The sequence below is a fragment of the Blastomyces dermatitidis genome, assembly GCF_000003525.1.
Source record: "Blastomyces dermatitidis ER-3 genomic scaffold supercont1.5, whole genome shotgun sequence".
Taxonomy (NCBI): domain Eukaryota; kingdom Fungi; phylum Ascomycota; class Eurotiomycetes; order Onygenales; family Ajellomycetaceae; genus Blastomyces; species Blastomyces dermatitidis.
The window spans coordinates 3,526,224-3,588,605 of NW_025544778.1; the positions used below are offsets into that span (position 1 = coordinate 3,526,224).

At 28.3% G+C, this 62,382-nt stretch overlaps 1 protein-coding gene across 1 annotated transcript; it reads left to right on the plus strand.

Annotated features, from left to right (window-relative positions):
• Nucleotides 1-23,367: 23,367 nt before the first annotated feature.
• BDCG_17113 (uncharacterized protein) lies at nucleotides 23,368-23,565 on the plus strand (the record flags this gene model as incomplete). Its single annotated transcript, XM_045426271.1, has 1 exon — nucleotides 23,368-23,565. One exon carries the CDS (start codon nucleotides 23,368-23,370, stop codon nucleotides 23,563-23,565), a length of 198 nt encoding a protein of 65 aa, XP_045281228.1.
• Nucleotides 23,566-62,382: the final 38,817 nt, after the last annotated feature.

Here is a 62,382-nt window from a genome sequence, read left to right on the forward strand (position 1 = left end):
CAGTAAAGGAAATCTTTTATTAAACAGATATCAATCTAATTTAATTTAATATGAATAAACTGAGCTAATTCACTTTTTTCTCAGATTTAATAAGAAAGAACTAAGTCTAACTCTTTTGAATAAAGAGATTAAATCTGATTTAAATATTAAATAACTAGAAGTATAATTAAACTCTAAGCTGAATTTTAAATATTATATTCAATAAAGAATTATCAAGATAGAGAGACTACTGAATAGTATAATCAGACTATTAAATACTGAGAGAGATCTATTCTTTCAGACTATGAGATAGTTATATATAGCCTGTATTATCTCAGTAGCTGATTATGAAGTTTAAGTTTAATGAAATAATTAAGAAAACTTCACTGAACTCTTTCAAAGTCTATAAAACAGAGTTTTGAGAAGAATTCTGAGAGTATTCAAGTCATCTTCTATTAAAATAATGAAAATTAAAGCTTCAATTTCATCTTCTACTATTTAATTTGAAAAGATCTGTATAAACTATACTCTGAGAGTCATGAAGATGAGTTTAAATTATATAATCAGAGAAAGAGTCTCTTCTTCATTTTCATCAGTTAACTCAGAAAATGAACTGAATTAAAATAGATTTCTTAATTAAAATGAGAATAATACTTTAAAGAAAATGCTCTCTTAACTGTATAGACTATATTCACTTCTTAAGAATCAATTTTCTTCATTAAATGTTGAGAAAATTGATCATGAGAAGATATCTCTCTGAAGAGAAAAGCTGAAATCTCTTATAGACTTATAAAAAAGTAAACTATCTAAAGAGAGAGAATATAAACAGTATTTGAAGAAGATCTCTATAATTAATATAAAAGACTCTATTCTGATCTACTTAGATGACTTAAAAAATGAGAATTTGAATAGATTAGATACAGACATTGCTTATACTGAAGATAATATTAATTTTATCTCAGATTTCTGAAATTTAGACTGTGAATCTGAAGTCTTTGATGCTGAACTATTTATAATAGTGAAAGCTTTCAAACTTATTAAAATAAAATCTCATAAAAGAGAAAATAATTTGAAAGAGATATAAATATTCTCTAATAGTCAAGCTGCTTTAAAAAGACTTAGAAATAGTCAGATTTATAATGATTAAATGAATCTTAAACTGATTTTAAACTCTGTTTTAAAAATTCAAAAAAGAAGAATATTAAAACTGATAATTCATCTGCATTAAGTTTCTACTTATATAAATATTCATGACAATGAATTGACTGATTCAGCTGTAAAAAAGAATTCAGAATTAAGCAGATTTATTCAAAAAACAGTATTCTGATCTTTTATAAAGAGAAAGATAAAAGAATCTTGTTTAAATAAATTAAATGAAAGCTGATAGAAACAAAAGAAGAGTATACATTATTCAAGATTTAAAATAAAATCAAAGTGAAAATCTTGTTCAATTAAATATAAAAAGAAAATATTCTCATCTATAATTCAGCTGAAACTAGAATATAATTATTTCAAATCTTATATAGAAAGATTTAATGATAGATTTAATTCAACAGAGTGCTCATTCTGCAATATAAATGAAAATTCTGAGTATATTATAATACATTGTGCATTATACAATAGTCTCAGAGTCAGATTAAAGAAGAAGTATGATTTAAATCAATTAAATATAAGATTCTTATTCTCAACTGAGACAGGAACTAAATACTTAATAGACTTTCTATCAGAAACTAGAGCAGCTATAAGAAAATGACTGAATTCAGAAGTATCTGAATATGAAGAGATGAAAATTGACTAGATATAGTCTATTAAAAGAGCTATATATTATCTTTTAATAATTTTATTTTGTTATAGTCTCTCTTTACTGTACTTGTTTTCTTCTGTTCTTTTCTCTATCTATTTAATATATCTATCTTTAAGACTATATTCTCTTTTCTTTTGTCATAATATTTTTAAATGATTTCAAACTATCAGAAGGTGTTGAAATACTGTAATTTATAAACAGTTTTTGTATTCTGAGCTGGAATTTTCTGATTTTACATATTTGAAATTGATAAATGTATAATAGTTGACTCTATAGATATAGGAAAAACTCTGAGAACTAAAGATTCTCAGGTAGATGTCATAGTCTCTGACTGCATACATCTATAATTGAAGAATAATAATAATAATAATAAGATGAAAAGTGAGGTAAATTCATTCTTCATGATATTTCAGTTGAAATTTTTGACTGTGAAGAAGAAATGCTACTTCTCAAAAATGAATTAGAAGAATACAACTCTATTCAACTGAGAAAGAAGCCTGTATGACTAAATTCAATTGAGTTCAGATAAAGCAGGAGAAATGCCTCTGTTCTAGTATATATAAAAACACTTGAACAGTCAAAGATCTCTGAAGTAAGAGTAGCAGATTTGAAAATGAGAGTTCATGAATACAAAGACTCAAGAATGAATCTCAAAGCTCAAACACAGTGTTCAAACTGTCAAAGATATGAATACTTTACAATCTCATATTTTAGAGACTCAAAATGTGTATTCTATGCCAGAGATCACAAAACTAGTGAGCATAAATGTGAAATATGCTCAAAAAGAGATGAAATTTGTCAATATACTCTGCTTAAGTGCTCTAATTGTAAAGAAAAACATGCATCTAGCTCAAAAGAATGTATATTTGCTTCTAGAACTCAAAAGAACTGGAGAAAAGATGAAGCTCAAAGTCAATCTAGAACTGAAGAGAAGAGTCAAGCCAGTACTGAGTAGACTTACAACTGCAAGCTTAAAAAGAAGAAACTCTCAACTATCTAAATCTTCAAACTCTAATTCTCCAGCTAAATGTAAACAGAATTTGAATTCTCAAACTTCTGTTAAGATTAGAGAATTGAGAAATAACTCTGATAATAAACTAGATATAATGTAAGCAGTTGAGATTTCTACTTTTAAAAATAGTTATAATCTACTATCTGATGATAGTGATTAGATTCTACTCTACTCTCTTTTAGTATGAATATACAACAAAAATAATAAAAAAAGTTTAAAAACTCTTCAAAAATCACATTTATTCAAAATAATGTGAATAGAAACTCAAATTGCATTTATTCTTATCTTCAAATTGTATTTGAATAAAAAGTTGATTTTATACTGCTTCAGAAGCTGAATTTTGATACTGAGTAAAAATATGTTATTTCTCATTCAAGCTACTACTGCTTTTTATCTCAAAAGTCTGAGATAAAGTGAAGAGTAGTGATCTATGAAAGAAAGAGATTAAGATATTAATTTAATCTAAGATTTAATATCATGTCTGACCCTGATATTCTGATGAATGATATTATAGATAAAGAAAATGAGTTTGATACTATACAGCTCATAAATATCTATAATGAAAAGTCATTGAAGAAAAATAATAATATCTGAATAATTGATAGAGAATTTCTGAATATAACTCTATCAAGAAACTCTATAATTATAGGAGATTTCAATGCACATTATCTCTAATGAAATTCAGAATGTAAGAGAGCAGTGAGAGCTGATAATCTAGTTAAATGAATCTTTGAGCATTCAATAGATTTGATTAATAAGTCTGATTAACAAACATTCTTTAGAAAAGATATGAAACAGAAATCTATTATAGATCTAATCTTTATATCACAAAATCTAATGAAAAGAAGACTTATAAACTGATTTATTAATTCAAATGAGACATCAGAATCAGATCATGAGATTATTCAATTTAAGATTGAACTGAGTGAAAAATAAATGAGTGAAAATCCTCTTCTCTCTAATCAGTATAATTTTGAAAAAGCTGATTGAAAAGCAGTTGAAGAAAGTATAAAACTGTTAAAATCTGAAAGATAGAATGAGCTATATTGAAATTCTGATCAAGATATCTCAAATGAAATACTTGAGAATAGAGTGAAGCTTATTACATCTATTATTCTAATAAGTATTAGAGATAATATTTCAAAGAGAAAATCTTCTGAGTATTCAAAATCTTAATGAAATGAGAATATCTTATCTAAAAGAAAAGAATTAGCTACTGCTAGAAGAGATTGAAAGAATGATATAATATCTGATAAAGAGTTCAAAGCTGTCAGAAATAAATATTTTTCAGATATTAAAAAAGGTAAAACAGACTGCTGGAATAAATTTCTTGAAGAAGTATAAGAGAAGAAAGTTTTTAAAGCTTTTAACTATACTAAAACAAGAAGTGTAGCAAAACTTTCAATCTTAGAATATAAGTTTCAGAATGAATCATATACAGCAAACTCTTTTGAGAAAAAATATCAAGTTTTTATAAGAACTCTCTTTCAATACTCATCAGATTCAGATTCAGAGAAAGAGAATATATCACTTCTTAACTATATTAATGAAAATGACTGAGAATGGCCTGATCTTACTCAAGATGAATTAAAGTCAGCTATTTTCTCAAGTTCAGTTAAGACTGCTGCAGAGCCTGATTCAATTAATCACTTAATTATTCAAAATACATACTTCTACTTAAAGAATGAATATTTTGAGCTCTTTTTCAATCTCTTGAAAAATGAATATCATTCTGAATGCTGAAGAGAAGTCACTGAAGTGATTCTTACAAAGTTTAATAGAAAAACTTTAATTTCTAAGTTATATAGAGTAATATCTCTATTGAACTGTCTAGAAAAGATTTTAGAAAAGATAATAGTTACTTAACTATCTTTTATAAGCTCTATTAGTAATTCTCTTTTATTCAGTGAATAAATGAGAAATAGAAAACAGTGTTCTGTAATTAACACTGTTCTCTCAGTTATTCATGATATTTAAATAGCAAAGTATGAAGATCTGGTCTCAACTGCAGTTTTTATTGATATAAAAGAAGCATTTGATCATGTTTCAAAGTCAAAGCTAATTCAGACAGTGAAGATGTTAAAACTATCACTTTCTCTAATAAAATGAGTTAACTATTTTATATCTAAAAGAATTATACAACTTTTCTTTGATGAAATGAAATAAGACAAGACTGAGATAAAAATAGAAGTATCATAAGAATCTTTAATCTCACTCATTTTATTTGTAATATACACTGTATATCTATTCAAGAATAGAAATATAAGAATAGTGAGATCTCTGAGTTATATAAATGATATTGATCTAGTCTACAGCTCAAAAACTATCAAAGAGAATTTAAAAGTGATTGAAGAAACTGTAAAGAAAATCTTTATTAGAGCAGATATTAATCAAATTTAATTTAATATGAATAAAACTGAGTTAATTCATTTCTTTTCTAGATTCAATGAGAAAGAACTGTCTCTATCTCTCTTAAATAGAGAGATTAAACTCAGTGTAAATATTAAATAATTAGAAGTATGATTAAACTCTAAGTTGAACTTTAAATATCACATTCAACAAAGAACTGTCAAGGCAGAAAGACTATTGAACAATATAATCAGACTATTAAATACAGAGAGAGATCTATTCTTCCAGACTATGAGACAGTTATATATAGTCTGTATTATATCAGTAGCTGATTATGAAGTTCAAGTTTGATGAAATAATTAAGAGAATTTCACTGAACTCTTTCAAAGTCTGTAAAACAGAGTCTTGAGAAGAATTCTGAGAGTATTTAAATCATCTTTTATTAAAGTAATGAAAATTGAAGCTTCAATTTCTTCTTCTATTATTAGATTTGAAAAGATCTGTATAAACTGTACTCTGAGAGTTATAAAGATGAGCTTAAATCATATAATCAGAGAAAGAGTCTTATCTTCATTTTCATCAATTAACTCTGAAAATGAACTGAATTGAAATAGATTTATTGATTGAAATGAAAATAATTCTTCAAAGAAAATGTCTTCTTAACTTTATAGACTATACTCTCTGATTAAAAATCAATTTTCTTCTTTAAATATTGAAAAAGTGAATCATGAGAAGTTATCTCTCTGAAGAGAAAAGCTTGAATCTCTTATAGACTTATAAATATGTGAACTATTAAAAGAGAAAGAATATGAACAGCATTTGAAGAGAATTTCTATAATCAATATAAAAGAGTCTATTCTGATTTATTCAGATGACTCAAAGAATGAGAATCTGAATAGATTAGACACAGACATTGCTTATACTGAAGATAATATCAATTTTATCTCAGATTTCTGAAATCTAGACTGTGAATCTGAAGTCTTTGATGCTGAACTATTTATAATAGTGAAAGCTTTTAAACTCATAGAAATAAAATCTTATAAAAGAGGAAATAGTTTGAAAGAGACATGAATATTCTCTGATAGTCAAGCTACTTTAAAAAGACTTAGAAATAGTTAGATTCATAATAATCAAATGAATCTTGAACTGATCTTAAACTCTGTTTTAAAAATTCAAAAGAGAAGAATATCAAAGCTGATAATTTATTTTCACTGAGTTTCTGCTTATATGAATATTCATGACAATGAATTGACTGATTCAGCTGTAAAAAAGAGGGCAGAATTAAGCAGATCTATTTAAAAAGTTATATTCTAATCTTTTATAAAGAGAAAAATAAAATAATCTTGTTTAGATAAGTGAAATGAAAGCTGATAGAAATAAAAGAAGAGTATATATTATTCAAGATTTGAAATAAAACTCAAGTGAAAATCTTATTTAATTAAATATAAAAAGAAAATATTCTCATCTATAATACAGCTGAAACTAGAATATAACTATTTCAAATCTTATATACAAAGATTTGATGATAGATTTAACTCAATAGAATGCTCATTCTGTAATATAAATAAGAATTCTGAGTATATTGTAATACACTGTGTGTTATACAATAGTCTCAGAGTCAGATTGAAAGAGAAGTATAATTTAAATCAATTAAATATAAGATTCTTATTCTCAACTGAGACAGGAATTAAATATTTAATAGACTTTCTATCAGAAACTCAAGCAGCTATAAGAAAATGACTAAATTCAGAATTATCTGAATATGAAGAGGAGAAAAGCAATCAGATATAGTCTGTTAAAACAGCTATATACTATCTTTTAATAATTTGTTTTGTTACAGTCTTTCTTTACTTTATCTTTTTCTTTCAATTTCTTTCTGTCTATCTATTTAATGTATCTATCTTTAAGACTGTGTTCTCTTTTCCTTTGTCATGATATTGTCAAATGATTTCAAAGTATCAGAAGATGTTAAAACACTGTAATTTATAAACAGTTTTTATATTCTGAGCTGGAATTTTCTGATTTTGCATATCTGAAATTGATGAATGTATAATAGTTAACTTTACAGATATAGGAAAAACTCTGAGAACTAAAAGTTCTCAGGTAGATGTCATAGTCTCTGACTGCATACATCTATAATTGAAGAATAATAATAATAATAAAGAAGAAGAAGAAGTAGAAAAGAAGAAAGAAGAGTAAGATAAAAAGTCAGTGATTATACTAGAAATTTTCAATATTTTTTAAACTATGTTTGAAATTTTAAGTTTGAACTTAATCATCTTCTATAGTTATCTAGTCTGAGTATGAAGAATTAACAGAACTTCTTTATTTATCTCACTCAGATACTGCTTTTCAAGAATCTTACTTACTTTTTCAAGTTTCTGTATTTTAAGAACTTATTATTTCTCTTTTTCTTCTTTCTTTCTTCTCTTCAGAATTTCAATCTCAGAAATAGTATTTAAGAAAGCATCTTTTTTCACATTAACTGAGTGTATTTTTAAACTCATTATTCTCACTTAATGAAAAGTTAATCAGACTATTTTAATTAAGATATGTATTAAACTCTTTTGAAAAGTTGATCAGACTGTTTCAATTAAGAGATTTCTAACTCTGTTTTTAATTGAAAAGTTGATTAGACTGTTTCAAAAGAAGAATAAAAGACTTTTATATATAAAATATCTGATTTTTTTCACACTAGTTCAGTAAATAGATTAGATTTTTAAAGAGAATCTAATAAACTAAAATTGATTTTTAAGATAAATCAATAAAATCTTTATAATCTCTTTCTTAAGATACAGTGAGAAAAAGTATGATATCAATTGATAATAAATTAGATAATATAACAGTTTTTAAGAGAAAAACTGATAAAAAATAAATTAATTTTTTACAGAGAAATTGATTAAAACTATTTAATTTTATTCTAAATTATTCAATTCTTCTCACATAATAAGTATATAACTCAAATCAGTTAATAAAGAGTGTAAAAAAGAATTATATATTAATAAAAGCTCTTCAGTCACTAAAAAAGTAATTCTTACTTAAAAGAATATAAAATTATAATAGAAAACAGCTTTATTTTTAATTCTTTATAAGAATATTATATGAAATTCAGAGAAAAATATCTTACTTTTTCAAGAGAAGTAAAAAACTATTTCTAAGATTTTTTTTTTTTTACATTAACTGCTGTAGAAGAATGAGATAGAAATTGCTAAGATATATACTACTATATATTCTCTATCAAGACTTTCTCTCTTCAGAGTCTTAATATTATAGAGAATATAAGTTTGTTTCTATATAATAATATAAATATTATCAGTGAGATGTAGAGAAACTGATTATTTATATCTTAAAATAGAAGACTTTGTCAATAATTATATTAATATAGAGTTAATTCTTAAATTTAATAGAAATCTAGTATTACTGTTCTCAATCTCTTACAGAATCTATTGAATATTGAGATATTAAAACTAGATTTAATATATCTCACTGTGCAGAGATTCAAGACTCAGTCAGATCTTAAGATATACTGATTTTATAGTTATTATATCTGTTAATTATGTATAAAATACAGTTACTAAGATATCTTTTTATACTTTTCTACTGAGAATGAGTCAGATTGAGAGAGATGATACAAGAGTAAGACTTGATATTGATATTTAGATACACTGAAGACAGACTATAGAGATTGCACTTCAGAAGTGACTGTTAATTATATACTTAATATTATTACTGAGATATCTTTTTGTATTTTTCTGTCAGAGATGAGCCAGATTAGAAAGAGCAGTATAAGAGTGAGACTTGACATTAATGTTTTGAAATATCAAAGATGAACAGGGTTTTCACAGAAATCACTTCTCAGATATCTTCATAACTACAGATTGAGAATCTTTCAAAATTAAGAAGATTGATGTATATGACTAGATCTCTTCATCTTACAATTTGTATGACAATTTGACCCGGGATTGTGATGTGATAGAGAAGAATGAGAAATAATCTCACACAGAAGTTTTAAACAATGTCTGATTCATATTTGACTGAATAACTTTATTATCACACAGAGTATGTAGTCAGCAATGAGGTCAAAATGCTCATATAATCAAGAGCTTTTCAATGAATCTATCATGCCAGTGTGACTCAGTTGATAAGACTGATAATCAAGGCCGCACACATTAGAGATGTGTGGGTTTGAATTTCACTGCTAGCATCTGTCACTTCTTACTCATGAAAGCCCTCATGTAATAGAGACTGAGTCTAATTAGTAAGACTTAGTGCAGAGTAGAACTCTCTACTGTAAGCTAAGTCACTAGTTAAGTGAGATTCTGCAAACACTTATCAGAGCTGATATAAAGTGCTAATATCTCACTATTCTACTGTGCATCTGTCAAGATTCTAACAATATAGAGTCAAGTCTAATGTAGTGATTATACACTACTTAAGTGAGTTCTTAACTAGAGCTGTCATTGAAGTCTAGCTCTCTCTCAAATACAGAAAATGATTTTGAAAATCACTTAACTAGCAGGTCTAGATGTGTATCTAGACTCTAGACAGAGTATTCTGATAGACTAGAGTCTGCAAACTCACTATCAAGCTCTAATACTGACAGAGAGAACTGCAGTCATCAAGTCTATGATTAGTTCTCAACACAGAGTGAGATCATAACAGCTGATTGATAGGTCTATGAGCATCTAATGAGACTGAGATCAGCAACTGAAAGCTTGATGTGTACATCACCAAGTGGGCGGTGACAGCCACTAACTAACACCCCTGGAAATTAGTGACTGGCCCGAGAGAATGGACACAGTGATCAGTTAATTATAGAGAATTAAATGTAATTAGCTTAAGATGCATCCTGCAGGTGACTAGCACCTGTAGTCTCATAAAAGAGGAAATTATTTGAAAGAGACATGAATATTCTCTGATAGTCAAGCTGCTTTAAAAAGACTTAGAAATAGTTAGATTTATAATAGTTAAATGAATCTTGAACTGATCTTAAACTCTGTTTTAAAAATTCAAAAGAGAAGAATATCAAAGCTGATAATTCATCTACACTGAGTTTCTGCTTATATAAATATTCATGATAATGAATTGACTGATTCAGCTGTAAAAAAGAGTGCAGAATTAAGCAGATCTGTTCAAAAAATTGTGTTCTAGTCTTTTATAAAGAGAAAAATAAAAGAATCTTGTTTAGATAAGTGAAATGAAAGCTGGTAGAAATAAAAGAAGAGTATATATTATTCAAGATTTGAAACAAAACTCAAGTGAAAATCTTGTTTAATTAAATGTAAAAAGAAAATATTCTCATCTATAATACAGCTGAAACTAGAACATGACTATTTTAAATCTTATATATAAAGATTTGATGATAGATTTGACTCAATAGAATGCTCATTCTGTAATATAAATAAGAATTCTGAGTATATTGTAATACACTGTGTGTTATACAATAGTCTCAGAGTCAGATTGAAAGAGAAGTATAATCTAAATCAATTAAATATAAGATTCTTATTCTCAACTGAGACAGGAATTAAATATTTAATAGACTTTCTATCAGAAACTCAAGCAGCTATAAGAAAATGACTAAATTCAGAATTATCTGAATATGAAGAGGAGAAAAGCAATCAGATATAGTCTGTTAAAACAGCTATATACTATCTTTTAATAATTTGTTTTATTACAGTCTTTCTTTACTTTATCTTTTTCTTTCAATTTCTTTCTGTCTATCTATTTAATGTATCTATCTTTAAGACTGTGTTCTCTTTTCCTTTGTCATGATATTGTCAAATGATTTCAAAGTATCAGAAGATGTTAAAACACTGTAATTTATAAACAGTTTTTATATTCTGAGCTGGAATTTTCTGATTTTGCATATCTGAAATTGATGAATGTATAATAGTTAACTTTACAGATATAGGAAAAACTCTGAGAACTAAAAGTTCTCAGGTAGATGTCATAGTCTCTGACTGCATACATCTATAATTGAAGAATAATAATAATAATAAAGAAGAAGAAGAAGTAGAAAAGAAGAAAGAAGAGTAAGATAAAAAGTCAGTGATTATACTAGAAATTTTCAATATTTTTTAAACTATGTTTGAAATTTTAAGTTTGAACTTAATCATCTTCTATAGTTATCTAGTCTGAGTATGAAGAATTAACAGAACTTCTTTATTTATCTCACTCAGATACTGCTTTTCAAGAATCTTACTTACTTTTTCAAGTTTCTGTATTTTAAGAACTTATTATTTCTCTTTTTCTTCTTTCTTTCTTCTCTTCAGAATTTCAATCTCAGAAATAGTATTTAAGAAAGCATCTTTTTTCACATTAACTGAGTGTATTTTTAAACTCATTATTCTCACTTAATGAAAAGTTAATCAGACTATTTTAATTAAGATATGTATTAAACTCTTTTGAAAAGTTGATCAGACTGTTTCAATTAAGAGATTTCTAACTCTGTTTTTAATTGAAAAGTTGATTAGACTGTTTCAAAAGAAGAATAAAAGACTTTTATATATAAAATATCTGATTTTTTTCACACTAGTTCAGTAAATAGATTAGATTTTTAAAGAGAATCTAATAAACTAAAATTGATTTTTAAGATAAATCAATAAAATCTTTATAATCTCTTTCTTAAGATACAGTGAGAAAAAGTATGATATCAATTGATAATAAATTAGATAATATAACAGTTTTTAAGAGAAAAACTGATAAAAAATAAATTAATTTTTTACAGAGAAATTGATTAAAACTATTTAATTTTATTCTAAATTATTCAATTCTTCTCACATAATAAGTATATAACTCAAATCAGTTAATAAAGAGTGTAAAAAAGAATTATATATTAATAAAAGCTCTTCAGTCACTAAAAAAGTAATTCTTACTTAAAAGAATATAAAATTATAATAGAAAACAGCTTTATTTTTAATTCTTTATAAGAATATTATATGAAATTCAGAGAAAAATATCTTACTTTTTCAAGAGAAGTAAAAAACTATTTCTAAGATTTTTTTTTTTTTACATTAACTGCTGTAGAAGAATGAGATAGAAATTGCTAAGATATATACTACTATATATTCTCTATCAAGACTTTCTCTCTTCAGAGTCTTAATATTATAGAGAATATAAGTTTGTTTCTATATAATAATATAAATATTATCAGTGAGATGTAGAGAAACTGATTATTTATATCTTAAAATAGAAGACTTTGTCAATAATTATATTAATATAGAGTTAATTCTTAAATTTAATAGAAATCTAGTATTACTGTTCTCAATCTCTTACAGAATCTATTGAATATTGAGATATTAAAACTAGATTTAATATATCTCACTGTGCAGAGATTCAAGACTCAGTCAGATCTTAAGATATACTGATTTTATAGTTATTATATCTGTTAATTATGTATAAAATACAGTTACTAAGATATCTTTTTATACTTTTCTACTGAGAATGAGTCAGATTGAGAGAGATGATACAAGAGTAAGACTTGATATTGATATTTAGATACACTGAAGACAGACTATAGAGATTGCACTTCAGAAGTGACTGTTAATTATATACTTAATATTATTACTGAGATATCTTTTTGTATTTTTCTGTCAGAGATGAGCCAGATTAGAAAGAGCAGTATAAGAGTGAGACTTGACATTAATATTTTGAAATATCAAAGATGAACAGGGTTTTCACAGAAATCACTTCTCAGATATCTTCATAACTACAGATTGAGAATCTTTCAAAATTAAGAAGATTGATGTATATGACTAGATCTCTTCATCTTACAATTTGTATGACAATTTGACCCGGGATTGTGATGTGATAGAGAAGAATGAGAAATAATCTCACACAGAAGTTTTAAACAATGTCTGATTCATATTTGACTGAATAACTTTATTATCACACAGAGTATGTAGTCAGCAATGAGATCAAAATGCTCATATAATCAAGAGCTTTTCAATGAATCTATCATGCCAGCGTGACTCAGTTGATAAGACTGGTAATCAAGGCCGCACACATTAGAGATGCATGGGTTTGAATTTCACTGCTAGCATCTGCCACTTCTTACTCATGAAAGCCCTCATGTAATAGAGACTGAGTCTAATTAGTAAGACTTAGTGCAGAGTAGAACTCTCTACTGTAAGCTAAGTCACTAGTTAAGTGAGATTCTGTGAACACTTATCAGAGCTGATATAAAGTGCTAATATCTCACTATTCTACTGTGCATCTGTCAAGATTCTAACAATATAGAGTCAAGCCTAATGTAGTGATTATACACTACTTAAGTGAGTTCTTAACTAGAGCTGTCATTGAAGCCTAGCTCTCTCTCAAATACAGAAAATGATTTTGAAAATCACTTAACTAGCAGGTCTAGATGTGTATTTAGACTCTAGACAGAGTATTCTGATAGACTAGAGTCTGCAAACTCACTACCAAGCTCTAATACTGACAGAGAGAACTGCAGTCATCAAGTCTATGATTAGTTCTCAACACAGAGTGAGATCATAACAGCTGATTGATAGGTCTATGAGCATCTAATGAGACTGAGATCAGCAACTGGAAGCTTGGTGTGTACATCATCAAGTGAGCGGTGACAGTCACTAACTAACATCCCTGGAAATTAGTGACTGGCCCGAGAGAACAGACGCAGTGATCAGTTAATTATAGAGGATTAAATGTAATTAGCTTAAGATGCATCCTGCAGGTGACTAGCACCTGTAGTCTCATAAAAGAGGAAATTATTTGAAAGAGACATGAATATTCTCTGATAGTCAAGCTGCTTTAAAAAGACTTAGAAATAGTCAGATTTATAATAGTTAAATGAATCTTGAACTGATCTTAAACTCTGTTTTAAAAATTCAAAAGAGAAGAATATCAAAGCTGATAATTCATCTACACTGAGTTCCTGCTTATATAAATATTCATGATAATGAATTGACTGATTCAGCTGTAAAAAAGAGTGCAGAATTAAGCAGATCTGTTCAAAAAATTGTGTTCTAGTCTTTTATAAAGAGAAAAATAAAAGAATCTTGTTTAGATAAGTGAAATGAAAGCTGATAGAAATAAAAGAAGAGTATATATTATTCAAGATTTGAAACAAAACTCAAGTGAAAATCTTGTTTAATTAAATGTAAAAAGAAAATATTCTCATCTATAATACAGCTGAAACTAGAACATGACTATTTTAAATCTTATATATAAAGATTTGATGATAGATTTGACTCAATAGAATGCTTATTCTGTAATACAAATGAGAATTCTGAGTATATTATAATACACTGTGTATTATACAATAGTCTCAGAGTCAGATTGAAAGAGAAGTATAATCTAAATTAATTAAATATGAGATTCTTATTCTCAACTGAGACAGAAATTAAATACTTAATAGACTTTCTATCAGAAACTCAAGCAGTTATAAGAAAATAACTAAATTCAGAAATTATCTGAATATGAAGAGAAGAAAATTAATCAGATATAGTCTGTTAAAATAGCTATATACTATCTTTTAATAATTTGTTTTATTACAGTCTTTCTTTATTTTATCTTTTTCTTTCAATTTCTTTCTATCTATCTATTTAATATGTCTATCTTTAAGACTGTGTTCTCTTTTCCTTTGTCATGATATTGTCAAATGATTTCAAAGTATGAGATGATATTAAAACACTGTAATTTGTAAACAGTTTTTGTATTCTGAGCTGAAATTTTCTGATTTTATATATCTGAAATTGATGAATGTATAATAGTTAACTTTACAGATATAGAAAAAACCCTGAGAACTAAAAGTTCTCAGATAGATATCATAGTCTCTGACTGCATACATCTATAATTGAAGAATAATAATAATAATAATAATGAATCTATCAGCGGGTTCTTATTTGAAAAATTGAGTAAGTTTATGATAAAGCAGTTTTAGCTACAAATCTTATGAAATGTAGTGATAACAGATTTGTATCTGTTTCTCTTAAGAGATCTGAGAGTGATGCAGATATTCATGTAAAATTCTTGATAAATCTGCAGTAATATGAGATTAACTCAAGAAACTGTTATATATAATATATATTTCTCAGTCATGATCAATTCATTATGATATTCAATTTCTTCAGAATGAGATATATACAGTTATTACTCACTACATATTCTATAATCTTCAACTCTTTCATTTCAAATACATACTCTGTTGATTTGATATAGAGCTTATACTCTGTCAGAGTTATAAGTACTTCATTAAGATACTTCAGATATTTATTATATGAGTTTGAAAAGACTAGAATATTATCAAGATATATAAGATATGAGATTTCATTCTGTTTATAAAGAATTGTATTCATCATCATTTGAAAGATAATAGACATATTTATCAGACTGAATAATATTATCAGAAATTCAAACTTTCTTCATTATATATTAAATATAATTCACAGAACTGACAGTTCATCTACACAGATCTGTCAGTATTCTGAGAGAAGATCAATCTTTGATAAATATCAGATATTTTTAACTGTATTCAACTGTTGTTGAATCTGTGACAGTGAATATCTATTTTTGATTATAAGCTTATTAAATACTTAATAATTGATATACATTTATCACTCTTCATTTATCTTTTTCATGAATAGAACTGAAAAGTCTTACATACTTAATGAGAATTATATAATATCATGTTCTAGAAGATCTGTGATCTGATACTTCTGTTCTTTAAGATGTATTTGTGATAGACAGTATATATTCTAATTGACTGATTTTGTATCTCTCATGTCAATCTCATGTATGAATTCTTGTTTCAGTGATAATTTCAGTGAAAGATCTGTTTAGAAGATCTTTTTATACTTCTTCAGAAGCTTCTTCATACACTTATTCTCTTATATATTCTTTATCTTGATTTTCTTCACTTTCAGATTCTGTATAACATATAGAATACTTTTAGATAAGATCTTATAAATCATTCTCTTTGCTTATTAATGTATAAGCAGATTTAATTCTTCTATATCAGAGATATGAAATGTTCTTCTCATATCAGTTAATAGAATTGTATGAACTGTTTTCTTTCTATCAGTTAATTATATATGATATATATATCATTGAATCTGCAGATTGAATCTTTGAAATTAATCAAGTTTAAGAATAAGATTGTATTTCATGTTCTGCAGCTCTCATGCTTAAATATAGTAAGATTATTCTTCAAAGTGCAAGAGAACTCTTACTCTTATAGATAATATTAAATATCAGTTATCAGATAATCTTATATATCAGAGATTCTTCACTCAGCAGATCTCTTTCAGTCTTCAGATTATATAATTATTAATATATTATATAGAAGCTTCTGTGTCTGCTAATACTTTTACAGTCATCTCTTAATTCTTATTCAAGTATCTCTTATACATTAACATTTCAGGTCTTAAGATATTGAGATGAGTATTTACTTCATTCTCACTCATATCTCAGTTAGAAGCCTACTTTCTCTTAGTATTTACAGAATTCAGAGAGTCATCTAACACAGATATCTCTTTCACTTTAAAGACTTTTTATAGAATATTAACAAGTGTCTCTGAGCTCACTGATTCTGTTAGTTTTTTAACTCTCTTGCTTCTCTTGACTGCACACACTGAGTGTAATCTTTTACATCATAATTGTCACGCTCCCGGCCGCGCCAAGGCCCTGCTGCGGTTTCACACGGCCCATCGCTTCCATGCGGATGATTTCATCCATCCCGCAGGTCATCTGAACCGGTTTCCAACCGCTCTATGACATCATTCGGATATATCATAGAAAGATCTGATTGATGGATATGAGAACCTCACTTCTATACAAGGTCAGCAGATTACTTTTCTTTGACAGTGAGATGCTGCTGAGGTATCACTTCAGCTATTCTCACTTATGAAATGAAAGAAGATATCCACTCATTGTCTATATAGAATAGCTAGATGCTGGCTTCTCATTGAAGAAGTCAGTGATTTGTCTTTTCTTCTACTGAAATATATACAAGAGTTACTGTGTGCCTTATACAATCTTCTTAGTATACTAAGTATCATATCTATGATATTCTTGCAATAACTCTGTAGTCTACAAGCTTGCTATTTAAGCAAGATAGTTAAGCTCACTCATATAGCTTCTTAAATAACTACTTCTATATAATATCACTGACTAGTCACTGCTTCAGTTTCATTATATTATAATTCAAATCACTTTATCTGATTACATGTTTGAATCAGTCAAGCTCTAACAGATTAATATGATCTCATACATCTGCACTGAGACTGATCTGACTTCACTCTCTGAGAGAAACACTACATCATTCTCTAGAGTGTGTACATCTCTACTTCAGCAGAAATCTGAGATTTCTGAACCTGCTGCACATTTTGACATGAGCTCTTCAACCGCTCTGTCACTGCCGCGGCCTCTACACACCTACATCTATCATGAAGATAGAGAGATTAAGATCAGAGATTCACTGAGATATAAGAGAAACATCTTATCTGAATTTCACAGCTTTATCTGTATTCTTGAATGAAAATTCCACCTTAATCTGAGTCAGTATAATACTCATGAGATATAAGTAATATACACTATCAATCTTCTTGAAGACATCTCTGTGACTACTTGAGCTATCAAGAAGAGAGAGCTTGAGTGTATCAATACTGTCATGACTTGAGAAGAATTTAAAAACTTTCTACTAGACTAAATTGAAGATCACTGCAATCACAGCTTCACAGCAGTGCAGTGATTCAACTCATTATATTAATAAGATAATAAGAATTCTTTCAATTTCAATGCAAGATTTGAAGAATATTGAGAGAAACTGACTGATGATTTAAATCAATTAAAAACACAGCTTTATCTTATAAAGCTAACTCATAAGATATGAATAATAATATTATAATATCAGAGTTCATTAATCAATTGCACTGAGCTTATCAACCTGACTTCTCAGATCTATTTGAATAATCAATTCTTTAAGAAAAAGACTAATAAGATCTCTTCTAAGTAATTAATAATAGAATCTAAACAGTGCTATGATAACTTCAGTGTGAAGAAAGTAAAGAAGAATTCTAAGTATTCTGATTCTTCACTCACTGTAAAGAAACACTAAAAAAGATTTGATAAAGATCTCTATTTTAACTGCAGAGCTGGTAATTACTATATCAGTGATTGTAAGAAGCTGAAGAAGAGAAGAAACTGAGAAGACATCTTCTCAAAGTCAACTTCTCTTCTGACAAACATATCTGTAGAAGATAAAGAAGAGAAAGAAAAAAATTAACAATTCTCATATCTCTGAGTTCATGTTACAATCACAATGCATACTCTGAATGAGAAGATACTAGTAAGATATCTACTTAACTCTGAAATAAATGTTAACTTCATATTCTATTTCTTTTCTTTAATGAAGAGTTGAAAGAAGATAGATTCATCAGATTATATAAAATTTACTGATGAAACAAAATATCATTATTTTAACATAATTTAAGCAAAGTGTGTGATCACAGACTTAGAAGAAATCTTCAAGAAGAGCAGTCTGCTTCTTCACACAGTTAATATTATAGATGAGAACATTATTCTAAATCTTTCATAATTGAGAGAAAACAATTCTCTCATTAACTGAGTCACTCAGATGTGATAATACTGTCTTACTAATGAAGAGATAGTGATAGAGAAATCTGAAGAGTTTTATTGAAAGAATCTTGAGAAAAAGATTGAGTTAATATACTGTGTAGTAGATGATTGAAACTTGAAGATAGATGAAGAAGTCATCACTCTCACTATAAGATTAGTAGCAGTATTTATTATTAAAGATGAATGTATACAATATCTCTTTATAAATTTTAAAAATGTCTTTTGAGAAAGAGAAGCAGCAAAGTTTTCTGATATCAAGATATAATATAAGATTTGTCTTGAAGACAGTGTAACAGCACTGTACAGATCTCTTTACAACTTGTCTGTAAAGAAATTGAATGTTCTGCATAAATATCTTGAAGAAGTGCAATCAAAGAACTGAATATATTTATTAAAGAGTTCAGCAGAGACATCTATACTCTTTATACTTAAGAAGAATAGTAGGTTATGTCTATGTGTAGACTACAGAGATCTCAACAAGATAACAGTTAAGAATCACTATTTATTATCATTGATTAATGAGATGATTGATCAATTATCTGAAGCAAAGATATTCTCAAAGATTGATATATGAGATGTCTATCATAGAATCAGAGTTAATGAAGATGACATTTGAAAAACAGCTTTTTATATCAAGTACAGTAATTTTGAATATCTTGTTTCATCTTTTAATCTTTATAATACTTCAGTCATCTTTCAGATCTATATAAATGAGATATTACAGAGCCTTGTTAATATCTTTTATATAGTATATCTGAATAACATTCTAATCTTCTTAAAAATAGAGAAAGAACATGATATTCATGTTTAAGAAGTGTTAAATCATTTAAAACAGTATCAACTCTATATAAACATTGAAAAATACTCATTTTATATACAGAAGATTAATTTCTTAGATTATATTATTAAAATGAATAACATTTCAATGAATAGAAGCTGAGTCTCTGTTATTAAGAACTGATCAGTATTATAGATGTATTATAAGATGTAGATGTTTTTAGAATTTGTGAATTTTTACAGATAATTCATCTATATATATTCACAGATTACTGCTTCTCTTACAGATCTGTTAAAGAAAAGTGTGAAAGATAGAAAAATAGAACTGTTTATTCTCACTTAAGATACTATGCAGGTGTTTACAGAATTAAAATAAGCTTTTATAGATATCATAATACTAAATCACTTTAATCTCAACTTATTCAGTCAGTGTGAGACTGATATATCTGAGAATGAAGTCTGTGAAATCTTTTTACAGTTGATATTAAAGATCTTTCAACATTGAAAGAATCAGAGAATAATTATTTCTAAGAAAATAGATAATGAATTATCTATGAGAGAAGACTTTTTTACAGAGTCTATAAAATGCTATGAATAAAGATCAGTGATCTTCTTCTTCAAGAAGTTATCACTCATGCAGAGAAGGTATAATACTCATAATCAGAAGATATTAGTAATTGTTAAATTCTTTAAGATCTGATAATATTATCTTTAAAGTAGTAAGTACTCAGTATAAGTTCTCACTGATTATGCAAATCTGCATTACTTCTTGACAACAAAGAGCTTGATAGAATGTTAAGTCAGATAAGTAGAGCTGCTTTCAGAGTATAATTTCTATATCTGATATCATTCAGATTAGCTTAACTCTGCTGACACACTGTCTAGACAGCCTGATTATAATATTGTTAATGTAGAGAAGAATTCTATAAAAGAATCTCTGTCATCACTGCAGAAGAAGCTGGCTGCAGAGAATTGAGATTCTCTAAAGCTCAGAAACAGCACTGAAGAGGCAGCTATGTAACTCAGTATAGAAGATGAAAGAGAACTCAGATTCTTACAGAGAACTGACACTGAAGATCATGAGCTTCTTATATTATATCTTACAATCATTGAATTGATAAAGGATAAAACAGTCTACAATCTTTCAACTCAACTACTTTTGAAATTTATTAATAAGTTATAGAAGAGAGACATCTCTACTATAGCTTGAATTTAAAAGTTAAAGAAGAAAGAATCTGATTTAAACTTAAAAGAGACAGACTCTGAGCAGAGTGATACTGCTAAGAAATCAAGTTACTGATAACTAGAAGAATATAAACTTCTACTGCTGAATAATTCAGTCTTTATCTCTTATAGCAGAGCAGTGTGTCAGAAGTTATTAAGAATTCATTATAATAATTCTCATACAGAGTACTTTAAGTTAGAGAAGACTGAGAAGCTTCTAAAATATAAATATATTTGAGACAAGCTTTAGACAGATATTAAAGAGTATATTAAAACTTATAATATCTGTTAAAGAATAAAGATTCTGTAGTATAAGTAATATAATGAGTTGATATCACTGTCTATTTCAAAGAGCTTATAACAGAATCTATTAATGAATTTCATAGTTAATCTGCTGAAGTTAACAAGAGTCAAAGAATATAACTTAATTTTAATCATTATTAACTGCTTCATGAAGATAATCAAATATATTTCTATTTATAAAAAGATTAAAGCCTCTGAATTGACTGATCTGTTTTTAAATATCATTATTTATAATCACAGTGCTCTGAAATCATTGATAATAGATTAAGAATTTCTCTTCATCAGCAAGTACTGATCAGCTTTTTACTATTATCTTATGATAAGATATCTTCTCAGTACTGTATTTCATTCACAGACTGATAATCAGACTGAATGTCAGAATCAGACACTAGAACAGTATTTTTAAGTATTTTATTCATATTATCAGAATGATTGACTCAAACATCTTCTAATCACTGAATTCATATATAATAATATAAAGAATGTAATCTTAAAGATATCTTTTTTCTATACTTATTATAAATATAATTCTTCATTATTCAGTGACATCACAGACAACATTTCAAAGAGAGAAATAGACAGTCAGAATATCAGACAGATACAGAGAACAGAGTATCTCTCAGTGTTAGAAGTAAAAGTGAGATTGAAACTTTTAAATAAAATTTATAAGAAGGCAGTAAAAAGCATTCACTGTGCTCAGAAGTAGTAGATAAAATACTATAATTAAAAATATCTTCTAATGAAGTTCTTAATAGAGAATCAAGTACTATTTTCAGCAAAGAATATTAAGATAATAAAACTGTATAAGAAGCTCAGTAAGTGATGACTAGAATCTTTCTCAGTAATAAGAGTGATGAGTAAGCAGATATATAAGTTAAAACTACTTACAGAATTGAAATTAATTCATTCTATTTTTCACATTTTCTATTTAAAGCTTTATAAACAATGTCTCAGAGCAGAGCTGTCTCAGTCAAATAATATCAAGATTGAGAGTGATACTGAATATCTTATGAAGAAAATATTGAATAAGTAAATACATTATAATAAGCTTCAATATCTTGTTAAATAAGAAGATTATTCATTATCAGAGAATTTGTGAGAACTGCTTGAATATTTGAAAAATACTGAGAAAGAGATTGTAATCTATGAGATAACTAGTAGAGACTGCTCTGTTATATATCAGAGATATTAAGTAAGAAATATTACTTAAGACTTCTCATTTTTCTCAAAGAGTTTTTTAGAGATAATTTCATAGTAATGAGTTAGTATCTTATAGACTCTGTAGCACTCTTCTTCTATTTTCTCTCAAAGAGTTTTTAGAAGTTTAATAAGACTATACAAGTATAACATTTCTGAAGTGATTAAAAGAAAAGAAATATTTAAAATCAATAAAAAGATTAATATTATTAATTTATAGATCACTGCTATTCTAATAAGATTACAGCTCACTGAAAAAGTAAAAAGAGAGATCAGAGTCTACTCATCAATAATTATATTCTTATCAAACTTATTCTTTACTGTTGAAGTCTTCAGCACTGATATCTTTATCTACTGAGAAGTTAGCACTGTGATACTGCAGAGAAGTATACTATAGAAGAGTATAAGAGATGCTGAAAGTATTAACTTATTAACTTATAAAGTATCTCAGTTATCTGTTTTAACTGAAGTGAGATTCTCTTTAATCAGTGATTAATCTCTATAATACTTTCAACAGCAGTGTCAGCTGATCTCTTCTTAAGATCAGTCATTCTGAGGTGTTTTTTCATCTCAGAGATTCACACTTTTATCTCTTTTTACAGATAAGTAAGAGAAATCTTCTCAGTCTTAACAGAATCTGTTAATACTTAAAGCTCTAAGACTCTTACTCTATACTGCTTGAGTATCTAGACTTCTTATCAGAGCTGATATGATATCTTTCTATGAAATAATACTTACAGAGAGATAGAAGTCATTGTTACAGATATAATGAAAATAATAAAAGTAAGAGAAGAAACAGATGTATAAAATTCTCTCTTTCTTCAGCTACTTAATACAGTGTAGATAAGTAGTGATACTAGTCAGAGACTGTATCAGAGCCTTCTTATAGAAAGAAGATGAAGAAATCACAGAACTCTGCAGACTCAACTTAGCAGTATTCTGAGCAGGGCTCAGATATGCTGCAGAAGAGAAACTACAGATTGAGCTTCTCAGAGTTATTGTCTCTGAAATCAAGCTCTTTTCAAGTTCCTCTTCAAATGATCACACAGGGTCATACATCACTGTATTGACTGAGAAGAGGGGCGGTGTTGCAACAGTGACAGAGAGGGCAGAGAATGAATCAGACATGAACAAATTAATCAGCAGAAGGAACAACACCTCACTGCAAGGCACAGTGACTGCCACTGCGGCCGCAAGAGAAGCAGGAGAAGAAGAAGAAGAAGGTGTGACAATGAGAGTGATACTCCCGTGGTTCATTGACACTGCTGCCTCTGTCTTCAACCTGGCTTTCTTGATAGTCATGGAGGCCGCAGCCGCACCATGAAGATGTTTATTACTCACTAGAAAATGTCAGAATAAGCCTCTTATTATCTCTCAAGAATGATGCTCCCATGCACTCACTATTACAGATGAGAAGAAGGGAGAAAAATGTGTCATGAGAGAGAGAGATCTTTTCAAAAAAATCCTGCCACTACTGTTAGCTTTGTCTCTAAAATACATCACTTTTGCAGGGAATTTCATATATAGAATAGAATATATTAAAAGATCTGTAAGTCACTTGTTAACTACATTTTTCACATTTCAAATTAATATATAAGAAGCTCACTTATCACATGTTTGATTTGAATGAAGATGAGAAAGAAAGATCTATACAATCAGTAGAAAAACTCATCTATTTCTTTATATCATGTGCAGTACATGTACTATCAATCAATTAATAACTGTTGCTATATAACAAAGATAATTTCTAATTCAGTAATCTTGAGAGTATAGAGATTATACTCTTAAAGAGAAGAACATTGTCACACTCTTAGCTGTGTCAAGGCTCTGCTGCAGTTTCACACAGCTTATCACTTTTATATAGATGATTTCATTCATTTCACAGACTATCTGAACCAGTTTTCAACTGCTCTATAACATTATTTAAATATATTATAGAAAGATTCAATTAATGAATATGAGAACCTCACTTCTATATGAGATCAGCAGATTACTTTTTCTTGACAGTGAGATATCACTGAGGTATCACTTCAGCTATTCTCACTTATGAAATGAGAGAAGATATCTGTCTATTATCTATATAGAATAGCTAGATGCTGACTTCTCATTGAAGAAGTCAGTGATTTGTATTTTCTTCTACTGAAATATATATAAGAGTTACTGCATGTCTCATACAATCTTCTTAGTATACTAAGTATTATATCTGTGATATCCTTGCAATAACCCTGTAGTCTATGAGCTTGCTATTCAAGCAAGATAGTCAAGCTCACTCATACAGCTTCTCAAACAACTATCTCTATGTGATGCCGCTGACTAGTCATCACTTCGGTTCTGCTATGTTACAATAATTTTGATATTTACAGTTAAAGCAAGCTTGATACTTACAATATCAAGATTTTCACTCAGAGAATCTCTTTTTCAGAGAATTCAGTGCTTTAGCAATGATATTCAGATCTAGATTTATTATATTCAGATGTATAACTTGTATTATAGAAGTCTGATTATCTATTCTCTGCTGAGATATACTTAATTGCAGTATTTTCTATTATAATTGACTCATTTGTTTCTATATAATAAGAATATTATATACTTCTTTCATCATATCTGATTATAAGATTAAGTATTTTCATTTCACTCTTAACTCAAGTGTAAGATCATGAATGAAGATCTGTAAATAGAAAGATATTGAAAGCTCTTTATTCAATGTAAGATAGTGTAAGCTGAAGTATGTAAAGTATAATATAAGATCACTTACTTGTTTACACTCAGTGAAGTGTTTATAATACTTATCTTATATATTCACTTTCTCAAAGTTATACAAGATTCATTTGAAAAACTCATTTTATATTTATAAGAATGAATATCACTCTGAGTCTGTGAGATTCAATTTTTTATCAGTTATTTATAATGACTTCACTTTTTTATATAGAAACACAGCAGATCTTAAAACTTGTTTAAATTTTATTAATTATCTATCTGTGAGTTTATATTTAATCTGATAATATGATTATATCTGACTTAGTCAGCTGATTGCAGCATTATTTTTTTAGTCATCATTGAAGCTTGATAACTTTAACATATCTCTCAGCTTAATATATTTCATACTCAGATTCTTATTCTATACAGCAGTCTTTAATAATATATATACTTTTAAAGAGATTAAGAATAATCATAGTAAGATCTTCAGATTCAGTATAGTTATTTATCTATGTAAATATTTGATCTCTTACTACAGATCTAAGATCTGATTTTCTCTATTCTTATTAATAATGATGATTATATCAGCAAAGCTCTTTATAGTGAATACTTAATTCACAGTGAATGTTAATTGTTATTTGACTTCTGTCTCAGTCTGTCACTGTGTATACAAGATCTCAATCTTGTTTAGAATTCTTGTACACATACAGAGCTTTGATTCTGATTCAGTGATTTCAGCTGCTTTTCTTACTGCTTTAAGTAAATTCTCTGAGAAATTCTGTATATCTTCTGATTCAGATAGCAGAGAAGAGTGTTATTTATATTAATTAGAGAAGATATTCATTTCAGTGATTTTTTATTGATTATATAATATCTATTATTATATCACTGTATCATTATATCACTATATTATTATATAATTTCTGTTATTATTATACAACTTCAGTGATAATTATCTCTCTCTTTTATTTCTTTAAGTAAAGAGCAGTCTTCTTTGAATCTGATTTATCACTCTCATTTCTTTTCTCACATCTTATTCATTTGTATATATAATATTTATCTGAGTGTGAAGTTTTCTCTTAATAAGCAAAGTAGTATCAATTAGATGCTCTTTCACTCACTGTTCTTTATACACTATCTTTTGAGATGTTCTAGAATCACACTGATATGATAACTATAAATCACTTCATAGACAGAATTATCATACTCTGAAGAAGTCTGTGCTTCTCATCAGTTTTTAGATATACTATCAGATATGATTCAAAGATTGCTTGAGTCAGTGTATAATTACAGATGTACATCAGCTTCTTATATATTATATACTAAATTAATTAGTGACTGCTATGATCTCTTTATACTCATAAGCAAGTTTGAAAGTGATTGTGTTATTATTCAACAGTTGTACATTCTTTTGAATCACAGACAGTTCAATAGAGATATTACTCTATATAACTTAAGAATTGAAGTTTTTTTATTAGATTTTATAAGAATCACTTCAGTGACTTCTCTTTAGCATTCAGAATAATATTCATTTTTCAAGAGATTGAAAAAGAGCTCAAAATATTTATTCTTTAAGTAGAAGTATGTATTTTGAATAATCAAGTGATTAATTGAATCAGGCTCTGCAGCAGTTTTAACTAAACTTGAGAAGATAGCTGACTCTAATTCATCTTGAGTAAGATCATATAAGAATAAGTACTCACAGATAATTATTCAGGTGTTTGCAGCTTGATGTGATATATACTGTTAACTACTAGAAGTATTCACAGTAGAAAGATAAAATATAGAGATTAAATATATAATACTATTCAAGCTGAGTTGTGAATAGTATTTGTAAACTTCAGTCTATATAGTTGTATATAGTCAAGAGTCACTAACTCTATTAATTATATAAGAGATAGAAATAGAGATAAAGAATCTGTGAGAAGTAAAATTTCTTATATATTTCTCTCTCTTTAAGACTTTGTCTGTGAAGTCTTTCACTGAGTGACTTCATAGAATCAGCTCAGCACTGCAGTGATACTCACTAAAAACTCTTCATATCTATAAAAAAAAATCTCAGTGAGAAAAAATCTCTTATTACTATAAAGAGAAAAAAGTCTGTCACTCAGTTTCTTATTCTATGAGATTCTTTATAATCTACAGATTCTTTTCTGACTATTACACAGATTCATCTCATATCTTTTATACAGAAGAATTTCAGTTGACTCTCAATCATTTTCATAAGATTCTTGTGTAATCATTATATAGATTTATCTTACAGATAAATTACTCTCTGTGAGATTATTCTTATTAAAGAGAAGTATTTATAAGTTGATCTTTCACTCATTCTCATGAATTATTGTTCTTTAACATTGTAGAATTGTGAGAAATTTTTCATTCTTTTATCAACTCTGTAGAATTATAGAATTAAGATATCTACAATCTGTAATCACTCTTTATAATTATATAGAAAGATTCAGATCTGCAATTCATAATTACTCTTTATTTACTAGAGTGATCTGACTGTTTCATAGAATTACTCACAGTGTAAATAAACCTCTCTAGAGTAGTATAAATATCTCAGATCTGTTTATAAAATCTTATCTTCTTTTTTCTTTTTCTATAACAGCTCTTATTCTTATAAACTGTGAGTATTCTCATTCATTCATGAAGTGTTTTCACTCAGATGACAGAGAGAGAGTGTTTCTAACAATATTCATATATTGATTCAAGAACTTCTCAAGAATAAAAATTTTTCAATTTTAATATCTTTATAAATAATATCTGACTGCTGCTGAGCTTCTTATAAGTATTTCTACAACTTCTCTGATTACTTTTTATCAGCTGATGAAGTAGAGATGTCACTGCTTATAACAGTGTCTTTATCTCTCTTAGCTCTGTTACTGCATCTGATCTTCAGATCAGTAGTTAATTTCATGTCTTTCTCAGATTAGCTTCTGACTTTAAGTAGTGCAGTCTTCTTCTTTACTGTAAGTCTTCTTATAAGTAATTTCTTACAGACTCTAGCTAACAGTTCTTATAAAGCTTCTGAAGTTGTCAGTGTCTTCTACAGCTCTGCAGATCTACAATTATCTTCTCTCTACTTACACAATCTCTGATCAGATATATATGAATATATCTAGGTTTTTGTAAGAATAAGTGCTCGCAGGCGATTATTCGGGTGTTTGCAGCTTGGCGTGATATGTACTGTTAACTACTAGAAGTGTTCACAGTAGAAAGATAAATGTAGAGATCAAATGTATAATAGCATTCAAGCTGAGTTGTGAATAGTATTCATGAACTTCAGTCTATATAGTTGTGTGTAGCCAAGGGCCGCTAGCCCTATTGATTACACAAGAGATAGAAATAGAGATAAAGAATCTGTGAGAAGTGAGATTTCTTACATACTCCCCCCTCTTTAAGACTTTGTCTGTGAAGCCTTTCACTGAGTGACTTCATAGTCAGCTCAGCACTGCAGTGATACTCACTAAAAACCCTTCACATCTATAAAAAATCTCAGTGAGAAAAAATCCCTTGTTACTGCAAAGAGAAAAGAGTCTGTCACTCAGTTTCTTATTTCATGAGATTCTTTGTAATCTACAGATTCTTCTCTGACTATTATGCAGATTCATCTCACACCTTTTATATAGAAGAGTTCCAGTTGACTCTCAATTATTTTCACAAGATTCTTGTGTGATTATCACACAGATTCATCTCACAGGTGAATCACTCTCTGTGAGATCATTCTCATTAAAGAGAAACATTTGTGAGTTAATCTTTCATTCATTCTCACAAATCATTGCTCTTTGACACTGTAGAATTGTGAGGAATTTTTCATTCTTTCATTAACTCTGTAGAATTGTAGAATCAAGATATCTGCAGTCTGCAATCACTCTTTATAGTCACATAGAAAGATTCAGGCCTGTGATTCATAATCACTCTTATTTGCTAGAGTGATCTGACTGTTTCACAGAATCACTCACAGTGTAAATAAATCTCTCTAGAGTAGTATAAATATTTCAGATCTGTCTGTAAAATCTCATCTTCTTTTCTCTTTTTCTGTAACAGCTTTCATTCTCACAAACTGTGAGTATTCTCATTCATCTGTGAAGTATTTTCACTCAGATGACAGAGAGAGAGTGTTCCTGACAATATTCACATATTGATTCAAGAACTTTTCAAGAATAAAAAATTTTTTCAATTTCAACATCTTTATAAACAATGTCTGATCACTGCTGAGCTTCTCATGAGTGTCTCTGCAACTTCTCTGATCACTTTTTACTGGCTGATGAAGCAGGAATGCTGCTGTTCACAACTGTATCTTTATTCTCTTCAGCTTCATCACTGCACCTGATCTTCAGGCCAGCAGCTCATCTCATTCCTCTCTCAGATCAGCTCCTGGCTTCAAGCAGCACAGTTCCTTTCTTTGCTGTAAGTCTTCTCATAAGTAATTTCTTACAGACTCTAGCTGACAGTTCTTGTGAAGCTTCTAGTGTTGTCAGTGTCTTCTGCAGCTCTGCAGGCCTATGACCACTCTCTCCCTGCCTGTACAATCTCTGACCAGACATATGTGAATATGTCTAGGTTCTCTATCAATGATCCTTGCACTGCAGCGCATTTCTGCAATTTCATTGTCAATGAGAGATGAGTTTCTGAGTACCTGCAAAATCCAGGTAATTAAGGCAATGCAAATGCTATGAATTCATGATGAGAGTTGATCTGAGTAGATGAGCTCTCTCTTCATATTCTCATTGTTTTCAGGCTGAATACTTCAGCACAACTGAGAGAGCAGACACAGCTTTGTAAGAAGTATCTGATCACACATGTAGATGATCAGTCTTCAAGGTTCTGCTGCAACTGTACATGCTCTGATATCTGACTTCTCTGAAGTCTGTGCATTTCTGACAGTCTTTGTGCTAAATGCAACAATTGTCTGTACTGTGAGTATGATACTCTCTGCTTCTTTGAAGAAGGAAATTGATAGTTGTGAGAAAGTTGAGTGTTGTGAATATTGATAATGTGAGTGTGAATTTTCTTTATTTTTTCTTTATTAATCTCTAAATTGCATTCACAGCCCTGTTTATTTTCTTGTTTTTTAGCTTTAATAAGAACATGTTTTCTTCTTCTCTTGTGTATGCTGCAGACTGTTCATCTCAGTAGAAACTCATCATCTTGTAGACTAGGGTTTGCAAATGACAGTGTTAATGTCTTTGTCACAATCAGGTTCTTAGTAAAGACTGCATCATTCTGACTTATCAGGATTTACAGTATGAAAGTCATGTCTCAGCTTCTGCAGATGTCTTATCTATCTGAATGATTTTCAAGTGAACTCATTCATCTTATCAGAATACTCTTGTCACTGAACCTTGAATCAGAGCTTATAATCTTGCTTCTCTGAGTTAATAATCTCTTTAATCTGATATTCTCTTTCACTCTCTAGTACTTCATGAACAGAGTGATGAGTCACAGAGTTCTCTTCTGAGAATTTCTTATATTCACAGAGCAAAGAGACATGAAAAACATTGTATATCTGCAACTCAGGTGACAGTTTCAATCTATAGAACTGTGAGCTAACTTTCTTCACAATCTTACAAGGCCCTGTTTATAAGAGATTCAGCTTCTTGCTAGATCTCTGTGTGATGATGTTTTCTAGACTCAGTCAGACTCTATTATCTTTCTTGAAACTCTTCACAATGTGCTTGAAGTCATAGTATCTCTTCTGATACTCTTAAGCCTTTCTCAAGAATTCACAGGCTTTCTCCCAGATCTTCTGAATTCTCTCAGCCTGTTCATGAGCATCACCACACTCTATAGTGTACTCTCGCGGGTTCATCAAGGTCATTTGTGAATGAGTCTCAGTGAGCATCTCAAAGAGGGTTTTATCTGTGCTGACATGCTTTGAGTTGTTGTATATGAACTCTGTGAGTGATAACTAATACACTCAGTCATTCTGATTATAATTGACAAAGCACTGCAGATACTGTTTCAATATACTCATTAGATGTTCTGTCTGATCATCTGTCTGTTGATGAAAAGCTGTGCTTAGATCTCATGAGATCTTCAGTATAGTCATCAGATCAGATCAGAACTCTTCTGTGAAGATTGATTCTCTATCTGAGACAATGTTTACAGGCAATTCATGCAATCAGATCACATTGCAGATGAAGATATGAGCTAAATTCTTTGACTTCAAGTTCTTACAGATAAGTATAAAGTGTGTCATCTTAATGAAGTAATTTACTATCACCAGCACACTGTCAAAGCAGGCATCATATATGTCCTTGCTTTCAGAGAGGCTCACAAGAGTATTCATTTCTAGCTGTTTCCAAGGTTTCTATGAGATGAGTAGAGAAGTAAGTTCTTCATATGACCTGAACTGCACTATCTGTGAATTCTGACAAACAGTATAAGAATTCACTATCTTCTTCACAAGTTCTTGCATCTTCAGTCAGAAGTATTTCCTTGTAAGTAACTCATGAGTTCTAGTATCTGCAAAATAACCTGCTAGAGAAGAGTCATGATGTCTTTTGATGAGTTCTATATATAGAAACTCATTTATGAGTACATAAATCCAGCTCTCTCTTTGTAAGAGATTATTTAAGTCTCTTCAATTCTTTATTTCTGCAGGATTGATTCCTGCTGTAAGCAGTTTTCAAATATACTGAGCATATTCATTCTTCAGTTGCAGTTCAGACAGTCTGAATAGAAGATCTTACAAAGACTTATACTCTGTTTTCTCTTACATCAGGTCTTTCACAGTGCTTCTCAAAGTCTACAAACTCTTCAGATTATAGATACTCTCTTTAAGAATTCTCACAGAGATTCTCAGAGTGTTAACTCTCAGTGTTATAGAAAGTAGTTATACAGGCTTCTCTTCTCTCTTCTCCTTCTTCTCTCACAGGGGATTGAGAGACTCTTCAGTCAATCTCTTTGTAACACTCAGTCTGAGCATTCTGTGAAGCTTTTCTGTCTTCTTTAGTCTCTCTGTGTCTGTCATCCTGATCTCCTTAATATAGTCTGGTCTGTGAGAGAGTTTATTCACTGAGTTCTTAGTTTTCTTGATATGTTCTATCTTGAATCAGAACTCACTCAGTCTCTGAGTTCAGTGAATCTGCTGTTATGAGAGTTTCTTGGTTGAAGTAAACTGTTATAAGCTGTCATGATCAGTTCTAATAGTAATCACTGTTGCAAGGCTCTTGAAGTAGTGACATCAGTGACAGAAGAATTTCACTATTGTAAGAAGCTTCTGATTATAAATGTCATAGTTGATCTCTGTGAGTTACATCTTCTGTAAGAAAAAGGCCACTGAAACCCAGTTCTCATTTAACTGTAGTTGTGAGACTATTTCTGAAATTGTAAAGAAGAAGACATCTGTCTTCAATCTGATTAAGAGCAAGAGATCAAAGTGAAACAGCATCACTGTGTCTGTGAATATCTGTTTCAATCTTGCAAAGACTCTGTGAGCTTCTGAAATAAGAAAGTTCTCACAGTTCTCTCTTCTCAACAATCTTTTCATTCTCTGTTCACAGAATGACTTCTTCTTATTTTCATTCTTCAGTATGTCTGTAAGAGTCAAGGAGATTCTCACAAATGCAAAGATAAACTGTCTATAGAAATTCACAAAGCTCAGAAAGATCTGAATCTCATGAATACTAATTGACTCTGATCATGATAGAATAGTCTCAATCTGTGAAGATTTCATCTGAATATCATTCACAGTGATTATATATTCTAGGAAATTAATTCAGTGAGCACTGAAGTTGCACTTTGTGAGCTTAATATACAGTCCTGTCTTATCTAAGGCCTTCAACACACTTTGCACATGCTCAGTGTGTTCTTTCTTCTTCATGAAGTACATCACCACATCATTCAGATATATTATCATGAAGACATTCAGATATGTGTGAAGTATTTTATTGATGAAAGACTGAAATGTCATGAGGGCATTAGTCAGATTAAAAAACATCACTAAATATTCAAACAATTTCAGTGCAGTTCTAAAGACAGTCTTTCATTCATTTTCAGACTGTATTTGCAGCTGTGTATATACATTGATCATATTCAGTTGTGTGAATATGACAGCTTCTGTGAGATGATTGATCACATTCTCAATCAGAGATAGAGAGTAGTGACTCTTTATTATCTTGAAGTTCAGGTTGTGATAGTCTATACACAATCTGAGATCTTTATTCTTCTTCTTCATGAATATCACAGAGACTCCTGCAGAGATCTGTGAAGATTGAATAAAGTCATTCTTCAGATTCTTCTTTACATAGGTCTGCAAGATCTCTGTCTTGTGATGAGAGAGCTTATAGATTAGTTCTTAGAAGAGTTTCTATTCTTCTATCAAATCTATTATCAGATTCTTCTCATGATGAGAAGAAAGCTCAGCTGTCTTAGCTGAGCTGAACATCTCTGTGAGATCTTGATATTTCTCTGATATCTGAAGCTCAGTTTTCATGACTGTGAGATTCTCAGACACTTACAAAGTCATCACATAGATGAGCTTGTCTTCTCTAATCAACTCTGCAGCATCAACTGCTTCTATCTTTATAAGTGAGTCTGTCAACACTGATTGAAAGTATAAACCTGACTCACAGACAGCTATGTGTGAATTATGTCTTTGAAGTTATGCAAGTCTCAAATACATGTTATCTGTGATATCTGTGATAATCACAGTTTTTATAAATCTTCTTCAGGTTTCAGAGAGATCTTGCAATTCAAAGATAGCTCTTATAAGTTTCTCAGTTCTCAGATCTGAGTTCTCATGCTCTGCTTATTATAAGAGCAGGTTCTCAGTCTTCATCTTTCAGCTCATTTACTCTGTGAGCTTTAGAGACATCACAGTGACCTGGGATTCTGAGTTCATCAATGCTTTTCATGCTTGTGAGACAGCAGTACTGCAGCACAGTCTCTCTCTGTGAGCAAGTATTTTCATTGAGAAAGTAACAGATTCAGATGTCAGCTTCAAGACTCTTAAGAAGACTGTTGCTGACTCTGTCTGTGACTTCTTAAATTCCTATTTTGATTTGTCTGAACAGTTTGCGCGGAGATGTCCTGATTTAGAACAGATGAAGTAGAGTCTCTTTTTCTTAATCTCTCTGTTGTACACTCTGTTTACAGAAGCTTGTGAAGCTCTCTCTCTCTGCTCAGTAGTCAGATATGAATCTCTCTGTGTCTTGTCATCTTTTTCTGACAAATCTGTCCTTTATTGTCCTGGTCCTCACAGGGCCAATTGATGATCTGCTCTCTGCAGGTCTGTGACTCTCACAGTGATTCACAAGTGATGAATGAGAGTCATCAGTTTCTTCAGAGTCAAGAACTTAGAGTCTTGCTCAATGAGCTTGTTCTGCATGTCTTTATTCAGTCTCTTCATGAATATCATTATTCAGATCTTATTTCAGAGCCCTGTTTTCACAGGTCTTAATTCATATCACAATTTCATGAAGCACTGTGAGTAGTCTTCATCAGATTTCTCATCTCTTTTTCTAATATTGATGATTACAGCTCAGATGTTCTCTGTTCAGCTCATGAAGTCTCTCAACTTATTCTCTAGATAGATCTTGAGAACAGATTATTGAAATCTCTCATGATCATTCTCTAGATGATTCAGTCAGTTCTTGACTTCAGTGTAATAGAGGTCTGTCATTGTATAGATGACAGCTTCTTCATCTTTCATGTCACACAGCTGAGCTTGTGAGTCAATTTCAAATACAAACTCACAAAAGCTTTTATAGATTGTGGTTTGATAGGTGATTTTAAGTGATTGTGACTTGAGAAAGTTTCTTTTCAGTTCACAGATGTCTCTGAAGATCATGTCTAGAGACTCAGTTCAAGAGTGTTTGCAGACAGTAAGCATTTCTTGTAGAAAAATAGCTTGATTCTGTGAGAGATGCTCAAGAATGTTCTTCACTGAGATTGATTCATTCATGAATTTGAAGGATTCCTCTGTCACAGATGCAGAGAATGATGTTCTGTGAGTAGTTGATAAGTCCTCTGGGACTTCTTTCACAGAGGTTATTCATGATTCAGGTGGCTGCTCCTAGGTGCCTGCAGTAGGGTTCACAGGGATTGAAGCATGTGAGTTTCTAGTTCTTTCAGTCATAATGAGTGATTGCTGACTGACTGAGCTTGAAATGTAAGAATAAGTGCTTGCAGATGATTATTTGAGTGTTTGCAGCTTGACATGATATGTACTGTTAACTACTAGAAGTGTTCACAGTAGAAAGATAAATGTAGAGGTCAAATGTATAATAGTATTCAAGCTGAGTTGTGAATAGTATTCGCGAACTCCAGTCTATATAGTTGTGTGTAGCCAAGGGCCGCTAGCCCTATTGGTTACACAAGAGATAGGAATAGAAGTAAAGAATCCGCGAGAAGCGGGATTTCTTACAGTTTTCTATCAATGATTCTCATACTGCAGTACATTTTCACAATCTCATTGTTAATAAAAGATGAGTTCTCAGATACTCATAAAATCTAGATAATTAAGACAATGCAAATGTTATAAATTTATAACAGAAGTTAATCTGAGCAGATGAGCTCTCTCTCTGTATCTTAATTATTTTCAGACTGAATACTTCAGCATAATTGAGAGAGTAGATACAGCTTTATAAGAGATATCTGATTACATGTATAGACAGTCAGCTTTCAAGATTCTGCTACAACTGTATATGATTCAGAAGAATGTATAACTATTGAATAATAATACAGCTGCTTCTGAACTTGCTTATGAAGGTAAAGAGATCATAGCAGTCACTAATTAATTTAGTGTATAATATAAAAGAAGCTGATATACATCTGTAATTATATACTGACTCAAGCAATCTTTGAATCACATCTGATAGCATGTCTAAAAACTGGTAAGAAGTGCAGACTTCTTCAGAATATGATAATTCTGTCTACAAAGCAATTCATAGTTATCATGTCAGTGTGATTCTAGAATGTCTCAAAAGATAGTGTATGAAGAGTGATGAGTAAAAGAGTATCTGATTAATACTGCTTCACTTATTAAGAGAAAACTTCACACTCAGATGAATATCATATATATAAACAGATAAGATGTGAGAAAGAGAAATAAGAGCAGTGAATCAGATTCAAAGAAGACTGCTCTTCACTTAAAAAGATAAAAAGAGAGAGAATAATCATTATCAGAGTTGTATAATGATAACAGAAATTATATAATAATATAGTGATAATGATACAGTGATATAATAATAGACATTGTATAATCAATAAGAAATCACTGAAATGAATATCTTCTCTAGTTAATATAAATAACATTCTTCTCTGCTATCTGAACTGAAAGATATACAGAATCTCTCAGAGAGTTTACTTAAAGTAGTAAGAAAAACAGCTGAAACTACTGAATCAGAATCAAAGCTCTGTATATATACAAGAATTCTAAGTAAGATTGAGATCTTGCATATACAGTGACAGACTGAGATAGAAGTCAAATAATAATTAATATTCACTGCAGATTAATTATTCACTATGAAAAGCTTCACTGATACAATCATTATCATTAATAAAAATAGAGAAAATCAGATCTTAGATCTGTAGTGAGAGATTAAATATTTACATAGATAGATAACTATACTGAATCTGAAGATTTCATCATAATTATTCACAATCTCTTCAGAAGTATACATATCATCAGAGACTGCTACATAGAATAAGAATCTGAGTATGAGATATATTAAGTCAGAAGATCTGTCAGAGTCACTAAGCTTTAATAGTAACTGAAAAAATAATACTGCAATCAGCTGACTAAGTCAGATGCAATTATATTATCAGATTGAATATAAACTTACAGACAGATAGCTAATAGAATTTTAATAAATCTTAAGATCTGTTATATTTCTACATGAAAAAGTGAAGTCATTATAAATGACTAGTGAAAAGATGAATCTCACAGATCTGAAGTAATATTCATTCTTATAAATATGAAATAAGTTTTTCAAATGAATCTTGCACAACTTTAAGAAAGTGAATATATAAGATAAGTATTATAAACACTTCACTGAGTATAGATAAGTAAGTGATCTTACATTGTACTTTATACACTTCAGTTTATACTATCTTATATTGAATGAAGAGCTTTTAATATCTTTCTATTTACAGATCTTTATTCATAGTCTTATATCTGAGTTAAGAGTGAAATGAAAATGCTTAATCTTATAATCAGATACAGTGAAAGAAGCATACAATATTCTTATTATATAAGAATAAGTGAGTCAATTCTGATAGAAAATACTGTAATCAAGTATGTTTCAGCAGAGAATAGATAATCAGACTTCTATGATACAAGTTACACACTCAGATGCAATGAATCTAGATCTGAATATTATTACTAAAGCACTGAATTCTCTGAAAAAGAGATTCTTTAAGTGAAAATCTTAATATTACAAGTATTAAGCTTACTTCAACTACAGATATTAAAATCATGATACAAAAGATTGCATTCAGTATACACAGTTAAGAGAAGTAAGAGAATTAAAAAACTAGCAGAATCAGTGAGCTCAAAGACACTCACTGATATTCTATAAAAAGTCTTCAAAGTGAAAGAGATATCTGTATTAGATGACTCTCTGAATTCTGTGAATATAAAGAAGAAGCAGACTTCTGAATGAGATGCAGATGAGAATAATGAAGTGAATACTTATCTCAATGTCTTAAGACTCAAAATGTTAATGTATAAGAAGCACTTGAATAAGAATCAAGAGATAACTGTAAAAGTGTTAGCAGACATAGAAGCTTCTATATAATATATTAATAATTATATGATCTGAAGACTGAAAGAGATTTACTGAGTGAAGAATCTCTGATATATAAGATTATCTGATAACTGATATTTGATATTATCTGTAAGAGTAAGAGTTCTCTTACACTTTAAAGAATAATCTTACTATATTTGAGTGTGAGAGCTGTAGAACATAAAATACAATCTTATTCTTAAACTTGATTAATTTCAAAGATTCAATTCACAGATTCAATGATGTACATATCATATACAGTTGACTGATAGAAAGAAAATAGTTCATATAATTCTATCAACTGATATGAGAAGGACATTTCACATCTCTGATATAGAAGAATTAAATCTGTTTATATATTAATAAGTAAAGAGAATAATTTACAAGATCTCATCTGAAAGCATTCTATATATTATACAGAATCTGAAAGTGAAGAAAATCAAGATAAAGAATATACAGAAGAAAAAGTATATGAAGAAGCTTCTGAAGAAGTATAAGAAGATCTTTTAAACAGATCTTTCACTGAAATTGTCATCAGAATAAGAATTTGTATATAAGATTAATACAGAGAATGCAAAATCAGTCAATCAGAATGCATACTCTCTGTCATAAACACATCTCAAAGAACAGAAGCACCAGATCACAGATCTTCTAGAATTTGATCTCATATAATTCTTATTAAGTGTGTGAGGCTTTTCAGTTCTATTCATGAAAAAGACAGATGAGAAGTGATAAATATGTATCAATTATTAAGCACTTAATAAGCTTATGATCAAGAATGAATATTCACTGTCATGAATTCAACAACAGTTGAATATAGTTGAAAATATCTGATATCTATTAAAGATCAATCTTCTCTCAGAATACTGGCAGATCTGTATAAATAAACTGTCAGTTCTGTGAATCATGTTTAATATATAATGAAGAAAGTTTGAATTTCTGATAATATTATTCAATCTGATAAATGCATCTGTTATCTTTTAAATGATGATGAATACAATTCTTCATAAACAGAATAAAATCTTATATCTTGTATATCTCAATAATATTCTAGTCTTTTCAAACTCATATAATGAATATCTGAAGCATCTCAATGAAGTGCTTATAACTCTGATAAAGTATAAGCTCTACATCAAATCAACAAAGTATGTATTTGAAATGAAAGAGTTAAAGTTCATAGAATATGTAGTGAGTGATAACTGTATATATCTCATCTCAGAGAAATTGAATGTCATAGTAAATTAACTGTGACTGAGAAATGTACATCATATATAACAGTTTCTTGAGTTGATCTCATATTATCACAGATTTATCAAGAATTTCACACACAAATATCTGCATTACTCTCAGATCTCTTAAGAGAAACAGATGTAAATCTGTAAAAGAAGAAGCTTTATTCAATCATCTGAAATACTGTATATGAAGAGACTTTTCTTATACTGAGAAAATGTGTAATAATATCTTCAGTGTTTATTCAATCAGATTGTGATAAACCTTTCTATATCAAGACAGACACATTTAAATGAGCTATTAGAGATACTCTTCTACAGATGAGTAAGAACAGCAAGCTGCATCTGATAGTATATAATAATAGAAAACTATCAGATGCTGAGCTCAATTATTCAGTGTATGAAAAGAAATTGCTAGTGATTAAGCATGTACTGATGTTATGAGATAGATATATCAATAACAGATATACAATAACAGTAATCACAGATCACAAAAGTCTCATCTATCTATAATTAATAATAAAATCTTTCAAATACTTAGCACATTGAATCTCAGAGTTTTAAGCATATAATCTTCATATTAAATATTAAAAGAGATTGAACACTGTGATATCTGATGCAATCAGTTACAGACCTGATTTCATGAGTGAGAATTCTGTGAATCAGATATAAGAGAAGTTTATGCTAAATATACTGAGAGAGTGTAAGAAATCAGAATAAGTGAATACTATGATCTCTCACTTGAAGAATGACAAGATGTCAGATAATAAGTATCTTATGAAAGTAGTAGAAAAGATGCTTCTGAACTTCAAACTGAAGAAATTGAAAAATGATATTATACTTTACTGTGATCTAGAATATGTAGAAGCTCTCTATCTAGAATCTTCATTTAAACATGACTTGGTAACTCACATGTACAAGAAATTCAGTCACTTAGAAAGTTCTGAACTCATGAGTGTACTCAAATTAAGAGTATACTGATCAAGTATAACTGAGAATATTCAGATATACACTCACAAGTGCCTGAATTATCAGATTGTAAAAGAATCTAAGAAAGAATTAGAATGTAAGAAAGTATAATATCAGATGAAGTGTATAATACAACTGTTCAAATGATGAGAGATGAATCTTATAAACATATTACTGTGAATATCAAATGAAAATTGATGAATAATCACTACTATTGATTACATTACTGACTGATCAGTTATAAAAGCAGTTTCAGAGATGATAGAGAAGATGATAGTGAAGTTTCTATATAATAAGATCTATATTAACTATGAAATACTGTATGAGATTCTAACTAATAACAGTGCAAATCTCATGAAAGAAGCAGTGAGACATTTTATGAATCAGTTACAGACAAGACATCATAGAATAATATTATATCATTCACAGATAAACAGAAAGATGAAACACTTGAATAAAATCTTGAGCAACATTGTTACATGCTGATAAAATATCTAGTGAGTAAGTCTATAAGACTATGAAATGAATATCTTGAGCAGACACTATTAATCACACAGATTCAACAGTATGCAGTCAATAAGAACCCGCCGATAGATCCATCGAAAAGCCCTCGATCATACGAGCATTTTGACCCCATCGCCGACCGCATACCCCGTGTGGTGGTGGAGTTATTCAGCCAAATGTGAACCAGACGTCGTTCGGAACTCCTGCGTGGGATTATCCCTCATTCTCCCCTACCACACCACAACCCCGGGCCAAATTGCCATACAAATTGTAAGGTGAAGAGACCTAGCTGTATGCACCAATCTTCTTGATTTTGGAAGATTCTCAATCTGTAGTTGTGAAGATATCTGAGGAGCAATCTTCACGAAAACCCTGTTCATCTTTGATGTTTCAAAACATCAACACCAAGTCTCACTCTCATATCATCCTTCTCAATCTGGCTCATCTCTGATAGAAAAATACAAAACAATATCTCAGCAATAATATCAAGCACATAATTAATAGACAATGAGTCAACAGCACATCAACAACTATAAAATCAGTATATTTCAAGATCTGACTGAGTCTTTGATCCCTGTACAGTGAGATATATTAAATCTAGTTTTAATATCTCAATATTCAATAGATTCTGCAAGGAATTGAGAACAGCAATACTAGATTTCTATTGAATTTGAGAATTAACTCTATATTAATATAATCATTGATAAAGTCTTCTATTTTAAGATATAAATAATCAGTTTCTCTACATCTTGCTAACAATATTTATATTATTATATAGAAACAGACTTATATTCTCTATAATATCAAGACTCTGAAGAGAGAAAGTCTTGATAGAAAGTATACAGTAGTGTATATCTTAGCAGTTTCTATCTCATTCTTCTACAGCAGTCAATGCATAAAAAAAAAAAGATCTTAGAAATAGTTTTTTACTTCTCTTGAAAAAGTAAGATGTTTTTCTCTGGATTTTATATAATATTCTTACAAAGAATTAAAAACAGAGCTGTTTTCTATCATAATTTCATATTCTTTTAAGTAAGAATTACTTTTTTAGTGACTGAAGAGCTTTCATTAATACTTAATTCTTTTTTATACTCTTTATTAACTGATTTGAGTTGCACACTTGTTGTGTAAGAAGAATTGAATAATTTAGAATAAAATTAAATAGTTTTAATCAATTTCTCTGTAAAAAATTGATTTATTTTTTATCAGTTTTTCTCTTAAAAACTGTCATATTATCTGATTTATTATCAATTGATATCATACTTTTTCTCACTGTATTCTAAGAAAGAGATTGTAAAGATTTTATTGATTTATCTTAAAAATCAATTTTAGTTTATTAAATTCTCTTCAAAAATCTAATCTAGTTACTGAACTAGTGTGAAAAAAATCAGGTATTTTATACATAAAAGTCTTTTATTCTTCTTTTGAAACAGTCTGATCAACTTTTCAATTGAAAATAGACTTAAAAATATCTCAATTGAAACAGTCTGATCAACTTTTCATTGAGTGAAAACAATGAGTTCAAAAATACACTCAGTTGATGTGAAAAAAGATGCTTTCTCAAATACTATTTCTGAGATTGAAATCCTGAAGAGAAGAAAGAAAGAAGAAATAGAGAAACAACAAGTTCTTGAAATACAGAAACTTGAAAAAGTAAGCAAGATTCTTGAAAAGCAGTGTCTGAGTAAGATGAATGAAGAAGTTCTATTAATTCTTCATACTCAGACTAGATAACTACAGAAGATGATCAAGTTCAAACTTGAAATCTCAAACACAGTTTAAAAAACATTGAAAATTTCTAGTATAATCACTGACTCTTCATCTTGCTCTTCTTCATTCTTTTTTTCTACTTCTTCTTCTTCTTTAAATCAGAAGAAAATATATGCTCAAGCAGCTGAATCTACTGTCTCTAAATCTGCTATCTCAAAATCTACTCAAAATTCTGAGAAAACTGAGAAGAATACTGCTCATGTCTCTATTCATAGAAAAGTGAAAAAGAAAATGTAAAAAGAGAAAAACTTTCAAATCTTCAGAAATAGAAGACTTATTCTCAAAGTCTTAAATCAGAACATTCTGCAAAGAAACAAGCTAAACTTAAATCTCATTTTCAGAATCAGAAATGAAATTAATCAGCAGTTCTTTTCTCAGTTGATAACTGATATTGAAGTTTAAAAATCAGTTATAGCTTTAATTGAGTCATCATTCTTTGAAAACTTCATTATTCTGACTACAATGCCTGAATTCAGTGCTGAATTCCTTATTCAGAATAAGAATCTCTGAAAGTCAGCAGTAGAATCTTTGCTAAACATAATAATTCTATCTGAAAGAGATGAAAAGTGAGATAAATTCATTCTTTATAATATTTCAGTTGAAATTTTTGACTGTGAAGAAGAAATACTACTTCTTAAAAATAAATTAGAAGAATATAACTCTATTCAACTGAGAAAGAAGTCTATATAACTAAATTCAATTGAGTTCAGACAAAGCAGGAGAAATGCCTCTGTTCTAGTATATATAAAAATACTTAAACAGTCAAAGATCTCTGAAGTAAGAGTAGCAGATTTGAAAATGAGAGTTCATGAATACAAAGACTCAAGAATGAATCTCAAAGCTCAAATACAGTGTTCAAACTGTCAAAGATATAAATACTTTGCAATCTCATATTTTAGATACTTAAAATATACATTCTGTATCAGAGATCATAAAACTAGTGAGCATAAATGTGAAACATGCTTAAAAAGAGATAAAATTTGTTAATATACTCTACTTAAGTACTCTAATTGTAAAGAAAAACATGCATCTAGCTCAAAAGAATGTATATTTACTTCTAGAACTCAAAAGAACTGAAGAAAAGATAAAGCTCAAAGTCAATCTAAAACTGAAGAGAAAAGTCAAGTCAGTAGACTTATAACTGCAAGCTTAAAAAGAAGAAACTCTTAACTATCTAAATCTTCAAACTTTAATTCTTCAGCTAAATATAAACAGAATTTAAATTCTCAAACTTCTGTTAAGATTAGAGAATTGAGAAATAACTCTGATAATAAACTAGATATAATGTAAGCAGTTGAGATTCCTACTTTTCAAAATAGTTATAATCTACTATCTGATGATAGTGACTAGATTCTACTCTATCTCTACTCTCTTTTAGTATAAATATACAATAAAAATAATAAAAAAAGTTTAAAAACTCTTTAAAAATCACATTTATTTAAAATAATATGAATAGAAACTCAAATTGTATTTATTCTTATCTTCAAATTATATTTGAATAAAAAGTTGATTTTATACTACTTCAGAAACTGAATTTTGATGCTGAGTAAAATTACATCATTTCTTATTCAAGCTACTACTACTTTCTATCTCAAAAGTCTGAGATAAAGTCAAGAGTAGTGATCTGAAAGAAAGAGATCAAGATATTAATTTAATCTAAGATTTGATATCATATCTGACCCTGATATTCTGATAAGTGATATTATAGATAAAGAAAATGAGTTTGATACTATACAGCTCATAAATATCTATAATAAAAAGTCATTGAAGAAAAATAACAATATCTGAATAATTAATAGAGAATTTCTGAAGATTTCAATACACATCATCTCTAATGAAATTCAGAATGTAAGAGAGTAGTGAGAGCTGATAATCTAGTTAAATAAATCTTTAAGCATTCAATAGATTTGATTAATAAGTCTGATCAATAAATATTCTTTAGAAAAGATATGAAACAGAAATCTATTATAGATCTAATCTTCATATCACAAAATCTAATAGAAAGAAGACTTGTAAACTGATTTATTAATTCAAATGAGACATCAGAATCAGATCATGAGATTATTTAATTTAAGATTGAACTGAGTGAAAAATAAATGAGTGAAAATTCTCTTCTCTCTAATCAGTTTAACTTTGAAAAAGCTGATTGAAAAGCAGTTGAAGAAAGTATAAAACTGTTAAAATCTGAAAGATAGAATGAGCTATATTGAAATTCTGATCAAGATATCTCAAATGAAATACTTAAGAATAGAGTGAAGCTTATTACATCTATTATTCTAACAAGTGTTAGAGATAATATTTCAAAGAGAAAATCTTCTGAGTATTCAAAATCTTGATAAAATGAGAATATCTTATCTAAAAGAAAAGAATTAGCTACTGTTAGAAGAGATTGAAAGAATGATATAATATCTAATGAAGAGTTCAAAGCTGTCAGAAATGAATATTTTTCAGATATTAAAAAAGCTAAAACAGACTGCTGAAATAAATTTCTTGAAGAAGTATAAGAAAAGAAAGTTTTTAAAGCTTTTAACTATACTAAAACAAGAAGTATAGTAAAACTTTCAGTCTTAGAATATGAGTTTCAGAATGAATCATATACAGTAAACTCTTTTAAGAAAAAATGTCAAGCTTTTATAAGAATTCTCTTTCAGAACTCATCAGATTCAGATTCAGATTCAGAGAAAGAGAATATATTACTTCTTAACTATATTAATGAAAATGACTGAGAATGATCTGATCTTATATAAGATGAATTAGAGTCAGCTATCTTCTCAAGTTTCATTAAAACTGCTGCAGAGCCTGATTCAATTAATTACTTGATTATTCAAAATACATATTTCTACTTAAAGAATGAATATTTTGAGCTTTTTTTCAATCTCTTAAAAAATGAATATCATTCTGAATGCTGAAGAGAAGTCACTGAAGTGATTCTTACAAAATCTAATAGAAAAACTTCAATTTCTAAGTTATATAGAGTAATATCTCTATTAAACTGTCTAGAAAAGATTTTAGAAAAGATAATAACTTTAACTATCTTTTATAAGCTCTATTAATAACTCTCTTTTATTCAGTGAATAAATGAGAGATAGAAAACAATGTTCTGTAATTAACACTATTCTCTCAGTTATTTATAATATTTAAATAGCAAAGTATGAAGATCTGGTCTCAACTGCAGTTTTTATTAATATAAAAGAAGCATTTAATCATGTTTCAAAGTCAAAGTTAATTCAGACTTTGAAGATGTTAAAACTGTCACTTTCTCTAATAAAATGAGTTAACTGTTTTATATCTAAAAGAATTATATAACTTTTCTTTGATGAAATGAAATAAGACAAGACTGAGATAAAAATAGAAGTATTATAAGAATCTTCAATCTTATCTATTTTATTTACAATATACACTGCATATCTATTCAAAAATAGAAATATAAGAATAGTGCAATCTCTGAGTTATATGAGTGATATTAATCTAGTCTACAGCTTAAAAATTATTAAAGAGAATTTGAAAGTGATTGAAGAAGCTGTAAAGAAAATCTTTATTAGAGCAGATATCAATTAAATTTAATTTGATATGAATAAAACTGAGTTAATTCATTTCTTTTCTAGATTTAATAAGAAAGAACTATCTCTAACTCTTTTAAATAGAGAGATTAAACCCAGTGTAAATGTCAAATGATTGAAAGTATGATTAAACTCTAAGTTGAATTTTAAATATCATATTTAACAAAGAACTGTCAAGACAGAAAGACTATTGAACAATATAATCAGACTATCAAATAAAGAGAGATCTATTCTTTCAGACTATGAGATAATTATATATAGCCTGTATTACATCAGTAGCTGATTATGAAGTTCAAGTTTAATGAAATAATCAAGAGAACTTCACTGAACTCTTTCAAAGTCTGTAAAATAGAGTCTTGAGAAGAATTCTAGAAGTATTTAAATCATCTTCTATTAAAGCAATGAAAATTGAAGCTTCAATTCTTTCTTCTACTATTAGATTTGAAAACACCTATATAAACTATGCACTGAGAGTTATAAAGATGAGCTTAAATTATATAATCAGAGAAAGAGTCTCTTCTTCATTTTTATCAATTAACTCTGAAAATGAACTGGATTGAAATAGATTTCTTAATTGAAATGAAAATGATTCTTTAAAGAAAATATCTTCTCAACTTTACAGACTATACTCTCTAATTAAAAATCAATTTTCTTCTTTAAATGTTGAAAAAGTGAATCATGAGAAGTTATCTTTCTGAAGAGAAAAGCTTGAATCTCTTATAGACTTATAAATAAGTGAACTATCAAAAGAGAAAGAATATGAACAGTATTTGAAGAGAATTTCTACAATTAATATAAAAGACTCTATTCTGATTTATTCAGATAACTTAAAGAAATAAGAATCTGAATAGATTAGATACAGATATTACTTATACTGAAGATAATATTAATTTTATCTCAGATTTCTGAAATCTAGACTGTGAATCTGAAGTCTTTGATACTGAACTATTTGTAATAGTGAAAGCTTTCAAACTCATAGAAATAAAATCTTATAAAAGAGGAAATAGTTTGAAAGAGATATGAATATTCTCTAATAGTCAAGCTACTTTAAAAAGACTTAGAAATAGTCAGATTTATAATAATCAAATGAATCTTGAACTGGTTCTAAACTCTGTTTTGAAAATTTGAAAGAGAAGAATATCAAAGCTGATAATATATCTACACTAAGTTTCTGCTTATATGAATATTCATGATAATAAATTAACTGATTCAGCTGTAAAAAAGAGTGCAGAATTAAGCAGATTTATTCAAAAAATTATATTCTGATCTTTTATAAAGAGAAAAATAAAAGAATCTTGTTTAGATAAGTGAAATGAAAGCTGGCAGAAATAAAAGAAGAGTATATATTATTCAAGATTTAAAATAAAACTCAAGTGAAAATCTTGTTTAATTAAATGTAAAAAGAAAATATTCTCATCTATAATACAGCTGAAACTAGAATATGACTATTTCAAATCTTATATACAAAGATTTGATGATAGATTTGACTCAATAGAATGCTCATTCTGTAATATAAATGAGAATTCTGAGTATATTATAATACACTGTGCATTATACAATAGTCTCAGAGCCAGATTGAAAGAGAAGTATAATCTAAATCAATTAAATATGAGATTCTTATTCTCAACTGAGACAGGAATTAAATACTTAATAGACTTTCTATCAGAAACTCAAGCAGCTATAAGAAAATGACTAAATTCAGAATTATCTGAATATGAAGAGAAGGAAATCAATCAGATATAGTCTATTGAAACAGCTATACACTCTCTTTTAATAATTTGTTTTATTATAGTCTCTCTTTACTTTATCTTTTTCTTTATCTTTTTCTTTCAATTTCTTTCTATCTATCTATTTAATGTGTCTATCTTTGAGACTGTGTTCTTTTTCTCTTTTTCTTTGTCATGATATTATCAAATGATTTCAAAGTATTAAAAGATGTTAAAACACTGTAATTTGTAAACAGTTTTTGTATTCTGAGCTGGAATTTTCTGATTTTACATATCTGAAATTGATGAATGTATAATAGTTAACTTTACAGACATAGGAAAAACCCTGAGAACTAAAAGTTCTCAGGTAGATATCATAGTCTCTGACTGTATACATCTATAATTGAAGAATAATAATAATAATAATAGTGCTTTATAAACAGAGTGATGAGTTACAGAGTTCTCTTCTAAGAATTTCTTATATTTATAGAGTAAAGAGATATAAAAAATATTATATATCTATAACTCAGATAACAGTTTCAATCTGTAGAACTGTGAACTAACTTTCTTTATAATCTTATAAGACTCTATTTATAAGAGATTCAGCTTCTTACTAAATCTTCATATAATAATGTTTTTTAAACTCAGTCAGACTCTATTATCTTTCTTAAAACTCTTTATAATATACTTAAAGTCATAGTATCTCTTCTGATACTCTTGAGTCTTTCTTAAGAATTCACAGACTTTCTTTCAGATCTTCTGAATTCTCTCAGTCTGTTCACAGATATTATTACACTCTATAGTATACTCTCACAGATTTATCAAGATTATTCATGAATAAGTTTTAGTAAGTATCTCAAAGAGAGTTTTATCTGTACTGATATACTTTGAGTTATTATATATAAACTCTGTAAGTGATAATTAATGTACTTAATTATTCTAATTATAATTAATAAAGTATTACAGATACTATTTTAATATACTTATTAAATATTCTATCTGATTATCTATCTATTGATAAAAAGTCATGCTTAGATCTCATGAGATCTTTAGTATAGTTATCAGATCAGATCAGAACTCTTCTATAAAGATTAATTCTCTATCTAAGATAATATTTATAGATAATTCATACAATCAGATTACATTGTAGATAAAGATATAAATTAAATTCTTTAACTTTAAGTTCTTACAGATGAGTATAAAGTATACTATTTTAATAAAGTAATTCACTATCATTAGCATACTGTTAAAACAGATATTATATATATTCTTACTTTCAGAGAAACTTATAAGAGTATTCATTTCTAGTCATTTTCAAGATTCTTATAGAATGAGTAGAGAAGTAAGTTCTTTATATAATCTGAACTATACTATCTACAAATTCTGATAAATAGTATAAGAATTCACTATCTTCTTTATAAGTTCTTATATCTTCAGTTAGAAGTATTTTCTTATAAATAACTTATAAGTTCTAGTATCTGTAAAATAACTTACTAGAGAAAAGTCATAATATCTTTTAATAAGTTCTATGTATAAAAACTTATTCATAGATATATAAATTCAGCTCTCTTTTTATAAGAGACTATTTAAGTCTCTTTAATTCTTTATTTCTGCAGAATTAATCTCTACTGTGAGTAGTTTTTAAATATACTGAGTATATTTATTCTTCAGTTACAGTTCAGATAATCTGAATAAAAGATTTTATAAAGACTTATATTCTGTTTTCTCTTATATCAGATCTTTCACAGTGCTTCTTAAAGTTTGTAAACTCTTCAGATTATAGATACTCTCTTCAAGAATTCTTACAGAGATTCTCAGAGTGTTAACTCTTAGTATTATAGAGAGTAGTTATACAGACTTCTTTTCTCTCTTTTCTCTCTTCTCTTATAGAGAATTAAGAGACTCTTCAGTTAATCTCTTTATAATACTCAGTTTAAGTATCTTATAAAGCTTTTCTATTTTCTCTAGTCTCTCTGTATCTATTATTCTGATCTTCTTAATATAGTCTGATCTGTAAGAGAATCTATCTACTAAGTTCTTAATTCTCTTAATATATTCTATCTTAAAAAATTGAAACTCACTCAGTCTCTGAGCTCAGTGAATCTATCACTGCAAGAGTTTCTTGATTGAAGTAAACTATTATAAGCTATTATGATTAGTTCTAATAGTAATCACTATTATAAAATTCTTAAAATAGTAATATCAGTGATAAAAGAATTTCACTATTATAAGAAACTTCTGATTATAAATATTATAGTTAATCTTCATAGATTATATCTTTTATAAGAAAAAGATCACTGAAACTCAGTTCTTATTTAACTGTAGTTATAAGACTATTTCTGAAATTATAAAGAAGAAGATATCTATTTTCAATCTGATTAAGAGTAAGAGATTAAAGTGAAATAGTATCACTATATCTATAAATATTAGTTTCAATCTTATAAAGACTCTGTAAGCTTTTAAAATAAGAAAGTTCTTATAACTCTCTCTTCTTAATAATCTTTTTATTCTCTATTCATAGAATAAGTTTTTCTTATTTTTATTCTTCAGTATATCTATAAGAGTTAAGAAGATTCTTATAAATATAAAGATAAATCATTTATAAAAATTTACAAAGCTCAGAAAGATCTGAATCTTATAAATACTAGTTAACTTCAGTTATAATAGAATAGTCTCAATCTATGAAAATTTCATCTAAATATTATCTGTAATAATTATATATTCTAGAAAATTAATCTAATAAGTACTGAAGTTATACTTTATAAACTTAATATACAGTTTTATCTCATCTAAGATCTTTAATATACTTTATATATACTTAGTGTATTCTTTCTTCTTTATAAAGTATACTATCACATTATTCAGATATATTATTATGAAGATATTCAGATATATATAAAGTATTTTATTAATAAAAGACTGAAATACTATGAGAATATTAGTCAGATTAAAAGATATTACTAGATATTTAAATAATCTCAGTACAGTTCTAAAGATAGTCTTTTATTTATTTTCAGACTGTATTTATAGCTGTATATATATATTAATTATATTCAGTTATATAAATATAACAGCTTCTATGAGATAGTTAATTACATTCTTAATTAGAGATAGAGAATAACAGCTCTTTATTATCTTGAAATTCAGATTATAATAGTTTATATATAATCTGAGATCTTTATTCTTTCTTCTTTATAAATATCACAGAGACTTTGTATAAAGATCTGTAAAGATTAGATAAAGTTATTCTTCAGATTCTTCTTTATATAGATCTGTAAGATCTCTATTTCAGATAAAAGAGTTATAGATTAATTCTTAGAAGAGTTTCTACTCTTCTATTAAATCTATTATCAGATTCTTCTTATAGTGAGAAGAAAGCTCAGCTGTCTTTACTAAGCTAAATATCTCTATAAGATCTCAGTATTTCTCTGATATCTGAAACTCAGTTTTCATAATTATAAGATTCTCAGATATTTATAAAGTTATTATATAGATAAGTTTATCTTCTCTAATTAACTTTATAGTATTAACTGATTCTATCTTTATAAGTAAGTCTATTAATACTGATCAGAAGTATAAACCTGACTTATAAACAATTATATATAAATTATATCTTTAAAGTTATATAAGTCTTAAGTACATATTATCTATAATATTTATAATAATCATAGTTTTTTAAATCTTCTTCAGATTTCAGAAAGATCTTATAATTTAAAAATAATTCTTATAAGTCTCTCAGCTCTCAGATCTGAGTTCTCACACTCTGCTTATTATAAGAGTAGATTCTTAGTTTTTATTAATTAACTTATTTATTCTGCAAGCTTTAGAAACACTATAATAATCTGAAATTCTGAGTTTATTAATACTTTTTATACTTACAGAGTAGTAGTATCACAGTGTAATCTCTTCTTATAAGTAAGTATTTTTATTGAGAGAGTAACAGATTCAGATATCAGCTTCAAGACTCTTAAGAAGACTATTATTAACTCTGTTTATAACTTCTTAAATTTCTATTTTGATTTATTCAGACAGTTTATACAGAGATATTCTAGTTTAGAATAAATAAAATAAAGTCTCTTTTTCTTAATCTCTCTATTATACACTCTATTTATAGAAGCTTATAAAGCTCTTTCTCTTTACTTAGTAGTCAGATATAAATCTCTCTATATCTTATTATCTTTTTCTAATAAATCTATTCTCTATTATTCTGACTTTTATAGAGTTAGTTAATAATTTACTCTTTACAGATCTATAACTCTTACAGTGATCTGTAAGTAGTAAATAAAAGTTATTAGTTTCTTCAGAATTAAGAACTTAGAGTCTTACTTAATAAGCTTATTCTATATATTTTTATTTAATTTCTTTATAAATATTATTATTTAGATCTTATTTCAGAGCTCTATTTTCACAGATCTTAATTTATATTATAATTTTATAAAGTACTGTGAGTAGTCTTTATCAGATTTCTTATCTCTTTTTCTAATATTAATAATTACAGCTTAGATATTCTCTATTTAACTTATAAAGTCTCTTAACTTATTCTTTAAATAGATTTTAAGAATAGATTAGTGAGATCTCTTATAATTATTCTTTAAATAATTCAGTCAGTTCTTAACTTCAGTGTAATAGAGATCTATTATTATATAGATAACAGCTTCTTCATCTTTTATATTATATAGTCAGACTTATAAGTTAATTTCAAATACAAACTTATAAAAGCTTTTATAGATTGTGATTTAATAAGTGATCTTAAGTAATTACAGCTTAAGAAAGTTTCTTTTTAATTTATAAGTATTTCTGAAGATTATGTCTAGAGACTCAGTTTGAAAATGTTTGTAAGTAGTAAGTATTTCTTATAGAAAAATAGCTTAATCTTATAGAAAATGCTTAAGAGTATTCTTCACTGAGTGTAAGAAATCCCGCTTCTCACGGATTCTTTACCTCTATTTCTATCTCTTATATAATCAATAGAGCTAGCAGCTCTTGACTACATATAACTATATAGACTGAAGTTCATGAATACTATTCATAACTCAGCTTAAATGCTATTATACATTTGACTTCTACATTTTATCTTTCTATCACAAATACTTCTAGTAGTTAACAGTACATATTACATCAAGCTGTAAACATCTGAATAATTGTCTGTGAGTACTTATTCTTACATTTCAAGCTCAGTCAGTCAGCAACTGTCTGTTATAACTGAAAAAACTAGAAACTTATATACTTCAATCTCTGTGAACTCTACTGCAGGCACTCAGAAGCAGTCACTTAAATTATGAATAACTCTTATAAAAGAAGTCTCAGAGGAACTTATCAATCACTCACAGAACATTATTCTCTGCATCTGTGATAGAGAAACTCTCAGAACTTATAAATGAATCAATCTTAGTAAAGAATATTCTTAAGTATCTCTTATAAAATTAAGCTATTTTTCTATAAGAAATACTTACTGTCTGTAAACACTCTTGAACTGAGTTTCTAGACATAATCTTCAGAAACATCTGTGAACTGAAAAGAAACTTTCTTAAGCTGTAATCACTTAAGATTACTTATTAAATCACAATCTATAAAAGCTTTTATAAGTTTGTATTTAAAATTAACTCACAAGTCTGACTGTGTGATATAAAAGATAAAGAAGCTGTTATTTATATAATAACAGATCTCTATTACACTGAAGTCAAGAACTGACTGAATTATCTAGAGAATGATTATAAGAGATTCTACTAATCTGTTCTTAAAATCTATTTAAAGAATAAGTTAAGAGACTTTATAAGCTGAATAGAGAATATCTGAGCTGTAATTATCAATATTAGAAAAAGAGATAAAAAATCTGATAAAAACTACTCACAGTACTTTATAAAATTATGATATAAATTAAGATCTGTGAAAACAGAGCTCTGAAATAAGATCTAAATAATGATATTTATAAAGAGACTGAATAAAGATATATAGAATAAACTTATTAAATAAGACTCTAAACTCTTAACTCTGAAGAAACTGATAATTCTCATTCATTATTTACAGATTACTGTAAGAGTCATAGATCTGTAGAGAGTAAATCACTGACTGATTTTATAAGAATCAGAATAATAGAGAACAGATTTATCTGAAAAAGATAATAAAATATAGAGAGATTTATATCTGACTACTAAGTAGAGAGAAAGAGCTTTATAAGCTTCTATAAATAGAGTGTATAATAAAGAGATTAAGAAAAAGAGACTTTATTTTATCTATTTTAAATCAGAATATCTCTGTATAAACTGTCTGAATAAATTAAAATAGAAATTTAAGAAGTTATGAACAGAGTCAGTAATAGTCTTCTTAAGAGTCTTGAAGCTGATATCTGAATCTGTTACTTCTCTGATGAAAATACTTACTTATAAGAAGAGACTATACTGTAGTACTACTGTTCTGTAAGTATAAGAAGTATTAATAAACTCAGAATCTCAGATCACTGTAATATTTCTAAAGCTTATAGAGTAAATAAGCTGAAAGATGAAAACTGAGAATCTGCTCTTATAATAAGCAGAATATGAGAACTCAGATCTGAGAATTAAGAGATTTATAAGAGTTATCTTTAAATTATAAGATCTCTCTGAAATCTGAAAAAGATTTATAGAAACTGTAATTATTATAGATATCACAGATAATATATACTTAAGATTTATATAACTTCAAAGATATAATCTGTATATAGCTGTTTATAAGTTAGATTTATACTTTTAATCAGTGCTGATAGACTTACTTATAAAGATAGAATCAGTTAATACTGTAGAGTTAATTAGAGAAGATAAGCTCATTTATATAATAACTTTATAAGTGTCTGAGAATCTTACAGTCATGAAAACTGAGCTTCAGATATTAGAGAAATATTAAGATCTTATAGAGATATTCAGCTCAGTAAAGATAGCTGAGCTTTCTTCTTACTATAAGAAGAATCTGATAATAAATTTAATAGAAGAGTAGAAACTCTTCTAAGAATTAATCTATAAGCTCTTTTATTATAAGATAGAGATCTTATAAATCTATATAAAGAAGAATTTAAAGAATGACTTTATTTAATCTTCACAGATCTTCATAGAAGTCTCTGTGATATTTATAAAAAAGAAGAATGAAGATCTCAGATTATATATAGATTATTATAATTTAAACTTTAAAATAATAAAGAATCACTACTTTCTATCTCTGATTAAAAATGTAATTAACTATCTTATAAGAGTTATTATATTTATACAACTGAATGTGATTAATATATATATATAACTATAAATACAGTCTAAGAATAAATAAAAGACTATCTTTAGAACTATACTGAGATTATTTAAATATCTAGTAATATCTTTTAATCTGACTAATACTCTTATAGTATTTCAGTCTTTCATTAATAAAATACTTTATATATATCTAAATATCTTTATAATAATATATCTGAATAATGTAATAGTGTACTCTATGAAGAAGAAAGAACACACTGAGTATATATAAAGTATATTAAAGATCTTAGATAAGATAGAACTATATATTAAGCTTATAAAGTATAACTTCAGTACTCACTGAATTAATATTCTAGAATATATAATCACTGTAGATAATATTCAAATGAAATCTTTATAGATTAAAACTATTCTATTATAACTGAAGTTAACTAGTATTTATAAGATTTAGATCTTTCTGAGCTTTATAAATTTCTATAGATAATTTATCTTTATATTTATAAGAATCTTCTTAACTCTTATAAACATACTGAAGAATAAAAATAAGAAGAAGTTATTCTATAAATAAAGAATGAAAAGATTATTAAGAAGAGAGAACTGTAAGAACTTTCTTATTCTAGAAGCTTATAAGATTTTTATAAGATTAAAATAGATATTTATAGATACAGTAATACTATTTTACTTTAATCTCTTACTCTTAATTAAATTAAAGATAGATATCTTCTTCTTTATAATTTCAGAAATAGTCTTATAACTACAGTTAAATAAGAACTGAGTTTCAGTGATCTTTTTCTTATAGAAGATATAATCTATAGAGATTAACTATAATATTTATAATTAGAAGTTTCTTATAATAATGAAATTCTTTTATTACTAATATTATTACTTTGAGAGTCTTATAACAGTAATTACTATTAAAACTGATTATAATAGCTTATAATAGTTTACTTTAATTAAGAAACTCTTACAGTGATAGATTCACTGAGCTTAGAGACTGAGTGAATTCTGATTTAAGATAGAATATATTAAGAAAACTAAGAACTCAGCAGATGAATTCTCTCACAGATCAGACTATATTAAGAAGATCAGAGTAATAGATACAGAGAGACTAGAGAAGATAGAAAAGCTTCACAGAATGCTCAGACTAAGTATTATAAAAAGATTAACTGAAGAGTCTCTCAATTCTTTATAAGAGAAGAGAGAGAAGAGAGAGAAGAAATCTGTATAATTACTCTCTATAACACTGAGAGTTAACACTCTGAGAATCTTTATAAGAATTCTTGAAGAGAGTATTTATAATCTGAAGAATTTACAGACTTTAAGAAGCACTGTAGAAGATCTGATATAAGAGAAAATAGAGTATAAGTCTTTATAAGATCTTCTATTCAGATTATCTGAACTGCAACTGAAGAATAAATATACTCAGTATATTTAGAAACTACTCACAGCAGAGATTAACTCTGCAGAAATAAAGAATTAAAGAAACTTAAATAATCTCTTATAAAGAGAGAGTCAGATTTATATATCTATGAATAAGTTTCTATATATAGAACTTATTAAAAGATATCATAACTTTTCTCTAGTAAGTCATTTTATAGATACTAGAATTTATAAGTTACTTATAAGAAAATACTTCTAATCAAAGATATAAGAACTTATAAAGAAGATAGTAAATTCTTATACTATTTATCAGAATTCATAAGTAGTGTGATTTAAATTATATAGAGAACTTACTTCTCTACTCATTCTATAGAAATCTTGAAAACAGCTAGAAATGAATACTTTTATAAGTCTCTCTGAAAGTAAGAATATATATAATACCTGCTTTGACAGTGTACTGATAATAGTGAATCACTTTATTAAGATAACACACTTTATACTTACTCACAAGAACTTGAAGTCAAAGAATTTAACTTATATCTTTATCTATAATATAATCTGATTATATGAGTTATCTGTGAATATTATCTCAGACAGAGAATTAATCTTTATAAAAGAGTTTTAATCTGATCTGATAACTATACTGAAGATCTCATAAGATTTAAGTATAACTTTTCATTAATAGACAGATGATTAGATAGAATATCTGATAAGTATATTAAAATAGTATCTGCAGTGCTTTATTAATTACAATCAGAATGACTGAGTGTATTAATTATTACTTATAAAGTTCATGTATAACAACTTAAAGTATATCAGTATAGATAAAACTCTCTTTGAAATACTCACTGAGACTTATCTGCAGATAATCTTGATAAATCTGTAAGAGTACACTATAGAGTGTGATGATGCTTGTGAACAGGCTGAGAGAATTCAGAAGATTTGAGAGAAAGTCTATAAATTCTTAAGAAAGACTCAAGAGTATCAGAAGAGATACTATGACTTTAAGCATATTATAAAGAGTTTTAAGAAAGATAATAGAGTCTGACTAAGTCTAGAAAATATTATCATGTGAAGATCTAGTAAGAAGCTGAATCTCTTACAGACAGAGTCTTATAAGATTATGAAGAAAGTTAACTTATAGTTCTATAGATTGAAACTGTTATCTGAGTTATAGATATATAATGTTTTTCATGTCTCTTTACTTCATGAATATAAGAAATTCTTAGAAGAGAACTCTGTGACTCATCACTCTGTTTATAAAGCACTAGAGAGTGAAAGAGAATATCAGATTAAAGAAATTATTAACTCAGAGAAATGAAATTATGAGCTCTGATTCAAGATTCAGTGATAAGAGTATTCTGATAAGATGAATAAGTTCACTTAAGAATTATTCAGATAGATAAGATATCTGCAGAAGCTGAGATATAACTTTCATACTGTGAATTCTAATAAGTTAGAATAACACAGTCTTTACTAAGAATCTGATTATAATAAAGATATTAACACTGTTATTTATAAATTCTAGTTTATAAGATAATAAGTTTCTACTGAGATGAACAGTCTGCAGTGTATACAAGAAAAGAAGAAATTATATTCTTATTAAAGCTAAAAAATAAGAAAACAAACAGGGCTATGAACACAATTTAGAGATTAATAAAGAAAAAATAAAGAAAACTCACACTTATATTCTTAATACTTATGACACTCAATTCTCTTATAACTATCAATTTCTCTCTTCAAAGAAGCAGAGAGTATCATGTCTGTGATACAGATAATTATTGTATTTAATATAAAGATCATCAGAAATGCATAAACTTCAGAAGAGTCAGATATCAGAGTATATACAGTTGTAGCAGAGTCTTGAGAGCTGATTATCTGTGTGTGTGATCAGATATCTCTCATGAAGCTGTATCTGCTCTTTTAGTTGTGCTGAAGTATTCAGTCTAGAAATAATTAAGATGCAGAGAGAAGGCTCATCTGTTCAGATTAACTCTTATTATAAATTTATAACATTTACATTTTCTTAATTACTCAGATTTTGTGAGTATCTGAGAACTCATTTCTCATTGATAATGAGATTGTGAAAATACACTGCAGTGTGAGAACTATTAATAGAGAATCTAGACATATTTACATATATCTGATCAGAGATTGTATGAGTAGAGAGAAGATAATTATAGGTCTGTGAGACTGCAGAAGACACTGATAATATTGAGAGCTTTATAAGAACTATCAGCTAGAATCTGTAAGAAATTACTTATAAGAAGACTTATAGCAAAGAGAAGAACTGTGCTGCTTGAAGTCAGAAGCTGATCTGAAAGAGATATGAGATAAGCTGCTGATCTGAAGATCAGATGTGATGGCAGAGCTGAAGAAAATAAAAACACAGTCATGAACAGCAGTGCTTCTGCTTCATCAGTCAGTAAAAAGCAATCAGAGAAGTCATGAGAATGTTTATAAGAAGCTCAGCAGCAGTCAGACATTGTTTATAAAGATATTGAAATTGAAAAATTTTTTATTCTTGAGAAGTTCTTGAATCAATATACAGACATTGTCAGAAACACTCTCTCTCTATCATCTGAGTGAAAATACTTCACAGATGAATGAGAATACTCATAGTTTATAAGAATGAAAGCTATTATAGAAAAAGAAAAAAGAAGATGAGATTTCACAGACAGATCTGAGATATTTATACTACTTTAGAGATTTGTTTACACTGTAAGTGATTTCACAGAACAGTCAGATCACTCTAGTAAATAAAAGTGATTATGAATCACAGATCTGAATCTTTCTATGTGACTATAAAGAGTGATTGCAGATTATAAATATCTTTGTAAGAGGTCTACGCTGAATAGATCAGTATAATATTGATAGGTCTTATATAACAAAGATAAAAATGTTAGAGAAGGAAAGAAAGAGAAAGTGTGAGAATCAGTGATTAAGGTGAATATTTATACGCATATGTGATGGTGTATGTGATGAAGCTTCAGAGCAGAAGAATATACACGCATTCATAGCAGTCGAGAATCAGTGATCAGAAATGGCTGAGAATCAGAGTGTATGCTATGCACATCTGTAGCAGCTGAGAATTGATGATCAGAAATGGCTGAGAATTGAAGTATATACTACATGCATTCATAGCAGCTGTGAATCAGTGATCAGAAATGAAAGAATCTATGAAGTGTAATGAAATAGTCTATATGATTAATCAGATGCAGTCTGTTACATTAGTTCTCTCTTCTCAGAAGTAGTTCTCATCAGTCAAGAGCTGCTGTTTCAGATAATATGAAACTCAGAGTTCAGATCAGTTAATTATAGCTGACTCATTTCACAAGATATTATCAGCTGCAGCTGTGAGATCTCTTATCAAGAATATCTTCAATCTCTCACTCAAGCTCATTATCTTCTTCTATGATGCCTGGCAGCTGTCAGTCAGAAGTCAGCTGAGAAGAGAACAGATCAGTGACAGTGCAGCAGAGCAAGCTCATGTGAAATACATTATAAATCTCTGATGATGTGTCAAGATAGTAGTTGTGACTATCTAGAACTTCTATCACTTTATATCTGATGTGACAGTAGTCTAGCATATAAGATGAATATGTGATTTATATATTCTTGAGATTCAATTACACAAGATCTTCTATCTTATACTGCTCTGCAGAATCTTGTTGAATATTGATTTAATCTTCTTAATCTTGTTTCACAGTTATTATGAAGATCTCTGCTCAGTTGCAGGTGTCTCAGAGCTTCATTACTATATTATCAGTAATCTGAATCAGACTGCAGAGATTCAGTGTGAACTGTGTAATCTCTAGAAGATTCAACACTTTCATATGATATCTGTGTGTAAGAAAGAATGAGCTTACATCTGTTGAAATAATATCTTAACTTTTGATAGTGATCTCTGCATGTAGAAGAAGATTATATCAATCATCTTATAAGTGATTACAGAACTTATAAAGATAATTCTTTACAGTTTGAATTATCTATTCTGATGCATCATTGATCTCAGAGTGATAGACAGTTAACAGACAGTGTGTAATCTTGAGAACTTGACAGATTCTTGTTCAGAGAACACTCATGAATTGACAGTCTTAATTTAATACTATCAATCTCAGCAATTAATACATCTGATAGAATGAACTTCATAAGAAGGCTTCAGCAACTTGTTCAGTATTTATCTTATTACAAGATTTCAATATTATATTCTTACTTAGTCAGTTAATGATAATCAGAATGTTTCTGCAGCTTTTACTCTTAGATAGATTAACAGTAAAGTTAATTACTACATCTTATCAGATTCTATCAGAGATATTGAGTGATTTCAGTAGATCTTTTCTACAGTTCTTTCATGAGATAACAGAAGAACAGTGATTATAGTTTCAGACAAAGCATCTGATACTGTTTAATATCTCAGATCAGTAGAATTCTCAGAAGATCATTCTATACAGTTATTCACAGCTCAGATAATCAGTCATATATAAATTATATATCTCTTACATTATCTGAGTGTATAAGAGTTCAGAGTGAGAGATTCAGCATCATTCACAGAATTATAGAGTGTTATTATCATTAATTAAGCATTCTGAGATATCAGTTCTTATATATAGTTCTGAGAGAAATCAGAGTGCTTTTTAACATACTGCTTTAGTAAGAATCTGAAGAAGTTCATCAGTCTGAGCTGCTGTATATTATAGTTTATTCAGTGTAGAAGAAGTGAAGATATCAATATCAGTTCTAATCAGAGAAGTATGTATGATGCTGTGAGCTGTTCTATCTTGATTAATTAATATCTTTGAATTCAAGAGTCAGTGCTCTCAGTTCATTCAGTGAGTATCTGTTACATCAGATAGTATATCTTACTCTCATTGTGAGAGAGCATCTGTCATTGAGTTCTAGCTATCAGAATGATAGTGTATTATAAAATGAAAGCAGCTTAGAAACTCAGATCATTGTATCTATCATTTGATAAGTTTACAGATAGTTATAAAGTATTTGAGATTCTTATAATCTGTGACTATCTTAAATTCAGAAATACTTCAGAGTTCAGAGTCTCATTCTTCTAAACAGTATACAATCATGAGAAGTTTCTTGTCATAGATCTCATAATTGCATTCAGCAGGACTCAGTTTCTTAGATATGAAGATATATAATCATAGAATATCTTTATTATTATATTACAATATCACTTCTTCTGTTATATAGTCAGAGAAATCAGCTTCAACAACTATCTTACAATCAGAATCAAATGTTATCAGTAGAGAGATATTAATGAATATCTTCTTTATCTGTATAAATGCAGCTTTGATATTCACTGATCATTGAAATACTGAGTCTTTCTTAGTAAGATCTGTAAGTGATCTTATAATATCTGAGAAGTTTTGTATAAATCACTGATAGAAGTTAGTAAATTCAATGAAGCTTTATACATCTTTCACAGTATACAGAGCTTCTTATTCAAGAATAATGAAGACTTTCTCAGAGTTCATTCAAATTCTCTTATCAACTTCTATAATAAAACTCAGATACTTGATACTCTTGACTTTAAAATCATACTTATTAATATCTATCAGTAGTTCTGCTTCTTATAGCTGTTATAATATCTTTCACATATATTCTTGATATTCTTTTCTAAATTCATCAGTGAAGATAAGAATGTTATCTAGATAAGCAGATATAAACTCATTAAGAAAATCTCAAAGTGCTCAGTTAATATACTTCTGAAATGTACTGAGAGCATTAGTCAATTTAAAGAGTGTGACTATTCATTCAAAGAGGTTATAATATGTTTAGAATGCTGTAAGTCATTCATCTTTTTCAGTGATACAAATCTTATAAAACACAGTGATAATATCTAGTTTTATAAATCATTGAGCTTGTCTGATCTGTGCTAGAGTTTCATTGATGAGAGATAAGAGATATCAATCTTTCTTTGTTAATCTGTTCAGATCTTGATAGTTCACACAGAATCAGAGTTCTTCACCTGATTTCTTTGCAAAGAGAATAGAGACTGTGATGAAAGAGTTGCTAATATGTATGAATTCTTTATTCAACAGATCATTGAGTGTCTTTTGAAGAAGAAGAAGTTCATCTCAGAACATATTATAAAGAGAGTCTTATAGCAGTTCAGAGTTCTTATCATTCTTTTTTTCTAACTTAATACTGTGATTCACTTCAGAATCTTATAAAAAGAGTATGTTCATAATATTATCTTATCAGAAGATATCTAGATATTCATGATATTATTAAGAGAGTTTCATATAAGAATCTATTATTATAATATGAGATAACTTTTCTAGAGCCTTTTTAATATCAGTCAGACTGACAGAGTAGATTGACATCTGATTCTACTATCAGTGAACTTGTCAG